The 70,532-nt window shown below is 48.8% G+C and overlaps 2 protein-coding genes across 5 annotated transcripts in view; one reads left to right on the plus strand and one right to left on the minus strand.

Annotated features, from left to right (window-relative positions):
* Nucleotides 1-4,520: 4,520 nt before the first annotated feature.
* Nucleotides 4,521-29,967, plus strand: LOC120393790 (class I histocompatibility antigen, F10 alpha chain-like). Of its 4 annotated transcripts, XR_005592122.1 has the most exons (8): nucleotides 4,521-4,711; nucleotides 8,681-8,944; nucleotides 21,396-21,671; nucleotides 23,351-23,626; nucleotides 25,253-25,354; nucleotides 29,172-29,290; nucleotides 29,454-29,526; nucleotides 29,917-29,967. XR_005592122.1 is itself a non-coding variant. In XM_039518281.1 (6 exons), the coding sequence occupies exons 1-6, from the start codon at nucleotides 4,615-4,617 to the stop codon at nucleotides 25,813-25,815; spliced, it is 1,056 nt and encodes a 351-aa protein (XP_039374215.1). In that variant the 5' UTR covers nucleotides 4,521-4,614; the 3' UTR covers nucleotides 25,816-26,070. The 4 variants fall into 4 exon arrangements, 2 of the variants coding, with proteins under 2 accessions (XP_039374215.1, XP_039374213.1); XM_039518281.1 differs by lacking the exons at nucleotides 29,172-29,290; nucleotides 29,454-29,526; nucleotides 29,917-29,967 and adding an exon at nucleotides 25,775-26,070; XR_005592123.1 differs by lacking the exons at nucleotides 29,172-29,290; nucleotides 29,454-29,526; nucleotides 29,917-29,967 and adding an exon at nucleotides 25,054-25,152 and having other exon boundaries at nucleotides 4,522-4,711; nucleotides 25,253-25,337.
* A 35,391-nt stretch (nucleotides 29,968-65,358) lies between these two features.
* The window catches only part of LOC120393794 (protein-glutamine gamma-glutamyltransferase E-like), a 19,185-nt gene continuing 14,011 nt past the window's right edge, over nucleotides 65,359-70,532 (minus strand). Inside the window, exons 9-13 of the mRNA XM_039518284.1 lie at nucleotides 70,250-70,495; nucleotides 68,871-69,176; nucleotides 67,684-67,841; nucleotides 67,275-67,408; nucleotides 65,359-65,704 (exon numbers count right to left, since the gene is read on the minus strand). Of these exons, the coding sequence (XP_039374218.1) occupies nucleotides 65,557-65,704; nucleotides 67,275-67,408; nucleotides 67,684-67,841; nucleotides 68,871-69,176; nucleotides 70,250-70,495 (992 nt within the window). The 3' untranslated portion in view covers nucleotides 65,359-65,556. The remainder of the gene's footprint in view (nucleotides 65,705-67,274; nucleotides 67,409-67,683; nucleotides 67,842-68,870; nucleotides 69,177-70,249; nucleotides 70,496-70,532) is intronic.

The raw sequence follows: 70,532 nt of genomic DNA on the forward strand, positions 1-70,532 counted from the left end.
GTTTATGCAAATTCGGAATAGTCCCGTAGTGTAGAGGTACCCTGAGCAAACATTTACCCTTCTACCTCCAACAATGCAGACTTGCATTTCAAAGGTCTATTCATTTACATATCTTCCTAACCAGTTTCTAAAGTTTGGCCATGGGTTAGATCAGTCTGTGAGTTAATTAACTCTTTCTGACCCTGTCACCTTTCAATGAGATATTATATTACACTCATAATGTCACAGGGGCAAAGAGGCGGCAGTGCTGGGCGAGGGCCTTAGGGGAGGGGGTGAAAAGCCGTGAGCGTCAGGAAGGTGGGGGGCCTTGGGGAAGGGGGAGAAAATGTGCAAGTGGTGGGCAGCGGGACATCAGGGTAGGGGGCAGAGGAGTGAGCAGGGGGGCTTTGGGGCAGAGGGTGGTTATTCTACACAAGCTCTGCCCACACCCTGAATTACCATGTTGGGTGCAGCTGTACAGAGCAGTGGAGCAGTTACAGGAGTTCAGCAGAGCTGTTGCTGTGTATGACAAGGGGAGCAGTCTTATGATCTTATGCTGTACCCTCAGCTGGCCAAAGATGCCTCTGCTATGATTTCTCCTTTTATACAGTATTGGTGTTTCTAATACCTAGTGTGGTGTTGTGACAAAGTGGGGATTTTCCTTTGTTATGTTGTATGGGAACCTATGTGAGTCTTACTGTTGAGCCTGTATGAGTCTTGTTGTTTTGCATGAATACTGTGTGTGCCTCAGTTTCCCTGTGTGCTGCCCCAATACCTAGGTGGTGGGAATAAGGGTGTGTGATTTTGGCTGAGACCCTCTGGGACAGGTGAGGGCTGACTGCACAAATGCTATGGCCAGAGTCCTTCGTAATCCTGGTCCTTTTTTCCCCCATTTCTACTTGTTTTAATTCCCTGTATCTGTAGTAGTTGTAACTATTGTTCGCTTTACCGCTGCAACAGCATTCTGGCCCTTGGAGAGGGAATCTGCCCAGATATCTCCTTCCCAAATTTCAGTGGGACCCCAAGACTCTACCCATTAAGGGATCTCAGTTATGCCATCCCCTGATGTCACTGCTGCAGTTTGCCTGGTTGCAAACCCCAGTTTTTGTCTTAAATGTTTAATAAATGATTTACAGCGGTTATGGTCAGTGGGGGCTCTCCCTTGCTTTAAAGTTAACTTTTTGACCATTTTATGTAAAACCTGATTTTTTTTCCATTTTTTTTTCTTTTTTGCATGTACAGTGGTTCTGGTTCCTAAACCAGATGGGGAAATCCGCTTTTGCATGGACTACCATAAGTTAAATGCTGTAACTTGCCCAGAGAGCTATCCAATGCCATGCACAGATGAACTACTGGAGAAAATGGGACGTCCCCAGTTCATCTCCACCTTAGATTTAACTAAGGGTTACTGGCAAGTGCCGCTAGATGACCCAGCCAAAGAAAGGTCAGCCTTCACCACACAGGTAGGGCTGTACAAATTTAATGTGCTCCCTTTCAGACTGCAAAATGCACCCGCTACCGTCCAGAGACTTGTAGATAACCTTCTGGCTGGATTTGGGGAACTTGCAGTCCCCTATATTGACAATGTGGCCATATTCTCAGATTATTGGCAGAGCACTTGGAACACCTCCAAGCTGTCTTCCAGTGCGTAAGTTAAGGCTAAAAAGTGTCAGATAGGTCTAAACAGGGTGACATACCTTGGACACCAGGTGAGTCAAGGAACGATCAACCCCCTAGAGGCTAAAGTAAATGCTATCCAAAATCAGCCTGTCCCTAAGTCAAAGAAGCAGGTCCAATCCTTTTTAGGCTTGTCCGGATATTCCTGGTGATTTGTACCACACTACAGTCAAATTGCCACCCCACTGACAGACCTAACCAGGAAGAAAAAGCCAAATGCAGTTCAGTGGACTGAGGAGTGTCAAAAAGCCTTTAAGCAGCTTAAGGCAGCCCTTATGTCTGACCCTGTACTCAGGGCCCCGGACTTCGACCAACCTTTTGTCATAAGCACAGATGCGTCTGAGCGTGGTGTAAGAGCAGTTTCAATGCAGGAAGGACCAGATCAACAATTCCATCCTGTTGTGTTTCTCAGCAAAAAACTTTCTAAGAGGGAAAGCCACTGGTGAGTCTCAAAAAAGGAATGCCATTGTGTAAGCTCTGGAGAAGCTACACCCATATATTTTTGGGACGGTGTTTCCACCTGCAGACTGACCATGCTGCACTGAAGTGGCTTCACACCATCAAAGAGACTAACAAGAAACTTCTTTGGTGGAGTTTAGCTCTTCAAGCCTTTGATTTTGAAATACAACACATTTCAGGAGCCTCTAACAAACTGGCTGATGCACTCTCTCAGGACATTTTCCCAGAATCAGCTGGTAAAAATTGTCCATGTATTCTAAGTCATTGTAGTCCCTGAAATGTGGAAAATATTGTTTAGTCCTTCAATGTAATTAGTAGTAAAATTAGAGGTGCATGTATCTTATTAACTTTGTTTTCTCAAACCTCCAGGAAGAAATCACAGCTGGTGTGAACCCGACTGGACCAGGCTGGCCAGCACTGTCTGTGATTTGGGGGGGCATGTGGTAAATGAGGGGGGGTTAGCACCCTCTTATGGACACCCAGCCAGTCAGTTAGCTATAAAAATCCTTCTCAGTAGCTGTTCTCTGCTTTCCTTACCTGTAAAGGGTTAAGAATTCTCACTGAAATGCTTAGGTAAGAGGAAGTGAGTTGGCAACTGGCCAAAAGAGACAATGGGAAGACTAGCAACTTTTAAAATTGAGAAAAAACGTCCCCTTTGTGTTGTTGTTGTTGTTCTCTTGGCTGGAGAGACACAGAGAGCAGCAGGGGATGCTGTAAAGCTTGGGCCAGGTATGAAAAATCATCAGCATCATACCTAGAAATCAGTCATTTGGAACCACAGATATGTAAGTAGAACTGGAAATGTTTAGTTTAGATGTGATTGGGTTTATCTCTTTATTTTGTGCTTGTGGATTTCTCTGTGCTACACCCAGGTGTTTTTGTAACCTTTAAGCTGGACCCCAAGAAAGTCATTCTTGGTGCTTAATCCTTGCAGTTGCTCTTTTAATATCTAGCAACAGCCTGATTTTCCAGATGTTTTCTTTTTTTTAATAAAATTTACCTTTTTTTAAGAACATGATTGGATTTCTGTGTTTTAAGAGGTCTGTGCACGTTTTTCAGTTAGCTGGTGGCAACAGCTGAGTGTGTGTGTGTGTGTGTGTGTGTGTGTGTGTGTGTGTGTGTGTGTAAAAAATAGAGCTTGGGGGTATCCCACAGGAAGGAATTCCCAAGTGCGCTTTCCTGGGCTCTCAAAGGGGTTCTGTACTTGGGTGCTGGCAGCATCCCCAAGGCCAGGGGGATCTGTAACCTTGGGAGTTTAATACAAGCCTGGAGTGGCCAGTATTAATTTTGAGTCCTTGTGGACCCCCACCTTCAGCATTTGAAGTGCCAGAGTGGGCAATCAGCCCTGACAGCATCCCAGATGGGGAATTTTCCCATTAGCCTGGCTCCTCAGACCAGGAGAGACCAGCCCATGGCAGTATCCAAACCCCAGTGATACTAATGCCCACAGTGACTGTACTGCAGCACGGGCAAACGTCACAGCCCCCAGAGCCTTGCTACCTCCTCTCCCCCCAGGAGGAGGAGACCAAACAAAAATAGTTCCCAGAAATGATGTAAACAGCAAAGTGACTGCAAAAACAAAGAAAATACAGGGTTAGGTCATTGTCTGCCTGTGCTTAGATCGGGGCTGGAGCCAGGACTCCTGGGTTCTATCCCTTGTTCTTGGAAAGAAGTGGGTATAGTGGGTTAGAGGAGAGGGCTGGGAACCAGGACTCCTGGATTCTATTCCTGTATTTGCTGCTTCCATGGCATTAATCACTTTCCTCTCTTTGTGCCTCTCTCCCCAGCCACAGACTGGGGGTAATGATGCTGTAGAAGTGCCGGGGATTATTGTGTTATCACCCTCCGCAAAGGGAAAGTGGGAGGAAGGGCTTAATTCATTAAATCCATAAAGTGCTTAAAGTTCCTAGCCTGACAGACAAGTTACTGACCTCCATGAAGGTCTCAGGCCTGGGTGCTGCAGGGGGTCAGACTAGATGAGCTGACTGTGCAGGGGCGCTGTTGGGACAACGTGTGTGTGTGCGGGGGGCAGGGGGTTGAGAGCCACTGACCCGAACTGTAACCCCTTCATCTAATGCCAACCGCCCCCAGCCAGGGGGTGTGTGGCACCCCGAGTTCCAGTCCCTAGGCAGGTAACCTCCAGCCTCAAAATACAGGGAACAAACAACTCTATAGAGGAGGGGCCAGAGCCGGGCGGAGCCAATCGCTGCTCTGCTCATTCAAGCCCCGAGGCCAATTTCTCAGCAGCGCCAAACGCTCATCCCGCCCCGCTCCCGCCCCCGCTCAGACTTTCGCTTTCCCTTCGCCAACCCGCCCGGCCGGTTCTGCCCAGCGACCGGTGACGCGGGCGGGTCCGTGCGTCGCTATTGGTGGGCTGTTCCCCTCTCAGCCAATCCCCGCAGCGCAGAGGTTCCACGGCCGGTAGCGGGGACTCGGGCGCCGGCAGCGCAGCGAGGTTCCCGGGGCCGGGCCGGGCCGGGACCGGCCGAGAGCGGGTCCATGGGCCGAGTCCTGCCGCGCTGCGGGGCGGCGCTGGGCCTGGCGCTGCGCCTGCTGCTGCTGCTGGGGGCTGTAGCCCTGCGGGGGGGCCACTCCCGTGAGTATCGGGGGGAGACCCCGGGCCGGGGGCAGGACGTGGGGAGCCGGGCCGGGGGCGGGGGAGCTGGGTGCGGGGCGGGGAGCTGGGTGCCGGGGGCAGCCGGGCCGGGGGAGCTGGGGCCGGGAGGGGGAGCTGGGTGTCGGGGAGGGGTAGCCGGGCCGGGGGTGCGGGAGGGGAGCTGGGTGTCGGGAGGGGGTAGCCGGGCCTGGGGGCGGGAGGGGGAGCTGGGTGTCGGGGGTGGCTGGGCCGGGAGGGGAGCTGGGTGTCGGGGGCGGCTGGGCCGGGGGTGCGGGAGGGGGAGCTGGGTGTCGGGGCGGCTGGGCCGGGGTGCGGGAGGGGGAGCTGGGTGTCGGGGCGGCTGGGCCGGGGTGCGGGAAGGGAGCTGGGTGTCAGGGGCAGCCGGGCCGGGGTGCGGGGAGGGGAGCTGGGTGTCGGGGGCGGCTGGGCCGGGGGTGCGGGAGGGGGAGCTGGGTGTCGGGGGCGGCTGGGCCGGGGGTGCAGGAGGGGGAGCTGGGTGTCGGGGCGGCTGGGCCGGGGGGGTGCGGGGAGGGGGGAACCGGGTGTCGGGGTCAGTTCTGGTCTCTGCGTTCAGAGGTGTCGGGATAACCACACCGCGCCCCCCCCCCCCCAGCACTGAGCGGTCCCTGACCGGGCCCAGTGACGTTGCTATAGTGATGGGGGGGTCCCGGCCCCCCTGTGCCAGATGCTGCTGGGACAATGTGTGTGGGAGGGGCTGAGAGCCGCTGACCCGAACTGTGAGCCCTTCATCTAATGCCAACCGCCCCCAGCCAGGGGTTTCGGCACCATTGGGGTCAGCACCCTTGGGTGCTGCACATGCTGACAAGCCCGTGACAGCCCTGTGAGGCGCTCAGGCTGCGGGGAAATCCCCCCTTCCAGGCGCTGCCCAGGCTGTTTCATTCCCAGCGTCTCAGGGCAGTGCGGGGCTTTCAGACCCAATTCCTGTGTGCAGAGCTCTGGCTGCTGGCTAGTGAGAGGGAGTAAATCACCCCCCAGATAGACCAGGGTTAAATGAAGGGAAAAGGCTTCTTGGATCTCTGACCTTTAATGGCGGTTTCACCCCAGTGCTTGGAACTCCTGATTGTGGCTTGTCCTTGGCTACAGAGGGCTTAATTGTGTCAGCACCAGTCTAGTTGCACTCACAGTCAGCAGTGGGTCACATCTGTAGTGGAAGCAGGTCATTAGAGGTGTCATCCTCGGGAGGAGATGTTAACCCCCCGCCATGTCTCTGCCAGTGTGTTGGCGGCCTTAGGCACCAGCAAAGCAAGCACCTGCTTGGAGCAGCCCATTTGCAGGGGTGGCAGCCAGCAGGGATCCAGCATGGGAGCTGAGAACCAACAGGGGCCCCTGGGAGCCGTAGTTCCTTGGTTAGCTCCCTGCCTATAGAGCCAGCCCTGGAGCAGGGAAAGAACTACATTTCCTAGCATTCCCTTGGCCACTACCAACTGGAAAGGAAGGAGGGGGACCTCATGCTGCAGCCTGCTGTGAATGGAGAGCTGCACTGCGAAGAGTAGGGTTGCCGTATTTTAACATTCAAAAAATAGGACACTCCATGGGGAGGGAGGGTAACCCCACTGTCATAGGTTTCTCCCCCACTTGGAGCTTTTGGGTTCACAAGATGGGGACCTGCATGGACTCCTCTAAACTAAAATCCTAGTTTAGATCTACTACGCTGCCACCAGCTAGGTTTTTAAGTGTCTAGCACTCTCCCTGTTCCCCTGAACTTTCCCTGGGGAACACAGATCCAACCACCTTGAATCTCAGCACAAAGGGAAGCAGCCCACTTCCCCCCTCCCTGTCTCCTAGCCACTCTGGAGAGATACACACCGATTCAACTCTGTGAATCAACCTCAGGAGGAACTCACTCTTCCCCCCTCCCCTTCCCTTGAATCTCCACACGAGAAGGAATTAACCAAGTCCAAAGAAAAGAAAAGAATTTATTAAAAGAACAAAAAGAAAGTACACTATCTCTGTCATACCAGGATGGAACAATACACGGAGTCTAAATTATAAACCTGGAGAGAACTCCCCCTCCCCCTTTTTTTCTCAGTAAAAGCAATGTACAGCAATAGAAATAAAGAGATTCCTTTAGCAAAACACACAATTGCCAATACAGAAATAAAAGTAAAAAAATACTAGTTCGCCTTTCTAATACTCACTAGACTGAATAGATGAAAAATACTGCAGAAACCTGGGAGGACTTGATTAAGATGTCTGGACTCCCTTAACTCCCAAGAGAGACTCTCTTGCAACAAAGAACCCAGAAAAAAAAACTTCCCTCCACAGAGATTTGAAATTATCTTGTCCCTGATTGGTCCTCTGGTCAGGTGGTCATCAGGTTACTGAGCTTGTTAACCCAGTACAGGTAAAAGAGACCTTAACCCTTAACTAACTGTTTATGACCCCCACCCTGCCACCATCCACTCCCTCCGACTCCCCCCCCACAGAAACCCCAACCCATCCAACCCCCCCTCCTCCCTGTCCCTGATCACCCTCGTCCCAGGACCCCTGCCCCTAACTGCCCCCTAGGACTCCACCCCCTATCTAAGTGCCACTGGTCCTTGTCCTCTGATTGCCCCATCCCAGGACCCCTGCCCCTATCTATGCCTCCCTTCTCCTTGTCCCCTCCTGAGACCCCTCCAACTTCCCCTGAGACCCCATCCCCTACCTGTCCCCTGACAAACCCCTGGGACTCCCATGCCTATCCAACCGCGGCCTGTCCCCTGAGTGCCCCCCCGAACCCCTGACCCATCTAATCCCCCCTTCTCCCTGCCCCTGACTGCGCCCCGAACCTCCGCTTCATCCATCCCCCCCTGCTCACTGTCCCTTGACTGCCCCCCTGAACTCCCTACCCCTTCTCTGACCCCAGCCCCTACTGTGCCACTCAGACCAGCGTGTCTTGCTCCATGCAGTGCCAGACATGCTGCTGCACACATGCTGCCGTGCTACCCCGTGGAGCCACAGCCCCACCCTAGCACCTGCCTTCCAGATTTGAACACCTCAGCATTCAGGAAAGCTCAGTTTGGGCAGCTGTTACTTCATTTCTCCCAAATCAAATATACTGATCCACTGTAACTTGCTGTAGAAAAAGTAGGATAAAATTGAGCAAGAAATCCTTCCTAGTGGTTATTAGGATTGGAATTGCTATTTTCAACAGCCATTGCCTTTTTTTGTTTGTTTAAGGAAGGCAGTGATATTGCATTGGCAAATTCCCCATAGGAAGAAAGAGTGGAGGCCAAGAGTATAACAGAGTTCAAAAAAGAACTAGATAAATTCGTGGAGGATAGGTCCATCTATGGCTATTAGCTAGGATGGGCAGGGATGGTGCCCCTGGCTTCTGTTTGCCTGAAGCTGGGAGTGGGCGACAGGGGATGATCATTTGATGATTCCCTGTTCTATTCATTCCCTCTGGGGCACCTGGCATTGGCCACTGTCGGAAGGCAGGATACTGGTCTGGCCGTTCTTATGTTCTTAATAAATTATGGTAAATTGTGTGCACAGCTGGGGCCCTGGCTCCCACCTGCAGCTTGGACATATTTCCCCTGCACCCCTCCCTTCAGCTCCTGCATCACCTACAGCCCCAGCCCTTCTCCTGCTCCACCCTCCCCCATAACATCCTCCTTCTGCTCCTCACCACCCCTCCAGCCCTGCCCTTCCCCCTGGGCCTCCTTTCCTTCTTCACATTCCCCTTTTGCCCCAATACACTCTCCCCGTCTGCTCCCCTACTCCTCACATGCTCCAGTCCCCTCCCCCCTGCATGCCCCCCCGCCATCTTCTTCTACCCCAATCTCTTTCTGCCTGGTCAGGCCGTTCTGTGGGCCATTCTGTAGGTCTCCCTCCCACAGGAGCGCTCCTGAGGGCCGGCGCCGCCTCTCGTGTATTGCCAGGGGCTCCCTGGCAGGGTTGGGGCTAGGTCTGACCTCCCTGCTCCAATCTCCCCACCCTCAGGCCTGCACTCCAGGCGCGCGTTCCACACGGTGGTGTCGGAGCCCGGCCCGGGGCTACCCTGGTACAGCTGTGTCAGCTACGTGGATGATCAAGTCATCTACGTCTACACCAGCGGGATGCAGAGGGTGGAGCCCCGCACAGTGTGGATGGCGCAGAATGAGGGCCCGGAGTTGTGGGACCTTCGGCTCTTTTGGTCATGGCGCTGGGAGGCCTGGTTCAACGCGAGTCTGAAGACCCTGGGTGAGCTCTACAACCAGAGCGAGGGTGAGTGTGGGACACGGCCTGACCTAGGGCCACGGGGCCACAGGGACGGAGCGGTGGATGGTGGTGTCAGTATGAGCCAGGGGAGGGGACTGAGTAGCCCGCAGGGGCATTTTCTCACAGGAGTCAGTGTGAACATGAGGGACAGAAGGACATGGGGGTGGGTGCAGCAGGATGGAGGGTCCATGCGAAAGACATTTTTGACACCCTCCAAAATGGGACTGTCATGCTGTTTCCTCCCCCAAACACCCCGGATTTCTGCTACTAATCCCACTTGCAGCTGCCTCTGCTGCCGTTCAGGGGAACCCCCGCCCCTTGTGTGTGGTCATTTCCAAGGCAGAGCAGCAGAGGTGCAAAGGCCAGAAGGTCCCACTGGACTCAGCTAGTCTGACCTCCTGGTCACTCAGGCCAGAGAATCGCAGCTGGAGATTCCTGCATGGAAGAGTTTGTTCCTCCTAGCGACAACAGTGATTCTATCAGACCCTATAGCTAGAGCAGGGCTCTGAGACATCTTATCTCAATTCCCAGACACAGAGTGACAGCCCCAAGTGTTCAGACATCATGAGTCAGGCCCCAAAAATCCTGAGTTTGGCTTAAATGTCATGAGTATTTTGGGGATAATATTGGAGCTTATTTTTATTTGCCCTCTGGTTTGAGCCTTTAGGGGACAATTTCTGGGTTTTTCCCTGCTCCTAGAAGGGCTAGAAGTTACTGCTGTAAGAAAAGAGAGCCGAGAATCTCCTCTAATCCCATGAGTCCAGGAACTGGGGATTTAATAAAAAACCCCGCTATCTTGAGACACACGATAAAGTCACAAGAGCGGGCAGTGCTGCATTCACCCCAGCCCTGGGGAGAAGCTGCTTCAGTGAGCCTCCTTCATTGTTCACTTTGTCTTATTTCCCAGGTGATCTTACCTAAGGTCAGATTCCTCTTCACTCCACAGAATGAGGGTCTGACATCGACTTGGGCTGGAGAGTTAGTGAGAGAATCAGCCCCTGCAACATGCAGAGACTCCCGGGCTTCCTTACTCCTGGCAGCACAAACCCCAGCATGTGTCCCCCAGTTGGAGCTCCTGGGGTCAGGCAGGTTCCCCTGCACACTGTCGATAGATGTGTAAAGAGCCGTTCTTCCTGCTCGGTCCCCAGTGTCTTGGGCTGTAGCCACCTGGCCAGGCTGCCGATTGTGCTGTCTCACTTAGCTCAGTGATGATCCATAAGCGTTCAGTGCCTGGCACTGGTGAACTGTCTCTGGCAGGTGAGGGTCTCTCTGATGTAATTGCTCTGCCTTCCTGACAGGGGACTGGCAAGTGAAAATCCCTGATTCCCTCTTGTCAGTGGTACTGGCCTCTCACATTGGTCCTCACCCAGGGGTATCCCCAACCCCTTCTTGTAACAGCCCCCCAATCCCTCCTGGCTCCCAGCACTGAGACAGCAGCAGTGAGAACTAATTCCCATCCTGCCCTGGACACCTGGGTTCCTGGCAGCCCTGCCCCAGGACTAAGTGACAGGGCAGAGCGATGCCAAGTGTCTGCCCCCCTAGCGCAACCCCTCTGTAGCTAGTTTAACCCTCTCCTGACTAGTCTCACCCATTGGTCCCCTGCTGCTGAGCCTGTCCAACCTGACCTGCTCACAGGGACCCTGGCCTCCCCAGTGCTGAGAGAGGGACTCCACTCACCTGCCCCTAAGCCTGCACTGGGGAGCTGCTGTTCTGTCCCCACTGCCCCCTCCCCAACCACTGTCCTGACTGCCCCCTCCTGCCCTCCTTCTCCCCAGGCCCCTCCCCCCCCCCACCCCCGTCCTGGGGCTGCCAACTCGCCGGAGACCGTCCTCAGTCCTGCATCTTGGCCACCAACATGCCAACATGTTCCCCTCTCTAGCTGTGTTTGCGTTCAACACGCACAGGGGGGAATTCGGGGTCTGGTCCTTCCGAGACCCCATTGGTGCCCCCACCCTGCTCATCCCTGTGGAGTGCAGTACGGAGGAGAAGAGGGGTGGGTGGGGAGGCCTGACCCACCCCACCCCACTCCTCTTGGGCGCCTGGCTTGGGTTCTCTGTATGTTCTGTGACCAGCCACCCTGCACATCTCAAGATTCTCAGTGGTTCTCTCGTTACTCCATCCCTTTTCCCCTCAGTTGTTTTCTCACTTTTTGACTTTAGTTGATTGGTGTAAATAGTTGTACTCTCATAGCAGAGTTCCTTCTGCTCCTGGAACTGGGCATGCCTCGGTCTCCGGGCTTCAAACCGGTGCCTCCTGCAGCAAGTCCATGCCTTTGAGTCACCTGCATTCCAGCTGTTCAGTGCACATATGAAAAAGGACAGGGAGGCCAGATTGAAGTCCCTCCTGATGGAAGCAGTGCTCAAACCTTCTTCGGAGCCGAGCCAGTCAAACTTGGCACCGTTTACCTCAGTGTTGGTACAAAGAGCTGCTGCAGAGAGAGTCCATACGGGTCTCTCGGCACCGTTCCCCATGCCTGGGGCCAAGAAAGAAACATAAGAAGCAGCTGTCTGAGAGGTTCCCCATTTCTGAGAATGGACAATCATGGGGAGTGCAGGGGAGTGCGACCTGTGTCTGGCCACTCCTCTGTTCCTGCTCCATAGGCAATACTGTCCACTCCACCCTGTTCACAGGCTCTGTTGAGTCCAGTACCCACATGCAGATTCAATGGCCTTTTTGGAACCCCTGGGGTTTTCTTCTGCTGCCTGCCCCCCCTTCTAGGCATTCCTGCTCAGTGGTGGCTGAGAGAAGGATTCCAGCTGATCCGGACTACGATACTGAGCCAGCTACCGATTCTCAGAACCTGGAGCTACAGGATCCGGTTGGTGCAGAAGGAGAGGAGGAAAGTCCAATGCTAGTTCAGGCTGCCTCCTCCTCCCTTCCCCAGGACACGTCAAGGCTCACCAGGAGTTATGGAAGAAGGTTACCTAAAACATAGGGCAGAGTGGGGGGGAGGAATAGCTCAGTGGTTTGAGCATTGGCCTACTAAACCCAGGGTTGTGAGTTCAGTCCTTGAGGGGGGCCACTTAGGGATCTGGGGCAAAATCAGTACTTGGTCCTTCTAGTGAAGGCAGGGGGCTGGACTCAATGACCTTTCAAGGTTCCTTCCAGTTCTAGGAGATAGGATATCTCCATTTTTTTTTTTTTGAATAGGGATAGCTCAGTGGTTTGAGCATTGGCCTCCTAAACCCAGGCTTGAGTTCAATCCTTGAGGCGGCCATTTAGGGATCTGGGGCAAAAATCTGTCTGGGGATTGGTCCTGCTTTGAGCAGGGGGTTGGACTAGATACCTCCTGAGGTCCCTTCCAACCCTGATATTCTATGATTCTATTCTAAGTGGAGGTAGTTAAAAAATCCTCCAACAGCCTGCTCAATATCTGGGCTGCAGTGGCCCCATCAAAGGTAGCTCTGCCTCTCAATGAGGCCATCATGGTTCCAGTTAAAACCCTGTGGCAGACCCCTTCCTCACTGCCCCACACATCATAGAAGGCAGATAGGAAATACTATGTCTCCACCAAAGGTTAGGAGAACTTATACTCCCATCCTCCTCCTGGATCCTTGGTGGCCTTGGCAGCCAATGAGAGGGAAAGGCCAGGGTTGTAAGGGACAATGCCCAAGGCGAAAGACTCAAAAAAGCAAGACCATTTTGGTAGGAAAATGTATTCTACCAATGGACTACAGCTCCAGCCAACAGGCACTGCTGGGCAGATATGACTTTCACTCCATGTTGAAATGTAAAGACTCGCTTCCCCCAAGAGTCCAGGCAGGAGATTGTTGCTGTGGTGGATGGGAATGCGGTGGCCAGGGCTTCCCCGCAAGCCACCCTTGACACAGCGGATGAGGTGGCCAGGTCTATAGTATCAGCATGGCCATGCAAAGGGGCTCCTGCCTTCAGTCCTCTGGCCTACAGAGAAGGGCCCAGCAGTCTCTTCAAGACCTTCTCTTTGAAGGGATTTCGCTCTTCTCAGAGTAGACGGATGCAAAATTCACAGCCTGAAGGACTCCAGAGCCACCCTCAAGTTCTTGAATCTACATTTCCCAGTGTCTTGGAGGAAAGATTTAAAGCCCCAACAGCCTGCCCATTTCCCAGGCCTGCTGCCTTGTCAGGACCTGTTCAAAAAGCAGAACAGAAGTTATAGGTGCAGAGAGCCACCCCCATCTGCCTCAGCCTCACTGCCTGCCCTCACGGATACTCAGGGGCTCCAAGCAGAGCTTTTGACAGGGCACCCGAGGGCATTACACCAGTTCCCATACCGGATCTTGTCCCCCATTGTTTTTGTACCATCTCTCCTGCTTCATCTCAGCAGGTCCCTTATCATCACAGACCATTAGGTGCTGAGTTTAGTGGAGGAGGGTTATACACTTCAGTTTGTTTCCATGCCTCCCTCTTACCCTCCATCTTCAGAGACCCTTCTTGTGAGCAACTTTTAGCCCAGGAGGTGCAAGCCCTTCTTCGGGTAGGAGCCATGGAGGAAGTGCCTTGGAACTTAAGAGGGAAAGGGTTTCACTCCTGTTGTTTCCTAATCCCAAAGGCCAAAGGGCATCTCCAACCCATTCTAGATCTGCAGCGCCTCAACTGTTATCTCAAAAGGTTGAAGTTCTGCATGGTCTCCCTGGCCTCCATCATTCCTTCCCTGGATGCAGGAGACTGGTATGCTGCCCTCGATTTGAAAAATGCCTATTTCCACATCTCTGTTTTCCAAAACCACAGAAAGTTTCTCAGGATTGTCGTGAACCAGGCTCATTACCAGTTTACCATCCTCCGGTTTGGCCTGTCAGCAGCCAAATGAGTCTTTATGAAATGCATGGTAGCCGTGGCAGCCTTCCTGAGAAGGTGAGGGGTGCAGGTGTATCCGTATCTTAGTGACTGGCGGGTCAAGGGCCAGTCCAAGTCCCAGATAAAAGCCAGTATCCACCTCGTCCAAGCAACCTTTGGTACTGGGCCTGCTGATAAACGACCAGAAGTCAACACTCCTCCTGGTTTAGAGGATAGTTTATCAGAGCGGTGCTCGATTCTACCCAGGCCAGGACTTTGCTCCCAGAAGCCCACTTCCAGTCAGTGTCATCACAGGTCAAGGCCCCCTCAGGCTGTTAGGTCACATGGCCTTCAGGCTTGGCTGGCCTTTGTGTACCGGCCAAACAGCCATCATTTCAACTCAGTGCTCACAGTGCCTGCCCATCTCAGGCACATCAGCACACAAGGTCAGTGGTCCCAGCAGGAACTGTTGCGACGAATAAACATCGGAGAGTTCAGGGCGGTCTGCCTAGCATGTCAGGTGTTCTTATCCCACATCACAATTGTGGAAGAAACAAACTCCACTCTCGTGTTGGAAGCAACAAAATCAGAGACAGCTTTATTCAGGACATACAATTGCAAGGGAAGAACACAGCTGACAGAGAGCATCTCTGCCTCAGTTTCTTCAAAGTACAAGCAATATCACACAAGCATTTATACATGTTAATGGCATGCATTAATTAAAAACATCTGCAGTTTGTTTGTTATGTCCTGCCCATTTCTGTAGTTTCTCACCTCTGTTCTCAAAACATCGCTATCTCAAGGCTGGATCATGCTGACTCTACTCTGCTGTCTTCCCACCCACTTCTGACGTGAGCCCTGCTTCTACAGGTCCCGCGATATTAGGCTAAGAGTTAGCATGACAGTTTCTCTGTTTCTTACAACTGAGAGGCCTATATTTAAATCCTTTAACCCTGTTTCCACATTCTGCCCTTTTGTGCTTGTGTTTAGCACAACCAGCATTCATAAACCTCCAATTGCATCATGCCTTGTATTTCTGTTTCTAGATCAAAAGGATCAGGACTAGCTGGATATAACAATAATGCATAGTTAGTGTGAATATGAAAGGCATTTTTGTTAGTACATCCCTTACAACAACAATAACATAATCCTACACTAAACAAAGCAGTAATGTCCCCATTGTACTAATATGCTGGGGTTGTTTCACTTCCTTAGTTACATAGCACATCATTAGTACACAAAATAGACACTCTATAGGCCTTATGAAAAGCATTGATATATATTCTGAAGCACATGGATTTGACCCTGTAAGTCACAAATTTTCTGAACCTCTGGTAGGAGTAAGCACAAATTCTGAAATCAGTCATATATTAAAGTGATCTAATTAAAAGAAATCTGATACCTAAGATCTAATTGTAGGGCTTTGTCTGCTAGCCAATAAATAATGTGATTTCCTGCAGCCGTGGTGAGATTAAAATGTAAGTCTAGCAAAGAGGTGGCCTTAATATATATGCAGCTATCATTAGCTTGGAACAGTAACTATTTTGTCAGGGTAGTTCCTTGTCCCATACCTTCCTGACAAACGTAGTTAAACATTGTGCCAACTTCCCCTTGCTTCAGTTTCCTTACACATTGAAGCTGCAGGCATTCCAAGGGCCAAATGTCCACTGATTCCCTATTCCAATCCAAATATCAGGTGTTATTTCAGGAGCACTAACAACAAATCGGCTAGGCATACCAGGTGGTCTAATCTCCCAGATGTCATGGTGAATAATCCAGTCCAACATGCATCCTCCCTATGTACCTGGCAGGATTCGGGGTGCGGAAACCCCCACCCCTCCAACTGGCCCATATGCTTGGAAGGAGCACTGTGAGTACTTGCACATCCATCCTGAAAATTTCCAAGTATGTCTCCATGGCCACAAATCAGATGGTACTCTTGAAGCACTGTAAGGGCAGTAGGCCACACCTGATGCTCGAGATGCTCTGAATGGCCATCAGCTGGTCATTCAGGAAACACTAAATCTCTGAACATGCTAGATCCCACTGCAATTCCTTTCCTGCCTCAGTGATATTTAATACCATCTCTGTCAACAACTCCTGGGTCATTGAACTAAGGGCAGAAATAACATGTAATTCACCAACTCCAGCTTGCACCTGGGTCAGCTGTGCTCCAGTAATAAGACCAGTGGCCTTTTCTAGTTGCCCTTATTTCTCATCATGTTGTTGGCCCTTAAGAATATTCCAAATTGCTGCTGCACTATTTGCACCATCCCATAAGAGTCCAGCTAAGCCTCTTTTCTTCCTAGAGGAGACTTGTGCCCTTTGCTATGCTAGCCAAATAGTAGCTCCCTTGGAGCAGTTTGGATACATGAAGTGATTTGAAAACTGGATAGGGCAGGGTGAATTTCACAGTCCCTAATGTGGCATTAATTATTGTTATTCAATATCTAGTAGATCTCTCTCGGGGATAGCATTATACCACATCTATTGTTTAAATAGTCTCAGGTACTTTCGAGAGGCATTAACATTAATAGCCTAGGAAGGGTATATTGTAATATGGTACAGGTTAAATTATTAGTTACTGGGATCATTTCAGTACAGGTAAAATTTCCAGTAGTACAACATATTCTCTGAGTATGAGTCTGATTATTTACTAATTGGGTAACCAAACAATAAGGACTCCTTCCCCCTGATATACTACAGATCAACTATATCAACCCCATTATAAAATCTTAATTTCAAATTGTTGAAGCTCATTTGTAGCGATGTCATATACTTTTATCTCCTCTGAACAGTCTTTTTCCACTCAATTGTTCACTTATATGGGATATCCTGAACCTTAAAAATATTTTTTTCAAACAATATTTAAATAAATCACTAAAGTGTGAAGGCCTTGGCCATTGGGTTTTATCAGCTATATGGCATTGTCTGTATTTGGATGTGTTCCGGGGTAATAGTGTAATGAAGGAGATGGCGGGGGCAGTGGCAAAAAGGTGCCTTTGGTATTTGTCATTTAAAAGCCAATTAGGGAGGGCAATACATGCTGAAGGTACTTATCCAAAAACACAAGGCACAGCCTGTAGAATAACCCCCAAAATCCAATCAATACCACATTCCCAAGCATGGGTCCCACAAGTTTCTTCCTGCCAGTGTATAGTTTTTTGTTTCTTCACCGGGGTCAGTTTTTAATGCCTTTTGTAGTCAGGAATTCCTGAACTTTGGCAATTTCAGTGGCGCGAGTATTCCTTCTATCCTGAAGCAATCGTGGTTCAGCATCATACAGGGGAGAGGTTACCAGCACATCACCCTGTAGTGCTTTGGTTTCTGTAGCAAATACTGAATGCAGGTTAGCTCTGTCAGTGGACAAGGGAGAGGTTACCAGCACATCACCTTGTCCTTTTCTCTGGCTGTTCAGAAGGAGGGAAAGAAATACCAGAAGGAGAGACAGGCTGATCAATAGTAGGAGTGGAATTATCTCGAGGTAGAGGGGTCTTTTTGCAGAGAGAAGCATGGGTCCAGGCATTCAGTCCTTGGCACTTCACAGCGGTGTTGGTAGTCAGCAGGACTTGGTAAGGGCCTTTCCAGCGTGGAGCCAAAGCAGTCTCTCATTGGTGGACCTTTACATTGATCCAATCTCCTGGTTCCAAGGAGTAGCAGGGCTGCTAGGGTCTTTGGGTAGCGCTTCTTTTACCTGTGAGAAACGAAACCTAACACATTTCATTAATGCCTGGCAGTGTTTTGCAGATTTTACAGTTGCTTGGGCACATTCACCCCAATAGAGATTTCAAAAGGTCTCTTACCTCTGAGTTGGTGCCTGAGGTTTGAAGAGGGACGGTCCGTAATAGCGGTCACTGCCTCAGCCGGGCATAGCCAGCCAAGTCACACGGCACCAAATATTGTGGAAGAAATGAACTCCACTCTCAGGTTGGAAGCAAGAAAATCAGAGACAGCTTTATTCAGGACATGCAATTGCAAGGGAAGAACACAGCTGAAAAAGAGCATCTCTGCCTCAGTTTCTTCAAAGTACAAGCAATATCACACAAGCATTTATACATGTTAATGGCATGCATTAATTAAAAACATCTGCAGTTTGTTTGTTATGTCCTGCCCATTCCTGTAGTTTCTCACTTCTGTTCTCAAAACATCGCTATCTCAAGGCTGGATCACGCTGACTCTACTCTGCTGTCTTCCCACCCACTTCTGACGTGAGCCCTGCTTCTACAGGTCCCGCGATATTAGGCTAAGAGTTAGCATGACAGTTGCTCTGTTTCTTACAACTGAGAGGCCTATATTTAAATCCTTTAACCCTGTTTCCACACAAGCAAGGTGGTGCGAGTTCTTACAGACAACATGGCAGCCATATTTTATATCAACAGGCAGAGTGTGGCCCACTCTTCTGTCCCCCTGTGTCAGGAGGCCATTTGCTTGTGGGAGTTCTGGATAAAGCACTCGATCCACCTCAAAGCTTCTCACCTTTCAGGAGCCCGGAACGAGCTGGCAGATCAACTCTTCTCTCTGTGAATGGTCCATATGCCCCGACATAGCAAGGACCATTTTACAGTGGTAGCATGGTCCCCTCGTAGACCTGTTCACAACCAGACAGAACAGGAAGTGTCAGCAGTTCTGCTGTCTGCATGACTGCAACCCAGGCTTGCTCCCAGATGCCTTCAGACTCCCTTGGAGAAAGCACCTGTTCTGTGCCTTTCTCTCCCCCCCCCCATTCTTTAGTGCACAAGGTCTTGCTGAAGGTCAAGGGCGAAGGTTATTCTCATAGCCTCAGCCTGGCCACGTCAGCACTAGTTTGGCTTATTTCTAGACTTGTCAGTAGCAACTCCAATGCCGCTTCCTCCCCTTCCAGACCTGATCTCATAAGATCATGGCCAAATGCTCCATCTGCCTGACAGCTCCACGGTTAAACCTGCACAACTGGCCTGTTCAGAGCAGGTCTGCTAGGTCTTGCTAGGCAGTAGGAAACCATCTACCAGAGCTACTTACCTGGCCAAGTGGAAGCGTTTCTCCTTTTGGTCTCCCCAGCAGGGCCTCTCACCAGGGTGTCAGAACCTCCCTGTGAGTGGGGGGGCCACCGGTGTTGAAACTGTGACTCCGCCTCTTCCCTGATGCGCCCCCCCCGCTCCACCTCTTCTCCTGAGGCTCCGCCCCCTCCCCTCCCTGCTCTCACCTGCTGCTAAAGTGGCAGGGCCATGGCCCCTTGGTCCCCCTGTTCCGGCACCCCTGCCTCTCACCGACTGAGTCATCTCTCAGATGAAGCAGATACTCCAGAACAGTCTGGAAACAGCCAAGTCTAGTGATTTCTTCAGTTCAGGCACAAACAGCCGCGATCTCCGCATTCTACCCCCTGCTGGGTGGTCGATTCAGTTTTTTCACGTTAAATGTCCATTCACATCCTCAAGGGCTTTGAAAGGCTATACCTGCAAATCTGGGAACCCACCCCCCTGGGGACTTAAACCTGGTCCTGTCAGAGCTCACAGGGCCTCCCTTTGAGCCACTGGCATTGTGCCCTCTGTTGTACCTTTCCTGGAAGGTCGCCTTTCTGGTAGCAATTACCTCAGTCAGGAGGGTCTCGGAGATTAGAGCTCTTATGTCAAAACCTTTGTATACAGTGTTCTTTAATCACAAGGTACGTCTCCCCCACCCCGTGTTCCTCCCAAAGGTAGTCTCGCAGTTCATCGTAATCAGGCTATTTTCCTGGCCATTTTCTTCCCAAAGCTGCACAAGAATAGGGAGGAATGACATCTCTATACTCTGGATGTTAGGCAGGACCTCCTAGTGTTTTATATAGAAAGGACTATATAGAAAGTTGATCCATAAATCCACGCAGCTCTGTGTGGCAGTAGCTGATAGGATGAAAGGCTCAGAGAATTTCATCCTGGATCACATTGTGCATTCAGATGTGCTACGAGCAGGCAGGTGTCCCATCACCTGCCTTCCTGACAGCTCATTCTGTGAGAGCACAAGCTTCCACAGTAGTGTTCATGGCCCAGGCCTGATGCAGGACGTTTGCAGAGCAGTGACTGGGCTGTCAGTACATACTTTTTCTTCCAATGACGCCATCACCCAGCAAGTTAGAGATGACACTGGGTTTGGTTGAGCAGTGTTGTAATCCATGTGTCCATGAACTCCAAGCCCACCTCTTACGGTACTGCTTGGGAATCACCGAACATGGAATGGATGTGTGCAAGTATTTGAAGAAGAAAAAATGGTCACTAACCTTTCTGTAATTGTTGTTCTTTGAGACATGTTGCATATGTCCATTCCACGAGCCACCCTCCTACTCCTCTGTTGGAGTTGCTGGCAAGAAGGAGCTGATAAAGTGCTTGGTCAACTGGTCCCCTTGCACCGCGAAATGAGAGCGCTGCACTAGAGGGCACTAGAGCCGGCCTGAGGAGTATCACTGAGGGTGGGGGAGCGGTGAAAATATTTGGGACCCTGTTTGGGTTATTTTTGTGTCCCCACATTCTGCCCTGTTTGCCAAGGGCGGGAGGGATAGCTCAGTGGTTTGAGCATTGGCCTGCTAAACCCAGGGTTGAGAGTTCAATCCTTGAGGGGGCCACTTAGGGATCTGGGGCAAAAATTGGTCCTGCTAGTGAAGGCAGGGGGCTGGACTTGATGACCTTTCAAGGTCCCTCCCAGTTCTAGGAGATGGGATATCTCCAATTATTATTTTTTATTATTATTATAAGCTAGGGGTCTGATCCCTTCCCCAAACGTTTCAGTCTTCCTCGTGATCCCCATAATGTTCTCTGTTCACCACATCCTCCCTCCCTCTTCCCTAAATTCTCCTTCCATCCCCACATCCCCCGCCCCCCCCAGTCTGCCTCCCTGCCTCCTGTCAGCCCAGGGGTGGCTGCATTAACTGAGCCTGCTCTTGTATGAGATGGGGGCCATTGCTGTGAAGATTAGCCTGGCTGTATGAAAATGGTGGCCAGCTAAACTAAGGGCCATCAATGGCCTGATCCTTACAGGGAATCACCTTGAGACAGTGGCCATGTGAAAAAGAGGCCAAGCATCCAAAGTTGGTTCTTTGCTGTTCCTAGATTGTGTTGGGGGCATAGGGAAGATGGGGGCAGGGAAACAGAGTGACCCTGGGGATTCTGTGAGGTCATTAAACCAGAGCAGAGGTTAGTGAGGGGGACAGACCTCCTGTACCCCCTCCCTACAGGGGCATGGGGGTACTGTGAATGAAGGAGGTGGGGGACCAAGTGACCCTGAGGACCCTGAAAAATTAATAGAACCAGAGCATGAGAGGGGGGTGCAGACCCCCTGCACTCCCTCTTTTCTCCAGAATGACCCTGACTACCAGAACTGGGGGGATCCTCCGAGAGCAAAAGAGAGCTGCAGGGGATAGACCCCTGCAATATCCGGAGTTTTCCCTTTGGGGTTGTGCAACCCTGCACCCCCTGCAGGGAGCATACAAGAACAAGCAGCAGTGAGGTACTCCTAGAAGGTTGTGAGCTCTCTGCAGTGGTGGGTCTTTAGTGTACAAGAGGGCACCCTCTGCGGGTTTGGGTTCCCCCCTGAAAGGAGCTTGGAGGGTGTAGGACCCAACAACATAAGTGGGAACCCCATTTCTCAGGGGAGGAAGGGCCCAGTAGCAAGGAGAATTACCACTGGGCTACCTGCAGTGGGGTCTTGGTGGGATTTTCAGAGGGGCTGCTGCTGCTGACCCTCAGCTGTGTTTCAGGGTTTCACATTATCCAGATGATATACGGCTGTGATCTCCGGGAAGACAACATCATTCAGGTGTTTTACCAGGATTCATATGATGGACGAGACTTTCTTACTTTGGATAAGGAGACCATGACTTGGGTAGCAGCAGATATTGGGGCTCAGATCACCAAGAGGAGATGGGATGCTGAAGTAGATGACAACCAGGGATGGAAACACTACCTGGAAGACCACTGTAGAGAACGTCTTAGCCAGGAAATAGAGTTCGGGAAGGAGACTCTACAGAGGAAAGGTAAGGCAGGGGGACAAACTCCACCCAGGTGGTCACTACTGGTTACATCTCCATTCCCCAGCCCCAGTTCCAAAATGGAGCAGGGGAGTAGGGGGCCGTTCAGTGAACTTTGCACCAGGGATGGGTGGGGAAACAACCTCTGTCCCCACCAGCTCTGCTGAAAAAAAAAAAGATAAGAAATTGAAAATGTTAAAAGCAGCTCACTGTAGAGGAGCTGTATCTCCAGAGCCACTTGACCAAATGAGCCCAAATTCACATCACAAATACTACCACTTTCCCTGGTGTAATGCAGGCAATCAGCCTGTGCGTGTGTATGTTAGAGCACTTTGCTTAATTATGGAAGTGCCACCATTTCTGTGGACAACAGCTTCATTCACCATTGAATTCTTCCTCATTCACTGTCTGTACCATCATATTTATTATTACCCCAGCCCGTGTGTTCCACCAATGACAGTAGCTTTGTCCTTGTTGCCTCTTTGTCCAAACTTCTTGCACAGTCATCCATGTGCTTCCTTCCATGCCATCCCCTATATGTGGAATTGCCCTCCCCATACTAACCTGGAAGAAGGTTCCCCTTGTCCTTAAAGTTTTCCCCCTCAAGACCTACCTTTGCTGCAACACCTGCTTACTTATTCCTTGATTCTTTTATCAATAAGACATCAGATAATCAAATTCAGACAAATTTATTACCAAAGCTTTTTAGTCAATCAGCACAAACATAGAAGGGAAGAGGTTAAATGCTTTAACACTCTATCTCAGGAGGACAGTTGCAGCATAGTCTGCTTCAAAATGTTAACTCACTATTACCCATGTATGTACCTTGTCTGTTATCATGGACACAAATACCCCAAATTAGTTAGCATCATTACACACTCTAATCTTTCCATTCCCAAACAGTTTGCTCTTGCTGTTCAAGGTTGCTTGTAATATGAACCCAGTTTTTTGCAACAATTATACTAGTTGCTTATTTCTCTCACAAACCTCAGCAGAACATTATCTTATCCTTTGCCATCTTTACAGATGTCAAGAAGAAAAAGCCATACACAGCAGTGTAATGTGTATTTCAGTGCCAAGGGCTGAGAAACTGATTTTTCAACATGTGTAAATCCTTTTGAAATCTATAATATTGGGGTAAATAGTTTTGGTAACAACCTACAATAAATTAGCCAATTAATAGTAGCTAGTTTGAGGGGCAGTTTACAACCATGTGTCATTTTTTTGTTTAATAGTCCTTTCCATCTCTAATTGGTCAGTTTATCTAGTTCATTTTTTGAGCCCTGACGAGGGCAAGATTCTTCGCTCTTTCATATCCAGGGACTGAGAGGAAATGGGCACAAACCTAGCACGTGGTTAGGGACTAACATCTGTGACACCTGTATCTGGAGCTTAGTGAAGCCTTTTAAGGTACTTGTGTCATTGTGGCTGGGAGCAGAGGCTTCTGGTTTCCACCTCATAGAATCTGGTCAGAGACCTAGATTCAGGATTCACCATTGCTGATGCTGTGAATTCGGCACAGAACTTTTCTAACGGTGGTTCTCTCTCATCAGAGGGAGTCCGTCTCATGGACTCTCATCTTCTCCCACTGCCAGGGTCTCAGAATTTCATGCTGCAAAGTTCCAGCAAAGGCTGCCTGGATTAGAGCTTGAAAACAACTAACTTTAGTTCCTTCTTTTTCCCAGTGCGCCCAACAGCTAGAGTGAGTGACAGGTCATCTCATGACGGCCTCACCACCCTCTCCTGTAAGGTCAGTGGGTTCTACCCCCGGGACATCACCGTGACCTGGCTGAGAAATGGGGAGAGCAGACAGCAAGAGACCTACTCTGAAGGCATCCTACCCAGTGGGGACGGGACCTACCAGACCTGGGTGGCAATGGAGATTGATCCCAAGATCAAAGCCCATTATTCATGTCACGTGGAGCATGAAAGCCTGTTAGAGCCACTCTCCATTTCCTGGGGTAAGGAGTTTGTGTGTTTGTCTGTTTTCCTAGTGGGAGAGGGGGAATCCATTAAATTCAACCCCTGAAAAATTCTCATTCGGATTTATAGGCTGAAGCTGGAATTTCCTCAGGGTCTGTGAGGCCCTGTCCCCTTTGGCCCTGTCCCTCTGCAGTCAAGTTCTAGTGCTAGAGTTGGGACCCACAGTGCCTGGGGCTCATGTCTTGCTCTCCAGTTTGCTGCCTCTGGGGCTGTTGGATACATCTCAGCAATACAGTGTCTCTGAAGGGAGACGATTAACAATGAGACATTGAGGCTGGAAGACAGTGGTCTGAGCTCCTGCATAGCCCAGGGTGGGGAATCACACAAGGGATCAACCTGGTAGCCTGTGGGCAAACTAGAACTGATCCTTCAGAAAGAGATGCCTGTTCCAGATGTAAAGTCTCCAAGGGATGGAGAATTTACCACATCCCAGGGGAAGCTCAAATCTGCCCCTTATTTCCCATCAGAATTTGTCTTGCTTCAGCTTCCAGCCTGTTATCAACTTCAGCAGGTTCTCAGAAACACAGCTATGGGGGCCCTTCATTCTTGCCCATGTGGCCAGAGGTAGAGGTTTAATTTTGGGAGCAGCTTGTTTCTGTGCACAGTGATGCTGGAAGAGAGGGTATGGCCTTAGAATTGAGCGAGGAGGCAGTTTAAAGTCCTGCATCGGAGGGAGAGTCTCCTATGCCCCTAGCACAAGGAAGTCAAGGAAGAATTTATTACACATGGAGCTGCCTTGCAGCCATCTTTTTGCTTGGTTAATTGGGATGTGGAAAAATGTAGCATTTGGAAATGCAAACAATTTCTAAAATCTAGTCAAAAGATGATTTCACATCATAATCCTGCTACCACATTCCCTGCCAATTTTTGTGTCATAAACCACATTTCCTTATTATTTTATAAATATTTTTCTTTTTGCTGTATTATGTGCCTCTTTCAGACAACAGGAGAAGCTGATTAGTGAAACTGAATGTGTATAGAGAACTCGGGGCTTAACAGATTTATATAAATCAAGAACAGTATTAAAATATCTCTATTCTCTCCTGCTCAATTCCTGCCCTCTCTAAAAATACGCATTGTGTCTGTAACTCCATTCATGGCAGGGAAATCCAGAGCTTTGAGGTCAGTTTCCAGTTTGTCACCAGAATCACATAATGGGACTGTGTTCCATTAGTTGTGAAAGCGTGGTCAAGATGGGGCTGGGGGCTGGGAGCAAGGACTCCTGGGTTCAATTCTTGGCTCTTGCACTGACTCTGTGTGTGACCTTCAGCAAGTCTTTTCCCCTTCCAATTTAGGGATGATATGGACATCTATCCTCCCCCACACAGAGGTTTATGAGGATTGATTAATGTTCTAAAAGTCTTCTATTTTAAGTGCTACATATTTTTTATGTATTGACTGGTAGAAGCTGTGTCCAGGACTTTCTATGGTGGGATGTAGTGCATGGTGGTTGCGTTGAGCTACCTGGAAGGGGTGGAGGATTGTGGAACTCAACCCTAACCTGGTGAGCTGACTGACTGATCCCTGCAGTGGGATGAAAGGGGGTTTTCAGTGTGTTGTGGGGAGATTTTTCCCCATTGATCATTCTCTCCATTCCATTTCAGAACCAAATAACAGTCTGATTCCCGTTGTGGCTGGAGTTATCACTGCAGTTGTCCTGGTTGGTGTTATAATCGGAGTAGTTGTCTGGAAAAAGAGAGACCCAGGTAAAGAGCCTGGGATGGGGGGATTCCCTGGACTTACTGGGCCCTGCACACTGGCCTAAGGACAACAGCAGTACAGGAGCCAGTGTCAGTGTGGTGTAACTGCCCCACTGCGAGACTGAGCTAATGACACCTAATGGGAGCTGCTGGAGGGCCAGACCCAGAAACTGGGTGTGGGTTACGGTTTATATGGGGTTAGGTTTTCCGAAGAGCTCAGCACCCAGTGAACTGAGGTCTTTTGAAACTCTGTCTCATTGTGTTTTTCTCTCCTGTCGATCATGAGCACTTCGGACCTTGAGTCCATTACTGATTACTAGGGGTCCATGCTGGACCAGGAACCATATTTCTGAGCTGCGGACACAGATTGGAGTTGGTTACTACCTTGGGAACTTCATTCACTGAAATTTGCCTTTTTTTCTGCAGGGAGGAAGGGAGATGGCTACACTGTAGCTCAGAGTAAATGACAAGAGACTCATTCCCTCTTATCAAGTGGCCATCGCTGAACAGCCATCAGTATTTGCTTGTGGATTTTAGCCTGGAGCCACTGGCAGGAGATCCTCGCTCCCACTCATAGGCCTTGTCTACACTGAGAATTTTAAGGAAATCTCCAACTATTGTTCTAGTACAGGGGTCAGCAACTTTTCAGAAGTGCTGTGCCAAGTCTTCATTTATTCACTCTAATTTAAGGTTTTGCGTGCCAGTCATACATTTTAACATTTTTAGAAGGTCTCTTTCTCTAAGTTTAACAATAGTTTAGTTATATATTATAAAGTAAATAAAGTTTTTAAAATGTTTAAGAAGCATCATTTAAAATTATATTAAAAGGCAGGTTTCAGAGTAGCAGCCATGTTAGTCTAGATCCGCAAAAAGAACAGGAGTACTTGTGGCACCTTAAAGACTAACAAATTTATTTTAGCATGAGCTTTCGTGAGCTACAGCTCACTTCTTCGGATGCATTTGTTAGTCTTTAAGGTGCCACAAGTACTCCTGTTCTTTTTATTAAAAGGCAGAGTCCCCCAGACCAGTGGCCAGGACCCGGGCAGTGTGAGTGCCACTGAAAATCAGCTCACGTGCTGCCTTCGTCACGTGTGCCATAGGTTGCCTACTGCTTCTCTAGTACCATAGACTCATAGAATCGTAGGACTGGAAGGGACCTTGACAGGTCATCTAGTCTAGTCCCCTGCACTCAGGGCAGGACTAAGTTTAATCTCTCGACCATCCCTGACAGGTGTTTGTCTAAGCTGCTCTTAAAAACTTCCAGTGATGGAGATTCCGCAACCTCCCTAGGCAATTTGTTCCAGTACTTAACCACCCTGACAGAAGTTTTTCCTAATGTCCAACCTAAACCTCCCTTGCTGCAATTTAAGCCCATTGCTTCTTGTCCTATCCTCAGAGGTTGATGAAAACAATTTTTCTTCCTGCTCCTTGTAACAACTTTTTATGCACTTGAAAACTGTTATCATGTCCTCTCTCAGTCTTCTCTTCTTCATACTAAACAAACCCAATTCTTTCAATCTTCCCTCATAGCTCATGTTTTGTACACCGTTAACCATTTTTGTTGCTCTTCTCTGGAGTTTCTCCAATTTGTCCACTATCCTTCCTGAAATGTGGTCCCCAGAACTGGACACAATACTCCAGCTAAGGCCTTATCAGCACACAGTAGAGTGAAAGAATTACTTCTCGTGTCTTGCTTTCAACACTCCTGCTGATATGTCCCAGAAGGATGTTTGCTTTTTTTACAACAGTGTTACACTGTTGACTCGTATTTAGCTTGTGGTGCACTATGACCCCTAGATCCCTTTCCACATTACTCCTTCCTAGGCAGTCATTTCCCATTTTGTATGGGTATGTCTACACTACAAAATTAGGTCGAATTTATAGAAGTTGATTTTTTTAGAAATTGATTGTATACAGTCGATTGTGTGTGTCCCCACTTAAGACCATTAATACCATTAAGTCGGCGGAGTGTGTCCAGAGTACCGAGGCTAACGTTGACATTTGGAGCGTTGCATTGTGGGTAGCTATCCCACAGTTCCCGCAGTCTCTGCCACTCATTGGAATTCTGGGTTGAGCTCCCAATGCCTGATGGGGCAAAAACATTGTCGCATAATCAATAATGAGCAAGTGGGGTGATCCGGGCTGCAGCTTAACCATCCAGCTGGGCTGGCCAGGGGCAGACATCAGGCCTGCCAGGGAAAGGTGGGTGTGGCAGTGACTTCACAAAGGCCTTTGGCAGGAACTCAGCCTATTGGGCAAAGATGATGAGGCGTCTGTGACCTCACAGAGCTCCCTTGCCAACAGCCGGGCAGGACAGGGATGCGGGGCAGGGGGAACCTCGGAGAGCCCTGTAGCCTTGCTGCAGCAAGCCTCCAACTCGCGGTCTCTCGCTGAGCACCAAAAGACAGTTGCTGTAGAAGAGATTCTGTGCGTGTGTTTTTCATTTTGATGTGGATTTGTTTCAAAGATATTGTCATCTGTGTAGAAGGTAAGAAAAAATATAGGCTCTAAGTACAAGATAGGGGACTCTATCCTAGCAGATTCAAAGGCATCACCACCCTCCTAGTGAAAAAGTTTTTGCTAATATCAAAGCCTTCCACACTGCAACTTGAGATCATTGCTCCTTGTTCTGTCATCTACCAGCTCTAAGATTTCATGACAATCAATCTTTCATTAGGACAATAATTCAAAAATACAAATACAAAAAACTTTGAGTGAAATCAATCCGTCCTGATCTTTTGTGTCTGGGAGTGTGGGCCTCGGGGACCAGATTGAGACCCTCATGGGCTAGTAACAACCAGGAAGCCAGTAAACTAATTCCAGTTCTCTTAGGATCCAAGCCTCCCTAATCCAAGGAACAGCTGAGGGCTGCGGGAGACAGAGGGGTGCTGACACTGTCTAACTCATGACTGAAAATACAGAGAGGTGTTATTGGCTTTGGTTGAGGGACAAGTAACAAATCTGTTGGGATTCTTACCCCAAACAACAATCGCCCATTGTCCTTTAGAGCACGGGGTCCCTAACAGGCCTGACTTGCTCAAATCTCTCTCCTGCTAGGACTGAGAGAATTTCCTCCATCCCCCATGATACCGAGGGCAAGAGAAAAGAAGTGACCTCTCTTTGGTCACACAGCAAGGTCATGCCAGAGCTAGAAAGAGAAGCAGAAGAAACAAGTTGTATCAAAATGTTTTGCATTTCAAACAAACTGATTACTTAAACAAAGGCAATTTGATGTGTGGTTAGTGAACTGAAATGATACAACCGTGGGGTCAGGCCGGGAACGGGACAGGGACAGGGACTGGGACCGACACCGGTGCCGCAGGGCCGGAGCTGCAACCGCAGGGCCGGAGCCGCAAGCGCGGGGCCGGGCCTGGGCTGGCACTGGTGCCACGGCGCCGGAGCCGCAACCGTGGGACTGGCGCCGGATCCACAACCGCGGGACCAGCGCCGTCGCCACAACCGCGGGCCCAGCACCAGCATCGCGACCGCAGGACTTGGCCGGCACCAGCGCCAGAGCCACAGCCGCAACCGCGGACCCGGGCCGCGAATGACGCCGGTGCCGCGGAGCCACAACTGTGGCCACGGTCTGGCACAGGCGTGGTGGAGCCGGAGCCGTCTGGCCAGGCCGGGACCAGCACCGGCGCCGCGGGGGCTGGGCCAGAGGCACGGGGCCAGGGCCGGGACCAGCACTAGCGTTGCAGGGGGCCAAGCTGGAGCCGTGGGGCCAAAGCTGGGGACTCTCAGCTGGGGCCGGGACAGAATGGGGCTATATCTTCAATGTAGGATCAGGATTTTTGTTGGAATTGTTTTGTTTTTTAAAAAGTGCTAAGCAGATGCTACACTGTAAGAAGAGGCAACAGAATCAAAAACTGAAAGACTGTTTCTAAAACCAATGAAGAGCTGCAGAGAGTGGAGACCCGGCAAAGCAAACACATGAATCCTGTGAGTAAATAACCTGAAAGCAAATGGGGAAGAAAATCTCATCTGGGTAATTGTGGCTCTTGGGACAAAAATTAGGTTCCTGGTACGTAGCCTGGCTGAGATCATCCCTTTTCCCTGGGATTCAAATGTCATTCTCTGTGTGGTGTCCTTATTTTATTCCTAGGAAAAGGATCCCCAAAGGAGGTGTAAGGATCCGGGACTCCAGTGTCTGCCAGAAGCTTCAGCCACCTTCACAGGTAGAAGTCACTGGCTTTCCTACAATGCCACTAGTGCTCTTCCTGCTCTCCAGGTCTGCTCCCTCTAGCAGGACAGAGACACCCCTTAACTCCCCCGAGTCCTGATTTCCTGCCATTCAAAGGGCTGAGGGTTTGCATTGCCCCCACCCCAACCATCAGAGACTTTTCCTATGGGAATCTCCCCACAGCAGGGGAGACATCTGTTCTTCCATTAGAACCAGTCTGCTGAGTAAATCCACCCACACTGACCTCATCTCAGCTGCTTTGTTTATCCGAGATTAGTGGTATCTTTGGAAAACCCTTAGCGTGTCGGGGTGTGAGGTGGAGCAGGGGATGCAGGAGCACCAGCAGATTCCCCTGAAAAATAACACCCTGTCTTTCTCTGGTCAGGTTAGAGCTCACCGTCCATTGCGGAGGTGAAGGCCGGATGAGAGCTGCTGGATTGACCTTGATGTGCCATGTCCTTGTGTGGATGAAGGACCTCCATCTCAGGGATGGCCAGCAGCAGATGTAACACGTGTGTCCAGGAATGGGCTAAATAACCTACATTGAGAGGTAAGTAAAATCGTGGCCACATGTAGACATCACAGGAATTGGTGGGGATTGACCCAGGGTCCTTCAGCACAAGCCCCTCTCACTCACTGTCAGCAAATCCAGCTCCACTCACTAGAGCACACCCCATTGCAGAGCCCCAGATCCCAGGAGCCCTGATTCTCAGACCCAGGCCTCACATCACAAGGCCAAACCTCCTCCCATTCTGGGCGCTGTAGAAGAGACCATTGGCAAAAAACCCCTCTACATTCCCCCTGTCAGAGACTGCGGCCATGGGTGACAAGTGAATGAGCTGAGATCTCCCCTGTGGGAATCCGAGGGGCTGCACATTTGGGGTTTCACAGGGACGGTGTCTGGCAGCCATTGACAGAGTGTTCCTGGGAGGAGATTTTCCGTCTCTAACCAAGGGTTTCTGTTCCCCCAGATCTCAGCCACTCAGCAGAATGCGGGAGAGCCGAGTGCTGATGGGCTAGAGGGGTCCCAGGAGTCGCTGTGCAGCAGGGGCAGGGTCTGCAGTCACCATGGGCCAAACCCTGCGCTCCAGACAACCCAGGCTGTTTCCCTGGATTGCAAAGGGGACTTTAGCTTGGGGAATCGGTTGCTGGTGCCTATGCCCACAGCTGGGATGTTTTCATGAGGCTACTCAATGGTCCAAGAGAGAGAGGAGGAGCCTCTTATGTACCTCCCGAGCACCCGCTGGTGCCTGGACTGATTGACACCAGCTTATCAGGGAGCTTCCTATTTCCCGCTGCTTCCCTGAACCCGCTTGAGGAGAACAGACAGTCAACTGAAGTAGTAGGAGCCGGTTAGGCCCTTAAGAGGCTGAGATATTCCCTCACTCAGGCCCTGCTACCAGCCTGCTTATTTGTCCCCTTCAAGTGAGTGTTGAGAGCCACTGTAGCTGGCACAGAACAGCTCTCATGAGTGAAAGAAGAAAACACCCCTCTGGGGCAGCATTCAGAAAAAGAAAGAAAGCAAAGGAAGCTTTTCTATCTAAGCAGGAAGGAGCTCTCCTGAGATACAGAGACACACATGTTCACGCTGAGCCTTCCGGCCCCAGTGAGGATGTGAGTGGTGAGGAGATGCCTGATCTTCCAGTTAGTCAGAGTGCAGGTGACCTGGCAGCTACTGCAGCATCCATATCGCCATCTCAAATGGATGTAACCATGCACATTCCTGCAGAAAAGTGTAGCTCAGAGAAGAGTGTGGTGGAGGCACAAGAAACAGCTGCTGCTGAGTTCAGTTCCTTAAATCTAGATGATCCAGGACTGTGGACCCACTTGAGCAATAGCCTGAAGGACTTTCTTGTACCTCATGGGCCACAGCAAGTGAAAAACTTCACGTTCCCCAAAGACAATGAAAATAGAAGTTTCCATCCAACACATTCCTGGTGTGAAATCCCCAATGGTGACAAAGTGGAGAGGCCATGGCTTAGGTACTCAAAACCCCAGAATGCTGCATACTGGTTTTGTTGCAAACTCCTCCAGTCTAATGTTCCAGCCACATTGTGTTCTACAGGAACAAAGGACTGGAAAAATCTGGCTAGAAATGTGGCATGCCATGAGAGGGCAGCAAATCACCAGAGAGCATTCCATAGGTGGAAAGAACTTGAGAGGAGCCTAAGATTAAAGGCCACCATAGATGAGCAGCATGAAGAGAAGAGTGCATCAGAGTTCTGAAAAGGCTCTTTGCCATTGTGAGAGGGCTTGCTACCCAAAACCTAGCACTGCGTGGCACTTCAGATCAGCTGCATGTGCCAAACAATGGAAACTTCTGCATAGAACATCCTCACCGCACAAGTTCCCCAATCCACAACCCTTTCTTTAATCATAATCATAATTCATAATAAACAAATGACTATTTATCAAAAGAAAGAAAGAACGTCCTAGTTCTTACATCTCCTGCTTTCTTTGTATGTGTCAGTCTTCCTTAGATCAGAGGGGCTTTGTATCAGGGCGTGTCCTTACTTTCTCTGTCTTGTAAAGCGCACACTATTGACACTGACCGGATAAATAATGGAGACATTACCAAAAAAAACCCCAACCCTTTGTCATAAAGACTGTTCTCCTCAGTAAAGCAAGCTATAAACATTAGGAAATGCACAGAGGACTAAAAGGCTGCAAAGTGAAGCACTCTCAAGCTAGGAAATATCGGAATGAGCATTGCCTGTGCAACGTTAACTCTGCAAGAAATGAGGCAGGGACCCTACAGGCAACAGACTCCTTCAATACACAGCCCCAGAGCAGAAAACCCTGTGCACTGAATGAGGAAGGGGTCCCATGGGAAGAAAATACTATGGGATCATGTCATAAAAGTCTGCATCATCCTGCAAATGCACAAGAGGACTGAATTGAGGGTGCCAGGGCAACACTTCTTTGGACATTTGCTAACCTGAGAATGCTTCACTTTGTAACCTTTCCATCCTGTTTAGAAACCTTGACTTTGTATTTCCTAATGATTTTATTGATGAAAGCAAATGTAAGTAAGGTTAAATGAAGGGTTTTTGTTTGTTAATTCCGTTTGGGTTTTTTGTAATAGAAAGAACATCTTTTATCGCTGTGCTGTGTAACGGGGTGACCCCCCCCCCCCCCCGCTCCCGCCCGGAAGCGGTTGGATAAGCCCTGCAGAGGGCTGGGGCTGGGCAAGGTAAAACCCTGGCTGATTGGAGGAAGTGGCTGCAGCTGGGGCCAGAAACAGTATCCAAGAAAAAGAGCTGGAATTTTTCATCGTGTTTTAACCTAGGCCTAACTGAGGAAAGTAGCAAACACCTGCCCTTTGCGAAGGAACACAGCACCGTACCGCAGCTCAAACCACACTGAGCACAGCAGGGGCCCCTCATTCTTCTTTTCTGCAGACTAAACAATCCCAGTTCCCTCAGCCTCTCCTCATAAGTCATTTGCTCCAGCCCCCTAATCATTTTTGTGGCCCTCCGGTAGACTCTTTCCAATTTTTTCACATCCCTCGATCTGCTGGCAATGCCCCTGCTTATACAGCCCAAAATGCTATTAGCCTTGGCAACAAGGTTCACATTGTTGACTCATATCCAGCTTCTTGTCCACTGTAACCCCTAGGTGCTTTTCTGCAGAACTGCTGTCTAGCCATTCGGTCCCTAGTCTGTATCAATGCATGGCATTATTCTGTCCTAAGTGCAGGACTCTGCACTTGTCCTTGTTGAAGCTCATCAGATTTCTTTTGGCCCAATCCTCCAATTTGTCTAGGTCACTCTGTATCCTACCCCTACCCTCCAGTGTATATACCACTCCTCCTAGTTTAGTGTCATCTTCAAACTTGCTGAGGGTGCAATCCACGCCATCCCCCAGATCATTAATGAAGATATTGAACAAAACCGGCCCCCGGACCGACCCCTGGGGCACTCCACTTGATACCGGCTGCCAACTAGACATGGAGCCATTGATCACCACGTGTTGAGCCCGACAATCTAGCCAGCTTTCTAGCCACCTTATAGTCCATTCATCCAGCCCATACTTCTTTAACTTGCTGGCAAGAATACTGTGGGAGACTGTATCAAAAGCTTTGCTAAAGTCAAGGAATAACATGTCCACTGCTTTCCCCTCATCCACAGATCTTGTCCTCCACCTGGTTCTCATAGTCACATGCTTCCACGGGCCACTTTCCTAACCCAGCTGCCTCCCCTCAGAGTTCTCCAGTCCGGCTTGTATCTGCGAGTCTTCACTTTTCCCTTCAGCCTCCTCTCTCCTTCCCCCCAGCCATCTGCTCAAATCCCCTTCAAACCTCAACCAGAGTTTACACCTGCATCTCCAAACCTTGGATCTTCCATCAGCCTTATCAGGTGGCACTTCATACAAATGAAGCTCTTTTCAGGTACCTGTTCCAGGATAAGGTACATTCCACAGCTTCCACATCCAATCAGCTTCATTGTCGCTTCCCTTCCTGGGGTCTCTACCACTGCTGCCCCTGTAGCTGTCACAGCCTCCCACCTAAATACCTGTCAAGGAGAAAAAGGGAAAACACACACAGAAAACAAAACCAGACCACCACATACTCCCTTCCCCACACTCCCCTGACAAACTCCCACTCAAACTCCCCTGTGCCCACCTATGTTTGTGACTCCTGGACTCCTGTCCTGCTGGCTGACTCCTCGTCTGCCTTTATAGGCCCCATAATCAGGGCTCTGCTGTGATCAAAGGCTTGGCTATTCTCAGAGCACACTGCCCACTACCAGTCCCTGCAAACTAACACACACACACACACACACACACAGACACACACACCACTCTCCTGGTGTTGGGAGGGGAACAGGAGAAAGGATGCGATGATCCGACCTTTTGGTTAACCAATCTGGCCCTGGTCCCAGTTCGATGGGATAAAGGGGGTTCCGCTCTCCTTGTGAGCGATCGTTTGATGCAGGGGATCTTCTGCTCGTGTTATTCCTTGTGGAAAAATACAAATTGCAAAACTTTTTAGTCATCCCTGCCAGGGCCCCGTCGAAACTGTTCGAATTGGGCCCCGCACTTCCTAAGGCCGGCCCTGCCTGTACCATCACTCCCTGCAGCTCCACTGGTTCTGTATCTGGCCGTGGCAAGCAGTACAGCTCACTGGATATGTACCCCACGATTCGTAGCACCACCACTCGCTGCGTTGCTCAGTGCTTGGTAGTGTTGCCGGCTCAAAGAGCCCGAGGCGGAACAACAGCAGGGTTCGTTGCCCGGTGTGCGTCGCACTAATTATCACACCAGGGTGGAGAAGCAAAACCAGGTTTATTTGGGCCCCAAATAAGGTGTCAGGGAGAAAAGCATTCTCAAATCCTGCACACCCGCGCGCAGGCGGGGTCCCAGCATTTATACCCCCCTTGTTTGTGTAAGCCTTTTGTTCGGTTTTCCCCCTCACCCCTCCCTTCCCAGCAACAGCTACATTAGGCATTACATTTCAGCGTGTTAGAAAAGTTCTCATCCACAGGCTTATCTTTTGGCCTTCACAGAACAAACGCATACAGATTTTCCTCCCCCCTCTCCCCCTCCTCCCCGCCGCTTCTGCTGTTCCAAACTCCTACATTTGCAAGCGGAGATTGCTGACAGCTACACATTTTGCTTGCAGTCTGTTAGCATCTTAGGCTGGTTAAAGTTCACAGCATGTAAGAACTTTGGTTCACTTCAGGCCCAAAGTCACAACTTTGGTTTACTCAGGCCTAGTGGCACCAACAGTAGCAGACATTGTTCTGCTGCTTCAAACCCTACAGGTGGCTGAAGTGGGCGAAACTGCAAACGGGACACTGAGCAGACTCCTTAGTGGGCCATCAAGCAGGCTAGGAACTGACACCAACTTGTCTGGGGTGTTCCCTGGAAGCATAACACAAGTTTCAAATACAGACAGTATAATGCCAATATTCATAACATCAACGACAAAAATGAGACTCATAAACAGATAGCATAATTCTAATCAGCCAATCATAACCTCTCCATAGACCCCTTACACGACGACCTTTATGCAATATTGGCTGCAAATCTAGAATAGTGGTCGCAACGGTGATCTATACAGTTACAGTTTATGTCAATAACAGCACAGGAGGTAACACGGCATCAGTGAGCCTGATATTGGAATACAGCCTCCAGTTTTGGTGTCCTTGTTTGAAAAAGATGTTGTGAAATTGGAGCTGGGGCAGCAAAGAGCCACCAAATGTTCTGAGGGCTGGAGAAAAATGCCTTCTAGTGAGCTATTGAAAGACCTCAACCTGTTTAACTTATCAAAAGAAGATTGAAAGATAACTTCATTGAAGTGTTGAAGTGTCTTAATGGAGAGAACATATTGGGTATTAAAGGGCTCTTTAATGTAGCAGAGAATTATTATTATTATGCTTCACCACTGCAGAACTCCAGTTTTAGGCTGTGCAAGAAGCCAGAGCAGGCATGAGGGTTTCACCCATAGTTTTAAATGAGCTCCCGTTGCTTAACTTTGCTCTTCATTCATATCTCCTCAGTTAATATACAGTGAACCAGTGTGAACATAATCTTACTGATTTCAACGAGAATGCTGGTTCTTGAACGTAATCAGAGTTTATTCCTAGTTTGTGGTTTTAATTGACTTCTTATAAATAGCCTAGCTCCTGGCTTAGTTATGGAAAAGTAGGTAGACAGGTAGACACTAGACAGACGGATTATTTTTCTATGGGGCTAGATAGACAGAGACATGGTTATGTCCGGGGTTAGATAGACAGAAGCACATCATTAGACAGATACAGGAGAAAGGAAGGATGGTCCAGTGGTTATCGCACTCGACTAAGACTTGAGGGGTCTAAGTTTAAGTTCTGCCTTCACTGCAGACTTCCTTTGCGACCTTGAGCAAATCACTTAGGGCCAGATTTTTTAAAGGGATTTCAGTTCCTAATTCTCATTGAAATCAATTCAGGCCTCAGATCAGGAGCAGGGGCTGTCTTACAGTCCTCTGCACAGAATAGCACCTTGACAACGGCTTCACTGTTGTGATGCACTTTTAACCTGTTTCTATGCACATTCCGAGGTGCGTCCCTGCTGCGGGGCCTGTGTACATTGCAGGTAACAGCGTGACCCCTCCCTACCACCTCAGATGGCCCCTCCTATCAGTTTTGCAATTTGTACTTTTCCACAAGGAATAACACCAGCAGAAGATCCCCTGCATCAAACGATCGCTCACAAGGAGAGCGGAACCCCCTTTATCCCATCGAATTGGGACCAGGGCCAGATTGGTTAACCAAAAGGTCGGATCATCGCATGAATGGGAAAGTGCCAGGCTGCATCGCCATCTAGTGACCATAGGAGAGATTGCCCACTTCTGGACCTGTGTGCGCTGGTTGTTGGGTTCATATGGAGAACCGGAGAATTCTGGAATGTGTTTGCCCCAAAAGAAGCTATCGTGTCATACAGGAGGCCTGTGATATGCAGGGGGTCAGATTAGATGCTCTAATGATCTCTTCTGGCCATCAAGTTGACTAATTTCTGAAAAACTGAGTGGCGCATTGGGAGCAGCGTCTGACGTTTTACTGTCTAGCCGGCTTGCTGCCTAGAACGAACGCTCCTTGAGTGGGGTGATCCACAGGGAGTAGCTCAAACCTCCAAAGTGCCTGGCCAGGGGCAGGACATTAGCCCAGCAAGGGAGGGGTGTGGCAGTGACATCACAAAGGCCTTTTGCAGGACCTCAGGCTATTGGTCAAAGGTGGTGGGGAGGTGGTGACCTCACAGAGAGATGCTGACATCAGCCAGGCAGGACAGGGGCGAGGGGCCAGGGAAAGCTCAGAGACTCCCGTGGCTTTGCGACAGGCATTTAGGTGGGAGGCTGTGACAGCTACAGAGGCAGCAGTGGTAGAGATCCCAGGAAGGGAAGTGACAATGAAGCTGATTGGATGTGGAAGCTGTGGAATGTACCCTATCCTGGAAGAGGTACCTGAAAAGAGCTTCATTTGTATGAAGTGCCACCTGATAAGGCTGATGGAAGATCCAAGGTTTGGAGATGCAGGTGGAAACTCTGGTTGAGGTTTGAAGGGGATTTGAGCAGATGGCTGGGGGGAAGGAGAGAGGAGGCTGAAGGGAAAAGTGAAGACTCGCAGATACAAGCCGGACTGGAGAACTCTGAGGGGAGGCAGCTGGGTTAGGAAAGTGGCCCGTGGAAGCATGTGACTATGAGAACCGGGTGGAGGACAAGATCTGTGGATGAGGGGAAAGCAGTGGACATGTTATTCCTTGACTTTAGCAAAGCTTTTGATACAGTCTCCCACAGTATTCTTGCCAGCAAGTTAAAGAAGTATGGGCTGGATGAATGGACTATAAGGTGGCTAGAAAGCTGGCTAGATTGTCGGGCTCAACACGTGGTGATCAATGGCTCCATGTCTAGTTGGCAGCCGGTATCAAGCGGAGTGCCCCAGGGGTCGGTCCTGGGGCCGGTTTTGTTCAATATCTTCATTAATGATCTGGAGGATGGCGTGGATTGCACCCTCAGCAAGTTTGAAGATGACACTAAACTAGGAGGAGCATTTTGGGCTGTATAAGCAGGGGCATTGCCAGCAGATCGAGGGATGTGAAAAAATTGGAAAGAGTCCACCGGAGGGCCACAAAAATGATTAGGGGGCTGGAGCAAATGACTTATGAGGAGAGGCTGAGGGAACTGGGATTGTTTAGTCTGCAGAAGAGAAGAATGAGGGGGGATTTGATAGCTGCTTTCAACTACCTGAAAGGGGGTTCTAAAGAGGATGGATCTAGACTGTTCTCAGTGGTAGCAGATGACAGAACAAGGAGCAATGGTCTCAAGTTGCAGTGGGGGAGGTTTAGGTTGGATATTAGGAAAAACTATTTCACTAGGAGGATGGTGAAGCACTGGAATGGGTTACCTAGGGAGGTGGTGGAATCTCCATCCTTAGAGGTTTTTAAGGCCCAGCTTGACAAAGCCCTGGCTGGGATGATTTAGTTGGGGAATGGTCGTACCTGAGCAAGGGGTTGGACTAGATACCTCCTGAGGACTCTTCCAACCCTAATCTTCTATGATTCTAAGTAGAAATTACCACATCCAATGTAGAAGTCAAACTCAAGCAGCTTAATGGGACTAAATCAGGGGACCCAGACAATCTTCATCCAAGAATATTAAAGGAACTTGCATATGAAATTGCAAGCCCAATAGCACAGAAAGGAAGGATGGTCCAGAGGTTATCGCACTCGACTAAGACTTGAGGGGTCTGAGTTTAAATTCTGCCTTTGCGACCTTGAGCAAATCACTTAGGGCCAGATTTTTTAAGGGGCTGTCTTACAGTCCTCCGCACAGAATAGCATCTTGACAATGGCTTCACTGTTGTGATGCACTTTTAACCTGTTTCTATGCACATTCCGAGGTGCGTCCCTGCTGCAGGGCCTGTGTACATTGCAGGTAACAGCGTGACCCCTCCCTACCACCTCAGAAGGCCCCTCCCATCAGTTTTGCAATTTGTACTTTTCCACAAGGAATAACACCAGCAGAAGATCCCCTGCATCAAACGATCGCTCACAAGGAGAGCGGAACCCCCTTTATCCCATCGAATTGGGACCAGGGCCAGATTGGTTAACCAAAAGGTCGGATCATCGCATGAATGGGAAAGTGCCAGGCGGCATCGCCATCTAGTGACCATAGGAGAGATTGCCCACTTCTGGACCTGTGTGCGCTGGTTGTTGGGTTCATATGGAGAACCGGAGAATTCTGGAATGTGTTTTCCCCAAAAGAAACTATTGTGTCATACAGGAGGCCTGTGATATACAGGCGTCAGATTAGATGCTGTAATGATCTCTTCTGGCCATCAAGTTGACTAATTTCTGAAAAACTGAGTGGCGCATTGGGAGCAGCGTCTGATGTTTTACTGTCTAGCCGGCTTGCTTCCTAGAAGGAACGCTCCTTGAGCGGGGTGATCCACAGGGAGTAGCTCAAACCTCCAAAGTGCCTGGCCAGGGGCAGGACATTAGCTCAGCAAGGGAGGGGTGTGGCAGTGACATCACAAAGGCCTTTTGCAGGACCTCAGACTATTGGCCAAAGGTGGTGGGGAGGTGGTGACCTCACAGAGAGATGCTGACATCAGCCAGGCAGGACAGGGGTGAGGGGCCAGGGAAAGCTCAGAGACTCCCATGGCTTTGCGACAGGCATTTAGGTGGGAGGCTGTGACAGCTACAGGGGCAGCAGTGGTAGAGACCCCAGGAAGGGAAGCGACAATGAAGCTGATTGGATGTGGAAGCTGTGGAATGTACCTTATCCTGGAACAGGTACCTGAAAAGAGCTTCATTTGTATGAAGTGCCACCTGATAAGGCTGATGGAAGATCCAAGGTTCGGAGATGCAGGTGGAAACTCTGGTTGAGGTTTGAAGGGGATTTGAGCAGATGGCTGGGGGGAAGGAGAGAGGAGGCTGAAGGGAAAAGTGAAGACTCGCAGATACAAGCCGGACTGGAGAACTCTGAGGGGAGGCTGCTGGGTGAGGAAAGTGGCCCGTGGAAGCATGTGACTATGAGAACCAGGTGGAGGACAAGATCTGTGGATGAGGGGAAAGCAGTGGACATATTATTCCTTGACTTTCGCAAAGCTTTTGATACAGTCTCCCACAGTATTCTTGCCAGCAAGTTAAAGAAGTATGGGCTGGATGAATGGACTATAAGGTGGCTAGAAAGCTGGCTAGATTGTTGGGCTCAACACGTGGTGATCAATGGCTCCATGTCTAGTTGGCAGCTGGTATCAAGTGGAGTGCCCCAGGGGTCGGTCCTGGGGCCGGTTTTGTTCAATATCTTCATTAACGATCTGGGGGATGGTGTGGACTGCACCCTCTGCAAGTTTGAAGATGACACTAAACTAGGAGGAGTGGTATATACACTGGAGGGTAGGGGTAGGATACAGAGTGACCTAGACAAATTGGAGGATTGGGCCAAAAGAAATCTGATGAGCTTCAACAAGGACAAGTGCAGAGTCCTGCACTTAGGACAGAATAATGCCATGCATTGATACAGACTAGGGACCGAATGGCTAAACAGCAGTTCTGCAGAAAAGCACCTAGGGGTTACAGTGGACAAGAAGCTGGTTATGAGTCAACAGTGTGAACCTTGTTGCCAAGGCTAATGGCGTTTTGGGCTGTATAATTAGGGGCATTGCCAGCAGATCGAGGGACGTGAAAAAATTGGAAAGAGTCCAGCGGAGGGCAACAAAAATGATTAGGGGGCTGGAGCACATGACTTATGAGGAGAGGCTGAGGGAACTGGGATTGTTTAGTCTGCAGAAGAGAAGAATGAGGGGCCCCTGCTGTGCTCAGTGTGGTTTGAGCTGCGGTACGGTGCTGTGTTCCTTCGCAAAGGGCAGGTGTTTGCTACTTTCCTCAGTTAGGCCTAGGTTAAAACACGATGAAAAATTCCAGCTCTTTTTCTTGGATACTGTTTCTGGCCCCAGCTGCAGACACTTCCTCCAATCAGCCAGGGTTTTACCTTGCCCAGCCCCAGCCCTCTGCAGGGCTTATCCAACCGCTTCCGGGCGGGAGCGGGGGGGGGGTCACCCCGTTACACAGCACAGCGATAAAAGATGTTCTTTCTATTACAAAAAAACCAAACGGAATTAACAAACAAAAACCCTTCATTTAACCTTACTTACATTTGCTTTCATCAATAAAATCATTAGGAAATACAAAGTCAAGGTTTCTAAACAGGATGGAAAGGTTACAAAGTGAAGCATTCTCAGGTTAGCAAATGTCCAAAGAAGTGTTGCCCTGGCACCCTCAATTCAGTCCTCTTGTGCATTTGCAGGATGATGCAGACTTTTATGACATGATCCCATAGTATTTTCTTCCCACGGGCCCCCTTCCTCATTCAGTGCACAGGGTTTTCTGCTCTGGGGCTGTGTATTGAAGGAGTCTGTTGCCTGTAGGGTCCCTGCCTCATTTCTTGCAGAGTTAACGTTGCACAGGCAATGCTCATTCCGATATTTCCTAGCTTGAGAGTGCTTCACTTTGCAGCCTTTTAGTCCTCTGTGCATTTCCTAATGTTTATAGCTTGCTTTACTGAGGAGAACAGTCTTTATGACAAAGGGTTGGGGTTTTTTTTGGTAATGTCTCCATTATTTATCCGGTCAGTGTCAATAGTGTGCGCTTTACAAGACAGAGAAAGTAAGGACACGCCCTGATACAAAGCCCCTCTGATCTAAGGAAGACTGACACATACAAAGAAAGCAGGAGATGTAAGAACTAGGACGTTCTTTCTTTCTTTTGATAAATAGTCATTTGTTTATTATGAATTATGATTATGATTAAAGAAAGGGTTGTGGATTGGGGAACTTGTGCGGTGAGGATGTTCTATGCAGAAGTTTCCATTGTTTGGCACATACAGTTGATCTGAAGTGCCACGCAGTGCTAGGTTTTGGGTAGCAAGCCCTCTCACAATGGCAAAGATCCTTTACAGAACTCTGATGCAATCTTCTCTTCATGCTGATCATCTATGGTGGCCTTTAATCTTAGGCTCCTCTCAAGTTCTTTCCACCTATGGAATGCTCTCTGGTGATTTGCTGCCCTCTCATGGCATGCCACATTTCTAGCCAGATTTTTCCAGTCCTTTGTTCCTGTAGAACACAATGTGGCTGGAACATTAGACTGGAGGAGTTTGCAACAAAACCAGTATGCAGCATTCTGGGGTTTTGAGTACCTAAGCCGTGGCCTCCCCACTTTGTCACCATTGGGGATTTCACACCAGGAATGTGTTGGATGGAAACTTCTATTTTCATTGTCTTTGGGGAACCTGAAGTTTTTCACTTGCTGAGGCCCATGCAGTACAAGGAAGTCCTTCAGGCTATTGCTCAAGTGGGTCCACAGTCCTGGATCATCTAGATTTAAGGAACTAAACTCAGCAGCGGCTGTTTCTTGTGCCTCCACCACACTCTTCTCTGAGCTACACTTTTCTTCAGGAATGTGCATGTTTACATCCATTTGAGATGGAGATATGGATGCTGCAGTAGCTGTCAGGTCACCTGCACTCTGACTAACTGGAAGATCAGGCATCTCCTCACCATTCACATCCTCATTGGGGCCGGAAGGCTCAGCGTGAACATGTGTGTCTCTGTATCTCAGGAGAGCTCCTTCCTGCTTAGATAGAAAAGCTTCCTTTGCTTTCTTTCTTTTTCTGAATGCTGCCCCAGGGGGGCGTTTTCTTCTTTCACTCATGACTGCTGTTCTGTGCCAGCTACAGTGGCTCTCAACACTCACTTGAAGGGGACAAATAAGCAGGTTGGTAGCAGGGCCTGAGTGAGGGAAGATCTCAGCCTCTTAAGGGCCTAACCGGCTCCTACTACTTCAGTTGTTCTCCTCAAGCGGGTTCAGGGAAGCAGCAGGAAATAGGAAGCTCCCTGATAAGCTGGTGTCAATCAGTCCAGGCACCAGCGCCTGCTCGGGAGGTACAGAAGAGGCTCCTCCTCTCTCTCTTGGACCATTGAGTAGCCTCATGAAAACATCCCAGCTGTGGGCATAGGCACCAGCAACCGATTCCCCAAGCTAAAGTCCCCTTTGCAATCCAGGGAAACAGCCTGGGTTGTCTGGAGCGCAGGGTTTGGCCCATGGTGACTGCAGACCCTGCCCCTGCTGCACAGCGACTCCTGGGACCCCTCTAGCCCATCAGCACTCGGCTCTCCCGCATTCTGCTGAGCGGCTGAGATCTGGGGGAACAGAAACCCTTGGTTAGAGACGGAAAATCTCCTCCCAGGAACACTCTGTCAATGGCTGCCAGACGCCGTCCCTGTGAAACCCCAAATGTGCAGCCCCTCGGATTCCCACAGGGGAGATCTCAGCTCATTCACTTGTCACCCGTGGCCGCAGTCTCTGACAGGGGGAATGTAGAGGGGGGGGTTTGCCAATGGTCCCTTCTACAGCGCCCAGATGTGAGGCCTGGATCTGAGAATCAGGGCTCCTGGGATCTGGGGCTCTGCAATGGGGTGTCCTCTAGTGAGTGGAGCTGGATTTGTTGACAGTGAGTGAGAGGGGCTTGTGCTGAAGGACCCTGGGTCAATCCCCACCAATTCCTGTGATGTCTACATGTGGCCACGATTTTACTTACCTCTCAATGTAGGTTATTTAGCCCATTCCTGGACACACGTGTTACATCTGCTGCTGGCCATCCCTGAGATGGAGGTCCTTCATCCACACAAGGACATGGCACATCAAGGTCAATCCAGCAGCTCTCATCCGGTCTTCACCTCCGCAATGGACGGCGAGCTCTAACCTGACCAGAGAAAGACAGGGTGTTATTCTTCAGGGGAATCTGCTGGTGCTCCTGCATCCCCTGCTCCACCTCACACCCCGACACGCTAAGGGTTTTCCAAAGATACCACTAATCTCGGATAAACAAAGCAGCTGAGATGAGGTCAGTGTGGGTGGATTTACTCAGCAGACTGGTTCTAATGGAAGAACAGATGTCTCCCCTGCTCTGGGGAGATTCCCATAGGAAAAGTCTCTGATGGTTGGGGTAGGGGCAATGCAAACCCTCAGCCCTTTGAATGGCAGGAAATCAGGACTCGGGGGAGTTAAGGGGTGTCTCTATCCTGCTGGAGGGAGCAGACCTGGAGAGCAGGAAGAGCACTAGTGGCATTGTAGGAAAGCCAGTGACTTCTATCTGTGAAGGTGGCTGAAGCTTCTGGCAGACATTAGAGTCCCGGATCCTTACACCTCCTTTGGGGATTCTTTTCCTGGGAATAAAATAAGGACACCACACAGAGAACGACATTTGAATCCCAGGGAAAATGGATGATCTCAGCCAGGCTACGTACCAGGAACCCAATTTTTGTCCCAAGAGCCACAATTACCCAGATGAGATTTTCTTCCCCATTTGCTTTCAGGTTATTTACTCACAGGATTCATTTGTTTGCTTTGCCGGGTCTCCACTCTCTGCAGCTCTTCATTGGTTTTAGTAACAATCTTTCAGTTTTTGATTCTGTTGCCTCTTCTTACAGTGTAGCATCTGCTTAGCACTTTTTAAAAAAAAATCAATTCAAACCAAAATCCTGATCCTACATTGAAGATCTAGCCCCGTCCTGTCCTGGCCCCAGCTGAGGGTCCCCAGCTTTGGCCCCATGGCTCCAGCCTGGCCCCCGCAATGCTAGTGCAGGTCCCGGCCTGGCCCCACGGCTCCGGCTCCACCACGCCTGTGCCGGCCTGGGGCCACAGTTGTGGCTCCGCGGCACTGGCGCCATTCCCGGCCCGGGTCTGCGGTTGCGGTTGCGGCTGCGGATCTGGGGCCGGTGCCGGCCAAGTCTTGCAGTCGCGACGCTGGCGCCGGGCCCGCGGTTGTGGCGACGGCGCTGGTCCCGCGGTTGTGGATCCGGCGCCAGTCCCACGGTTGCAGCACCGGCGCCGCGGCACCAGTGCCAGTCCAGGCCCAGCCCCGCGCTTGCGGCTCCGGCCCTGCGGTTGCAGCTCCGGCCCTGCGGCACCGGTGTCGGTGCCGGTCTTTGCTATATGTACAGTATATCCTTTGAAGGACCTGGCCAGTTTCTTTATCACTAAAAAAGATTCCACTTTTTTTTTAAAAATTTTAAAGTTATTGTACTAATGTGGGTTAAAGCGAGAATCATTGAGGTTTAATGTTCATTTGCTTTGAGCTTGGATCAAAATGTTTAAAAGAATGTGAAACTTTATTTTTGCAATTACTGAGTGTAGTTTTTATGCTTGAGATATATTTTCACAATGTTATATATATAAAAAATGCTAAGCAGATGCTACACTGTAAGAAGAGGCAACAGAATCAAAAACTGAAAGATTGTTACTAAAACCAATGAAGAGCTGCAGAGAGTGGAGACCCGGCAAAGCAAACAAATGAATCCCTGTTCCTGTCCCGTTCCCGGCCCTGGCCCCAGCCCCACGGTTGTATCATTTCAGTTCACTAACCACACATCAAATTGCCTTTGTTTAAGTAATCAGTTTGTTTGAAATGCAAAACATTTTGATACAACTTGTTTCTTATGCTTCTCTTTCTAGCTCTGGCATGTCCTTGCTGTGTGACCAAATAGAGGTCACTTCTTTTCTCTTGCCCTCGGTATCATGGGGGATGGAGGAAATTCTCTCAGTCCTAGCAGGAGAGAGATTTGAGCAAGTCAGGCCTGTTAGGGACCCCGTGCTCTAAAGGACAATGGGCGATTGTTGTTTGGGGTAAGAATCCCAACAGATTTGTTACTTGTCCCCCAACCAAAGCCAATAACACCTCTCTGTATTTTCAGTCATGAGTTAGACAGTCTCAGCCCCCCTCTGTCTCCCGCAGCCTCAGGTGTTCCTTGGATTAGGGAGGCTTGGATGCTAAGAGAACTGGAATTAGTTTACTGGCTTCCTGGGTGTTACTAGCCCATGAGGGTCTCAATCTGGTCCCCGAGGCCCACACTCCCAGACACGAAAGATCAGGACGGATTGATTTCACTCAAAGTTTTTTGTATTTGTATTTTTGAATTATTGTCCTAATGAAAGATTGATTGTCATGAAATCTTAGAGCTGGTAGATGACAGAACAAGGAGCAATGATCTCAAGTTGCAGTGTGGAAGGCTTTGATATTAGCAAAAACTTTTTCACTAGGAGGGTGGGTGATGCCTTTGAATCTGCTAGGATAGAGTCCCCAATATTGTACTTAGAGCCTATATTTTTTCTTACCTTCTACACAGATGACAATATCTTTGAAACAAATCCACATCAAAATGAAAAACACACGCACAGAATCTCCTCTACAGCAACTGTCTCTTGGTGCTCAGCGAGAGACCGCGAGATGGAGGCTTGCTGCAGCAAGGCTACAGGGCTCTCCGAGGTTCCCCCTGCCCCGCATCCCTGTCCTGCCCGGCTGTTGGCAAGGGAGCTCTGTGAGGTCACAGACGCCTCATCATCTTTGCCCAGTAGGCTGAGTTCCTGCCAAAGGCCTTTGTGAAGTCACTGCCACACCCAAATTTCCCTGGCAGGCCTGATGTCTGCCCCTGGCCAGCCCAGCTGGATGGTTAAGCTGCAGCCCGGATCACCCCACTTGCTCATTATTGATTATGGGGAGCAAGCAGGCCACCCAGTAAAACAGCAGAGTCTGTTCCACACCCCACACTGAGCTTTTCATAGATGTTAGGAAACAATTCCATCTCCTAATCTGGCCTCTATTTTACAGGTTAGGAAATTTCACACACTTTGCACCATATGAAGCCCAATTGCTTGTAAGTCACTAAAAGGCACCTTCCAGAATGACAGGCAGCTGTGATGTGAGGACACCAGGAAACAGAGACTCCACCTCCCCCCTGGGTAATTTGTTCCAGTGGCTAGTTTCCCTCACTGTCAAAAATGTGTGCCTACGTCTCATTTGAATTTCTCTGGCTTCAGCTGGCAGCTCTTGGTTCTTGTTGTGCCTTTTTTGGCTAGATCGAATTAGCCCTGCCCTGTGAAATCCGATCTCCCCGTCCTGCTGGACCCCCCAGCCAGGAGAACCCAGTAGTGGCCTCCTAGCTGTTTCTCTGCCCGGCTGGGGACAGGACTTCCTCTCCGTGGGGATATCAGACGCACCTGCAGAGGCAATGCAGAAGTGAGTGTGTTGCATCAGCCCGGTGTTGGGCTCAGGGCTTTGGCCTTGGCAGCTTCTGCTCCAGTCACGTCTCTGGGTGCCCGGACTCAGAGCTTCTGGCCCCCTGTGGCTGCAGCCAGTGCTGGGGCACTGGGCTCAGCACTTTCATGCCCTTCCCAACTCCTGACGGCACTCTGGGTGCCTGGGCTCAGGGCTTCTGCCTGGCATCTGAAGTGAGAGCTCTGGGCTTCCCTTGCAGTTCCTTCTGGGGCTCAGGGGTCCATTTCTCTGGAGGCCCCGAAAATGGTTGGAGCCAAGGTGTTCCCAAGTAATAGGTAGGAGCTGAGGTGCTCCCAACATCAGGGACCCACCTGCACATCTGGGAACCTCCTCTAGCTTAAGAAAGGTTGCTGGCTGCTGCCCTTGGAGCCCAGGTCTGAAGGCAGCACACAAGTGAGGGTGGCAATGCTGTGACCCCCCCACGCACAACAACCTCTGAACTCCCCCATTCTCCCAGTTTGGTCGGGACCCCCACAGTTACAATAACAGGTGCAAACATCTGAAATGGTGACGTTGGTTAATTTCAAGGCCAGAGGGTTTGTAAATTAGTCAAAGTGAGCTCTGAATTTGGTAGGGGCCTGGCTATTATGGAGGCCCGAGCAGGTTTGCACTCCCAGTTCTCCTGAAAGACCATGGAGAATTCCTGCTGCCTGAGAAACTTCCCAGAAGAAACTACCAGGACTGGGGGAGAAATGAAGGAAACCAACCAAAGCCTGAGCTACGATGGAGAGCATTGATCCAAGCGGTGTTTGAACCCCTCCACCCCCGCCTGCCTGCCTGCGGTGAAACGGACAGAGGGGCACTGAATTCTAGTTTTGAACTTGATAAAGAGTGTGGGCTTCAGCACAAGCCCTACAGCCCATACTCTGAACTCTTGGATAAACAGCAAAGCTGGCTTTTCCCAAACCTTTCCCCCCAGTGCTCTGCATCCACTTGGGATTGTGCCCAGCAGAGGCTGGTGGAGGGGAGGGGAAGGGAGAGGAGGCCATGAAAATGTTGTGGCATCTGCACTACCCCACAGACACACACACACACAGCAATGCAGGGCATAATATCCAGGACAGTAAATTATTTGGCCATAACCTACAAAATCCTACAAAAAGTGTCGAAAGGACAATTTTTCTAGGAAACAATGGGAGGGAGGTGTTAGAGAGTTGCAGTAACCACCTGGACTTCCAGTCTCTGGCCAGGCACATCCCCCTCGCCAGAGTTTTCACTGCTATCATCTCCAAACTGGTCCTCCTGATCTGATGTGAGGTCACATCCTGGCATTTAGGGACATTGGCAGGATCTTCCCTGTTCCCAGCTGCAGCATCACCTTCGTTCTCCTGCCTGATACGGATCCCGCCAGGGCTCAGCTAAATGGCATGTGGCATGACAGGCTCTTTGCTGAGGGCCCTTGACAGCACCCAATCGAGATCTGAATCGGACAGGCACCTGCAGGTGCATTTCCTGACTTTTTACTGGACTCCTGGACCCCCTCATGCTTCTGCTGCAAATGTTCCTTCTCGCTCAGTGCTGAGCAGCAGAATGCTCATTGCCCTTTGGCTGTGCGACATCCAGACGTCTAGTCCTGCTCCCAATAAACCACACCTCCAATTACCCCTTACACAATCTGTTTGAGTTCAAGAACAAGAGATCTGTCTTGCAACAAGTTTTAACATTATGGGGCAAAGACTAAGGTGAGTGGTCTCTTTTTCTTTCAGTTCTAATACCTGAGGAAAGCTTCAAAATCCATTCCGTCTACCAAGAGAAAAGTTGCTTTGCTGCCCTCAAAGTGCTGATGCATTTGACCCCAAAATGTTGTCTTCATTTTTTCTCACAAAATAACTTGCAGTAAAATGGGACCAACTGCCTAAACTATCCTGAACGCTGCATGTCAGAGTTTGGGAATATCAGGATAGATCATCACCTGGCGTCAGTTGTCACAGATCCATCAGCATCAGCAGAGCTACGGTGATTTATACCAACCGAGTGCCTGGTCCATTGTGCTGTACTGAGTTAAAAGGTGTCATATGCTGTGCAAATCAAGATGAAAATAGTCGGTTTAAAATTACCCCTTAGTTTCACCGAATCTTGTTTAATGGAGGGTCTTTTTCTTTTTTTTCTATAAATGTGTTTCATTTATTTGAATATCAAACATTTTCATTTAAAATGTCCCAGAGTAAGTTTTGTGCTGGTGAAATATTCCCAGTCGATGGCCCTGGAGAGAGAAGAGTGTTAATAAAGACAGCACAGTATGGAATGGGCTTCCTCAGTGCACCATTCTCTGCCCCCATGGAAGGTCTCATGGGTTCGGGGTGGATACACACCGATAAGGGAATGAAATCTCTCTTGCATAGTTGAGTTTTCTTCTTAGTTTGAGGCGGGAGAAGGAACAAGATCATCTGCACTCACCTAGCTTCCAAGGGAACCATCTTTCTTGATGCTGTTTGACCTGCAAGTCATTGTGGCCCTTTAGGTGGAGATCAGTGGGTGTTCTCTAGGAAGCTGCTTTATGACTCTGCTAATGAGCTATCTTCTGAGAAGGACAGGCTGGTCCTCCCACTCTCTCCATTCACTCATGGTAAATTAGAGAGATTTGTAGCCGTAGGTTGTACAGGATGAGAAGATACTGCATATGAGCACGGCAGAGAGAGGGAGATGTTTTACTTAGTATTCATTAGGGTCCTTTCTTTTGGAGAGGGAAGCTTTTGCAAACTCACTTGCTGCCTCTGCTTCCCCACTGCAGAACTCCAGTTTTAGGCTGTGCAAGAAGCCAGAGCAGGCATGAGGGTTTCACCCATAGTTTTAATTCAGCTCCTGCTGCTTAACTTTGCTCTTCATTCATATCTCCTCAGTTAATATACAGTGAACCAGTGTGAACATAATCTTACTGATTTCAACGAGAAGTCACTTAGGGCCAGATTTTTTAAAGGGATTTCAGTTCCTAATTCCCACTGAAATCAATGGGATTTATGTGGACTAAATACCTTTAAAAAACCTGGGTTTAGTCTCCCTTTGCCTCAGTTTGTCACTTGTAATATGGAGGTAAGAGAAGGAGTGTTGTAAGCAAGAGACAAGAAGTGATTCGTCTGCCCTACTCCGCGCTGATTAGGCCTCAGCTGGAGTCTAGTGTACAGTTCTGGGCACCACTTTTCAGGAAAGATGTGGACCAATTGCATAGAGTCCAGATAAGAGCGACAAAAACGCGAGTGCCATGTCTCCATGTGGCTCCCAGAAGCAACAGCACATCCCCAATCCAGCTTCTATGCATAGGGAAAGCCAGGAGGCTCCACACGCTCTCCTTGCCCCAAGCACCGCCCCTGCAGCTCCCATTGGCTGGGAACCACAGCCAATGGGAGCTTCAGGGGCAGTGCCTGCAGATGGGGCAGTTTGCCCACCCCTGTGCTAAGGGCACACAGTGTTCGCAGTTACATGGTCCATGATGCTAACCACCATCACTCCCTTGTTAAATCTTCAAACAAGCCCCTTCGTGCTTTCTGCCATTCTGCCCCCCACACTCGGGAGGAGCTCCCTGTAAACATCAGCAAAACAACCTCCTCATCCCAGGGACTGTTTGACTCTTTCATTATTCCCTGTCCAGCAGGCTTGCCATCTCCTTATGAACTTGCTGCCGCAATGGACCAGTTCTGTGGGATGCTTTGCTGGGTGCAGGTTGTGGTCCCACACTGTTCATCTTAGGCAACTTTTCTGAGTCAGGCCTGGCGTGCTTGATAATACCTGCCAGTGACTTTGCAGCACAGCCATGACCACTGTCTTTTCAGTTAGGGTGACCTCGTCACACACCTCAATGCTCTCGAGTGGGATATCCCTATGGCATTCAGGCCTCAGATCAGGAACAGGGGCTCTCTTACAGTCCTCTGCACAGAATAGCATCTTGACAACGGCTTCACTGTTGTGATGCACTTTTAAGCTGTTTCTATGCACAGTCCGAGGTGCGTCCCTGCTGCGGGGCCTGTGTACATTGCAGGTAACAGCGTGACCCCTCCCTACCACCTCAGAAGGCCCCTCCCATCAGTTTTGCAATTTGTACTTTTCCACAAGGAATAACACCAGCAGCAGATCCTCTGCATCAAACGATCGCTCACAAGGAGAGCGGAACCCCCTTTATCCCATCGAATTGGGACCAGGGCCAGATTGGTTAACCAAAAGGTCGGATCATCCCATGAATGGGAAAGTGCCAGGCTGCATCGCCATCTAGTGACCATAGGAGAGATTGCCCACTTCTGGACCTGTGTGCGCTCTGGTTGTTGGGTTCATATGGAGAACCGGAGAATTCTGGAATGTGTTTGCCCCAAAAGAAGCTATTGTGTCATACAGGAGGCCTGTGATATGCAGGCCTCCTGTATGACACAATGCTCTAATGATCTCTTCTGGCCATCAAGTTGACTAATTTCTGAAAAACTGAGTGGCGCATTGGGAGCAGCGTCTGATGTTTTCCTGTCTAGCCGGCTTGCTTCCTAGAATGAACACTCCTTGAGTGGGGTGATCCACAGGAAGTAGCTCAAACCTCCAAAGTGCCTGGAAGGGGCAGGACATTAGCCCAGCAAAGGAGGGGTGTGGCAGTGACATCACAAAGGCCTTTTTACAGTCCTCTGCACAGAATAGCATCTTGACAACGGCTTCACTGTCCTGCTGGCTGACTCCTCGTCTGCCTTTATAGGCCCCATAATCAGGGCTCTGCTGTGATCAAAGGCTCGGCTATTCTCAGAGCACACTGCCCACTACCAGTCCCTGCAAACTAACACACACACACACACACACCACTCTCCTGGTGTTGGGAGGGGAACAGGAGAAAGGACAAATGAAGCAAGAGACGACGAGAAAGGAGGGAGGGAGGGATGGACAGAGGAAAAGGTGAAACAAAAAGGACAAACCCTAATGTCCCCAGTGATTCTAAGGGACAAAATCTCAGGTGCGGAATAAAATTCTGCCTCCTTAAGCTCGTGTTTTCCTTGCCTAGAATTCAACTGTCACCAGATGGATCAGACTGAACAGGTTTCAAACCTCGAGGAGGCTCTTACCTTCTAAACAGGGACATCTGTTTTCTAGTAAAATCACTAAAAGGAAGGAGAAAACTCGAAAGAGTTTCCTCCTGGCGCTCCCGTACGTGAACCCGAATACTCTCTTAGTCCTCAAAGCAACACCTCGAGAAGGAGACTTGCTGAAGCAAAGCCACAGGGTCTCTGAGGTTTCCCTGGCCCCTCGCCCCTGTCCTGCCTGGCTGATGTCAGCATCTCTCTGTGAGGTCACCACCTCCCCACCACCTTTGACCAATAGTCTGAGGTCCTGCAAAAGGCCTTTGTGATGTCACTGCCACACCCCTCCCTTGCTGTGCTAATGTCCTGCCCCTGGCCAGGCCCTTTGGAGGTTTGAGCTACTCCCTGTGGATCACCCCACTCAAGGAGCGTTCGTTCTAGGCAGCAAGCCGGCTAGACAGGAAAACATCAGACGCTGCTCCCAATGCGCCACTCAGTTTTTCAGAAATTAGTCAACTTGATGGCCAGAAGAGATCATTAGAGCATCTAATCTGACCCCCTGCATATCACAGGCCTCCTGTATGACACGATAGCTTCTTTTGGGGGAAACACATTCCAGTATTATCCGGTTCTCCATATGAACCCAACAACCAGCGCACACAGGTCCAGAAGTGGACAATCTCTCCTATGGTCACTAGATGGCGATGCAGCCTGGCACTTTCCCATTCATGCGATGATCCGACCTTTTGGTTAACCAATCTGGCCCTGGTCCCAATTCGATGGGATAAAGGGGGTTCCGCTCTCCTTGTGAGCGATCGTTTGATGCAGGGGATCTTCTGCTGGTGTTATTCCTTGTGGAAAAGTACAAATTGCAAAACTGATGGGAGGGGCCTTCTGAGGTGGTAGGGAGGGGTCACGCTGTTACCTGCAATGTACACAGGCCCCGCAGCAGGGACGCACCTCGGAATGTGCATAGAAACAGGTTAAAGTGCATCACAACAGTGAAGCCGTTGTCAAGATGCTATTCTGTGCGGAGGACTGTAAGAGAGCCCCTGTTCCTGATCTGAGGCCTGAATTGATTTCAATGGGAATTAGGAACTGAAATCCCTTTAAAAAATCTGGCCCTAAGTGATTTGCTCAAAGTCGCAAAGGAAGTCTGCAGTGAAGGCAGAACTTAAACTCAGACCCCTCAAGTCTTAGGCGAGTGCGATAACCTCTGGACCATCCTTCCTTTCTGTGCTATTGGGCTTGCAGTTTCATATGCAAGTTCCTTTAATATTCTTGGATGAAGATTATCTGGGCCCCCTGATTTAGTCCCATTAAGCTGCTTGAGTTTGACTTCTACATTGTATGTGGTCATTTCTATTTAGAATCATAGAAGATTAGGGTTGGAAGAGTCCTCAGGAGGTACCTAGTCCAACCCCCTGCTCAGACCAACCCCAACTAAATCATGCCAGCCAGTGAGGGATGGACGGAGGAAAAGGTGAAACAAAAAGGACAAACCCTAATGTCCCCAGTGATTCTAAGGGACAAAATCTCAGGTACACAGATGACAATATCTTTGAAACAAATCCACATCGAAATGAAAAACACACGCACAGAATCTCCTCTACAGCAACTGTCTCTTGGTGCTCAGCGAGAGACCGTGAGATGGAGGCTGGCTGCAGCAAGGCTACAGGGCTCTCCGAGGTTCCCCCTGCCCCACATCCCTGTCCTGCCCCGCTGTTGGCAAGGGAGCTCTGTGAGGTCACAGACGCCTCATCATCTTTGCCCAGTAGGCTGAGTTCCTGCCAAAGGCCTTTGTGAAGTCACTGCCACACCCACCTTTCCCTGGCAGGACTGATGTCTGCCCCTGGCCAGCCCAGCTGGATGTTTAAGCTGCAGCCCGGATCACCCCACTTGCTCATTATTGATTCTGGGGAGCAAGCAGGCCATCCAGTAAAACAGCAGAGTCTGTTCCACACCCCACACTGAGCTTTTCATAGAGGTTAGGAAACAATTCCATCTCCTAATCTGGCCTCTATTTCACAGGTTAGGAAATTTCACACACTTTGCACCATATGAAGCCCAATTGCTTGTAAGTCACTAAAAGGCATCTTCCAGAATGACAGGCAGCTGTGATGTGCGGACACCAGGAAACAGAGACTCCACCTCTCCCCTGGGTAATTTGTTCCAGTGGCTAGTTTCCCTCACTGTCAAAAATGTGTACCTACGTCTCATTTGAATTTCTCTGGCTTCAGCTGGCAGCTCTTGGTTCTTGTTGTGCCTTTTTTGGCTAGATCGAATTAGCCCTGCCCCATGAAATCCGATCTCCCCGTCCTGCTGGACCCCCCAGCCAGGAGAACCCAGTAGGGGCCTCCTAGCTGTTTCTCTGCCCGGCTGGGGACAGGACTTCCTCTCCGTGGGGATATCAGACGCACCTGCAGAGGCAATGCAGAAGTGAGTGTGCTGCATCAGCCCGGTGTTGGGCTCAGGGCTTTGGCCTTGGCGGCTTCTGCTCCAGTCACATCTCTGGGTGCCCGGACTCAGAGCTTCTGGCCCCCTGTGGCTGCAGCCATTGCTGGGGCACTGGGCTCAGGACTTTCATGCCCCTCCCAACTCCTGCCGGCACTCTGGGTGCCTGGGCTCGGGGCTTCTGCCTGGCATCTGAAGTGAGAGCTCTGGGCTTCCCTTGCAGTTCCTTCTGGGGCTCAGGGGTCCATTTCTCTGGATGCTCCGACAATGGTAGGAGCCGAGGTGTTCCCAAGTAATAGGTAGGAGCTGAGGTGCTCCCAACATCAGGGACCCACCTGCACATCTGGGAACCTCCTCTAGCTTCAGAACGGTTGCTGGCTGCTGCCCTTGGAGCCCGGGTCTGAAGGCAGCACACAAGTGAGGGTGACAATGCTGTGACCCCCCCACGCACAACAACCTCTGAACTCCCCCATTCTCCCAGTTTGGTCGGGACCCCCACAGTTACAATAACAGGTGCAAACATCTGAAATGGTGACGTTGGTTAATTTCAAGGCCAGAGGGTTTGTAAATTAGTCAAAGTGAGCCCTGAATTTGGTAGGGACCTGGCTATTATGGAGGCCCGAGCAGGTTTGCACTCCCAGTTCTCCTGAAAGACCATGGAGAATTCCTGCTGCCTGAGAAACTTCCCAGAAGAAACTACCAGGACTGGGGGAGAAATGAAGGAAACCAACCAAAGCCTGAGCTAGGATGGAGAGCATTGATCCAAGCGGTGTTTGAACCCCTCCACCCCTTCTTCTCAAGGGCATAAGATCTATTGTGGTCGGTGCTTCTGCTATTATTTTGCACTGCTTTAACCTCTTCCATCCAAAGTTCTGAAAACAATTCAGAATAATTAATTAGTCCTCACAATGGTCTAGTGAGGTTAGGAAGCATTATAATATTTACAGAATAGGGAAACTGAGGCATGGGGAGACTAAATGACTTTCCCAGGGTTACATGGTGAATCTATGGCAGAGCTGGGAATAGAGCAGAGGCCTTCTGACTTCCAGCATAAAATAATCTATCCTTGATAAGTTTGGAAGTTGGTATTAATGCCTTTTGCATTTACTGTTCTTTCTGGTTGCCATTGTGTCTTTCTTCTCCTCCGTAACTGAGTCACGTGAACTCATCCTGAAGGGTCCTGGTTGTGTCTTCTTTCAAATTCTGTCTCGTTTGACTTTGATTTTTTTCCCCACAGTGATTTCATCTATTGTTCAAGTTCCTCCACCCTCTCTTTCATGAAGATACCCAGGTTGCACCTCTGTTTAGTGTAGCCTTGTTACTCATCATTACAAAGAGGAAAGTCATGTGATTTCCACTGCAGATGCCACTCAATCCTTTCAGTATCCCAAATTGAGTTTTTAATTAAAAAACTAATCTCTTAATTTGTTGGCAGTGGTAAGTGTCCAGCTCTTTGGCTTCTCAAACTCCCTTGGAACTTCCATTACAGCTCATAAAGGACATGATTCTCCTCTCACTTATGTAAGTGCAACTTAATTGATTTCTGGGTTACACTGGTGTAAGGTGAGTCAGAGCCTTGACAGCTGCCTCTGATTCACCCACTCATTACTGCTCATGGCTATGGCTACACAGCGATAAAAAAACCCCCACAGATGGCCTAGGTCAGCTAAGTTGGGCTCATGCTCTGCAGCTGAAAAATCATGGTATAGACATTTGGGCTCGGGCTGGAGCCCAAGCTCTGGGACCTTGCAAGGGCGGAGGGTCTTGGGCTTGGGCTGGAACCCAAGCTCTAAATGTCTACACAGCAATTTTTTGGTCCTGGAGCCCAAACCGTGTGAGCCCAAGTCAGCTGATGCGGGCCAGCCATGGATTTTTTATCCCTGTGTAGACAGACCTTAACTCTGCTGTTCACCTAGTCTACACAGAAGGAGTCCTAGAAATGTACAGTCAGCCCAGTGCTGCAACAAGGGCGAGGTGAGTGAGGCACTTGCCTAAGGCGCACAAAGTCGAGGGGCGCAGAAAGTGGTGGAGAAAAAAAAAAGCCGCTGGCACAGAGATATTTATCACCCAGATTATCTCCCCCACCTGCCACCCCTCCTGCACCTCCCCCAAGTGTCTCCCCCGGCCCCTTCCTGGACCCGGAGCAGAGCAGCTCCATGTTGCCTTCCTGCAGCAACTGTCCTAGTGCCCCCCAGCTCACTGCCAGGGCAGACTGACTCTGAGCCTGCCCTTCCCTCTCAGACACTTTCATTTTCCAATGGGACCTTCCAGCAGCACCGGGCTCCCCCCGCCCACAGTCACTGCTCCTGCCCCATTCTGGGCAAGGAGGCAGCCCCATCCCCCACCCCCAATGAGGCTATAGTCAGGGGCAACAGCAGGGGCAGAAGCGCATGCAGCACCCCCTGGCACCACCACAGGGGAGGTGAGGGAGATTCCTGGACCTGAGAGGGGCCCTAGGAGCACATGCAGTGACAGTGGTGGGGGTGAGTGTGCTGCTGGGGGGGGGCAGGAAGGGGGGCTCCTCCCCCAGAGCTCGCTGCTGCTGGCAGGGAAAGGGCTGGGGGGAGTCCTCCTCTCGGTCCCCTGTCCCGGAGCAGCCCACCTGCACCCCACACTCATCCCCAGCCCTGCCCCACCCCAGAGCCCACACCCCCAGTCAGAGCTTTCACCCCCCACCACATCCTCAACCCTCTGCCCGAGCCCTGAGCCCCTCCAGCACCCCAAACACCTCATCCCCAGTCCCAGCCAGAGCCCTCACCCCCCACACCCCAACCCTCTGCCCCAGCCCTGAGCCCCTCCCACACCCCAAACCTCCCATTCCCAGCCACAGAGCCCTCACCCCTACTCTCGCCCTGCGCCCCTCCCACACTCCAAACCCCTCATCTGCAGCCACACCCCACAGCCCTCACCCCTGCACCCCATCCCTCTGCACCCCTCCCATTCCCAAACTCCCTCCCAGAGCCTGCACCCTGCACCCTAATCCCCTGCCCCAACCTAGGGCCTGCACCCCAGACCTCCTCCCTCCCTCACCCAAACTCCCTCCCAGAACCTTGGGTGGGTGGGTGGAGTTTGGGTGGAGGCGGGTTCTGGACACCACCAAAATTTCTACAAACCTGCCACCCCTGATCCTGCCCTGCAAACCTGAACTCCCAGCATTCTCAGGACACAGGCTGATCCCTAGTGGACACTGCTGATTTCCAGCACCTCCCTCCTCTCTTAACCTGTGAGTCCCTCTCTGGACTGGAACTGGACTGGAACCAAAGACCATCTTGGAAGCAGCATTACCAGCCCAAGCAGTCAAAAATCATGAGTTGACCCCCCAAAATCACAGGCTCTACCACCGCCCCTTCATTCATTCTTCAGCAGCAATTGGGCGGCAGGTCCTTCCCTCTGAGAGCGACTGAGGGACCCGCTGCTGAATTGCTGCCGAAGAGCCGGCCCTGGGGAAGAGAGCAATTTTATATTCTTGCCTCGGGCACAAAAATACCTAGTTACGGTTCTGCCAGCCACTTCTTTTCTTAAATCACCAGACTCGATAGAGTATCAGAAGCTGTTCTGGCTTTTACATTTGTTTCCACACACTACTTCGTTAGCTAACAGTTAAGGTTACTAATTCAAAGAACATCTGCCATTGTACATGCTATTTAGAAACAAATATTAAAGACATGGAAATCAAGAGCTAAGATTAATTATGCCATTTTTTTTACCTCAAGCTTAACACACCCTTCATTAAAAACACACCTCAGATTTGAATTTTCTGTCTGAAGAACACCTGAACAAGCTTAACGCCACTCTCTTTTCTTCCCTCCCTAGTTTCTTTTGTACCCAGCTGACAGACGTCTCCCAAAAAGGGATTTAAGTAGTCTAATTTCTGCCTCAGAGCTCTGTACTGCTCTGGAAGTTGATGGGTTTCCATATTTAATACGTTGCTGATAACCTTTCAATATTGGTGTTCCTAGCACTGATCCAGTCTGTAATGATGAAGATTCCAAAATCATTCTCACCTGTAAAATGTGCTGTGATTTATAGTGACCCCTTACATGGTTCCTAAAGAGCTCTGTCAATGTTCTGAGAGCGATCAGATAGGCTGAAAAATCATGACATGTCAGAAAACAATTAAAATGTCATTTTTGAATAAATAGCATAGCTACATCTTCAGCTGGACACCTGCCAAATTCTCGGAAAAATATTATTTTCATGCCCTAGTTCAGGCATCCCAATTTGCCCATCAGTCACCCCAGTCTAAATTTAGGATAAAAACAGGACTTAGAATGAGTTTAAATTCCACTGTGGTGTGGTGACTAATATCTCTTCTATTTCTTTTCCACCCATATGCAGAATCCAAGCGCCAGTCTAAATTCTATGCATGCGAGCAGGAAGAGTGGGAGAATTGGGGGCAGAAAGGGAAGCCGTGGAGGAGGAACAGCAAGGGGAAGGGGAGCTCCCTTGCCTCCCAAACTAAGGGAACGACCATAGGAGGAAGGCGAACCCTGCTCCCCACCTGAGAGGAGCAGCAGGAAGACAGGGAGCTTCAGATCCCTTTCCCCTAAGGTTGGGGGAGGAAGAGCAGCAGCAGCTGTGGAGGAAGGTGGGGAGTGGAGGACAAGGGGAGTCTTACAGCCCCCCTCTCCTCCAGAGGGAGGCAGAAGCAGATGTCTTTTGATGAAAACCTGTGGCAACTGAGCCCATTCTGCCACCTTCTCTGAGTGTGTTGCCATTTTAGGCTGAGAGTCACCCTACCAGGTTAAAGATGCACATGCTTGATCATCTTCTCAGTTATTTCCCACACTGCTGTCAGGGACCAGGATGTGGGTGGCAGGGGCTACATTTCAGATTTGGGATGTGGGTGGAAACTTAACTGTGATTTCAGGGGCTACTTAGGCACCTGAAAACTCTAAGGGTTTTTTTTTTCTTTTTTTTTTTTGTAGATAACTTAGAATGGGGGTCGGCAACCTTTCAGAAGTGGTGTGCTGAGTCTACATTTATTCACTCTAATTTAAGGTTTTGCGTGCCAGTAATACATTTTAAATTTTTTAGACGGTCTCTTTCTATAAGTCTATAATATAAAACTAAACTATTGTTGTATGTAAAGTAAATAAGGTTTTTAAAATGTTTAAGAAGCTTCATTTAAAATTAAATTAAAATGCAGAGCCCCCCCGGACTGGTGGCCAGAACCTGGGCAGTGTGAGTGCCACTGAAAATCAGCTCGCGTGCCGCCTTTGGCACGTGTGCCATAGGTTGCCTACCCCTGTTCTAGGTACTTTTGAAAATCCTACTAGGTGCTTTAAATATCTTTGAAAATCTGACCCTTAGTCTCTCTATGCCTCAGTGCCCCATCTGTACAAAATACTGACTCTCTGCCCCAGGGGCACCTCTTCTCTGCAGAACTCACATTCCACACTAAGGCTTTGTCTACTCTACACACCTTTTAGGACACAGCTGTGCTACTACAGCCATGCCGCTAAAAGGCACACAATGTAGCTGTTGTTTGTTGACAGGATAGAGCTCTCCTGCTGACACAAAACTCTTTCCCCCCCCATGAGTGGCAGCAGCTCACACTGGTGCTTTTTGTTGGTAAAACTTTTGTTGTTTGGTTTGGGGAGCTGTTTTTTTTTAAAACACCCCTGAATGACAAAAGTTTTGCCAACAAAATTCCAGAGTAGACAAAGGCTAGTGCTGTGCTGTATTTAAGAGCTCTGCCTGGGAGCACACCTCCTGTATGAAACTTGGGCAGGGGAGGCACCCCCCAAATGACCCCCCTGAGGTCTGGCCTTAGGGTAAGAGCCAGGAACAGGGAGTCAGAGCCAGATTCAGGAACCAGGCAAGGGAGCAGGCCTGGAGCAGAATGGAGTGGGACAAGAATGTGGTAGGAGCAGCTCTGAAGCGAGGCAGGCACAGGCACAATCACTGTTTCAGGTGTGAGAATTGCTGCTGAGTTTAAATGCAGACCTGTTGGTTCCTTGTAGCCGATTGTCTAGGCTGGCCAATCAGGCGATTCTGCTGCAGCCCAACTGGGTACATTGACTGGCCTGAGGGATGAGCCCCAGGCTCAGCTGAGGGAACTCAAGCCCATAGTTCTTGACAGCATCTGTGCATTAGTGTATTGGCATGTAGATACCAAGCTGGGGTAGTAGACAGTTGTGAGACTGAGGAGGGGCAGGATTTTTTCAGCCAAGGGAAGTTGCACTGAGTTTTGGAGTGGAAACTAGAAGGCAGAAAGATAAAATTATTGCAGCTGGATGTGGGGATTGGTGGGTGGGAACATGGGAACTGTGTGGTGGAGGGAGAGGAATTTCATATAAAAACAAGCAAACCCAACCTGTGGTGTCTCATTCCCTTGATCATTCTGAGTATGGCTATATTACCATACTGTACAAGCCCATCTGAAATCCTGGTGTAACCCCTTTGGGGTTTAGAGAGCATGGCCCCTTTAAATCTTTTTCCTAAGTGGGGAGGGGGAGTAGTGAGAGAAAGGAGGGAAACTCCAGCGTGTGGTTTTAGAGCTCCAGAGAGAGGAGGATCGTAGCCTACAGGCCCTTACAAAGTGAAGCAGCAGAGAACCTGCCTGAAGCCTGGGAAGGACAGGGCCGATCAGGGACACCCCAGGATAGGAGCCAGGAAGAGTACTGTGCCAAGGAGGATTCATCCAAGAAGGACAGGCCACGCCTGTGGGAGGTCCACCGAAGCCGCGGGACCAGCGGACCCTCCGCAGGCAAGCTGCCGAAGGCACCCTGCCTGCCGCCCTAGTGGTGACCCGCAGAGCACCCCCCGTGGCTTGCCGCCCCAGGCTCGCGCTTGGAGCGCTGGTGCCTGGAGCTGCCCCTGGTACTGGGGCTTGTGACTATGCGTTGGGAATAAGGAGGGAGGCTGCTAGCTAGTTAAGTGAGGAGGTAGTTGCTCTGTGGGGCTTTGCAGAGAGCGGCAGAAGAGGGCACCGGAGGGGTTTGTTGGGGAAAGTTTCCTGGTGCCAAAGATGACTAGGAGCCCCCAAGACTCACCACTGGACTGGAACTTGGCTCAGGACTCCTGAACTCTGTGTGTAGACGCGTTGCTTGGTGCCTGCCCTTTCAGACTATGCTACCACCGGGCCTGTGGGGCCTTGTGTTGAATGCAACCCTGGTTTACTGCTCCCCCTATATTTCCCCTTGTTGTTTTTCTCCTCCCAGCCCTCTGTAAATAAATATCTCCCTTTCTTATATCCATTGGGGCCGGTTTTGTTCAATATCTTCATTAATGATCTGGAGGATGGCGTGGACTGCACTCTCAGCAAGTTTGTAGATGACACTAAACTGGGAGGACTGGTAGATACGCTGGAGGGTAGGGATAGGATACAGAGGGACCTAGACAAATTAGAGGATTGGGCCAAAAGAAACCTGATGAAGTTCAACAAGGACAAGTGAAGAGTCCTGCACTTAGGATGGAAGAATCCCATTCACTGCTGCAGACTAGGGACCAAATGGCTAGGCAGCAGTTCTGCAGAAAAGGTATTAGGGATTACAGTGGATGAGAAGCTGGATATGAGTGGATAGTGTGCCCTTGTTGCCAAGAAGGCTAATGGCATTTTGGGCTGTATAAGTAGGGGCACTGCCAGCAGATCGAGGGATGTGATCATTCCTCTATTCGACATTGGTGAGGCCTCATAGACTCATAGACTTCATCTGGAGTACTGTGTCCAGCTTTGGGCCCACACTACAAGAAGGATGTGGAAAATTGGAAAGAGTCCAGCGGAGGACAACAAAAATGATTAGGGGGCTGGAGCACATGACTTATGAAGAGAGGCTGAGGGAACTGGGATTGTTTAGTCCGCAGAAGAGAAGAATGAGGGGGGATTTGATAGCAACCTTCAACTACCTGAAAGGGGGTTCCAAAGAGGATGGATCTAGACTATTCTCAGTGGTACCAGATGACAGAACAAGGAGTAATGGTCTCAAGTTGTAGTGGGGGAGGTTTAGGTTGGATATTAGGAAAAACTTTTTCACTAGGAGGGTGGTGAAGCACTGGAATGGGTTACCTAGGGAGGTGGTGGAATCTCCTTCCTTAGAGGTTTTTAAGGTCAGGCTTGACAAAGCCCTGGCTGGGATGATTTAGTTGGGAATTGGTCCTGCTTTGAGCAGGGGGTTGGACTAGAAGACCTTCTGAGGTCCCTAATATTCTACAATTCTATGATTGTACTTTTCCTGTGGGGGTGTGTGTTCACTCTGGGGGGCTTGGAACAGGTGCCCCTGGGGTGAAAGGGATTTTTCCTGCTGAATTCCTGTGCATGCTTTCTCTTCGCCAGAGCTGCCTGCAGAGCAGACTCCATCTCAGCTACGAGGGTGCTAAAGTTACACTGGTTATAAATGATCTGGAGAAAGGGGTAAACAGTGAGGTGGCAAAGTTTGCAGATGATACTAAACTACTCAAGATAGTTAAGACCAAAGCAGATTGTGAAGAACTTCAAAAAGATCTCACAAAACTAAGTGATTGGGCAACAAAATGGCAAATGAAATTTAATGTGGATAAATGTAAAGTAATGCACATTGGAAAAAATAACCCCAACTATACATACAACATGATGGGGGCTAATTTAGCTACAACGAGTCAGGAAAAAGATCTTGGAGTTATCATGGATAGTTCTCTGAAGATGTCCACACAGTGTGCAGAGGCGGTCAAAAAAGCAAACAGGATGTTAGGAATCATTAAAAAGGGGATAGAGAATAAGACTGAGAATATATTATTGCCCTTATATAAATCCATGGTATGCCCACATCTCGAATACTGTGTACAGATGTGGTCTCCTCACCTCAAAAAAGATATTCTAGCACTAGAAAAGGTTCAGAAAAGAGCAACTAAAATGATTAGGGGTTTAGAGAGGTCCCATATGAGGAAAGATTAAAGAGGCTAGGACTCTTCAGTTTGGAAAAGAGAAGACTAAAGGGGGACGTAATAGAGGTATATAAAATCATGAGTGATATTGAGAAAGTGGATAAGGAAAAGTTATTTACTTATTCCCATAATACAAGAACTAGGGGTCACCAAATGAAATTAATAGGCAGCAGGTTTAAAACAAATAAAAGGAAGTTCTTCTTCACGCAGCGCACAGTCAACTTGTGGAACTCCTTACCTGAGGAGGTTGTGAAGGCTAGGACTATAACAATGTTTAAAAGGGGACTGGATAAATTAATGGTGGCTAAGTCCATAAATGGCTATTAGCCAGGATGGGTAAGAATGGTGTCCCTAGCCTCTGTTCGTCAGAGGATGGAGATGGATGGCAGGAGAGAGATCACTTGATCATTGCCTGTTAGGTTCACTCCCTCAGGGGCACCTGGCATTGGCCACTGTCGGTAGACAGATACTGGGCTGGATGGACCTTTGGTCTGACCCGGTACGGCCTTTCTTATGTTCTTATGTTCTTATGCACTCGTGTTGATAGCCTATACTGGGGTCTATGTCATTGCATCTTCAGTGCTACTTTTAACTATGCTAGGTAGATGAAAGCTAGTGCAGGTATGTCTACTCAAGCTACAATCATACTGGTATTTGCATTGTAGATATACTGTCTGCCTAGAGGTCATAGCCCTCTCTGCCACACTTCATCTGTCTTTATCTTTTTAAATTGTTCACTCTTTAGCATAAGGACTGTGACCTCCTCTGTTTGGAAAGCACCTGGTACAGCGTAGGTCTCACCAACTATCTCAACAGTGAAAAAGTTTTGGGGGAAGGAACAATAATGCTAGAGAAGAAGCTGAGGATCTAAAATGGGCTAAACCCAGCGTTGTGAGTTCAAACCTTGAGGGGGCCATTTAGGGATCGGGGCAAAATCAGTACTTGGTCCTGCTAGTGAAGGTAGGAGACTGGATTTGATGACCTTTAAGGTCCCTTCCAGTTCTATGAGATAGGAATATCTCCATATGTTAATAACATAGGACAGCAGCTCTTCAATAGTGAATATCTTTTAGAAAAAACTTACAGAATTTAATAGAAAATTATATGCCTGTGATAGAATTCTGTAGGCTGGTTTAAAAGCCATAAAAATAATCTTATTATTCTATATCTTTTTTGAGTAATTTCTATAGAACCCTATTGGTTTCCATCCTTATTAAATTCTATAGAACCTTTTCATAAGAGTGGCTTAAATTGTTGCAATATCCTGTCTTTTCTGCACAGGATAAGTCATGTTCAATGTTAAAATAATATACAGTTTAGTGTTGCTCACTCTAGAAGGGTCTGGATCTCATAGTAGATTATAGTAGTACCTGGGGCCACAGGGAATAGTGTCCAAATTAAAAAAGGCATAAGAAAACCAGACACAATTAGGAGAGAAGTGCAGATAGTATATTTAAAATTTGGAAATTTACATCAGTACATATGCATATTGAAATTGCATATTGAAATGTATAACTAGGGCCCTACCAATTTCATAGTCATAGGATTTAAAAAATCTTAATTTTCATGATTTAGGATATTTAAATCTCAAATTTCACGGTATTGTAACTGTAGGGGTCCTGACCCAACTCTGAAGGCAGCAGCACAGAAGTAAGGGTGGCATAGTATGGTATTGCAACCCTTACTTTTGCACTGCTGCTGGTGGAGCACTGCCTTCAGAGCTGGGCACCTTGCCAACAGCCACTGCTCACCAGCCACCTAGCTCTGAAGGCAGCATGGAAGTAAAGGTGGCAATACTGCAACCCCCCCTCCCACAGAAATCTTGTGACTACCCCACAACCCTCTTTTGAGTTGGGACCCCAGTTTGAGAAATGTTGGTCTCCCTGTGAAATTTGTATAGTATGGGGTAAAAATATACAAAGACCAGATTTCATGGTCCATGACATGTTTTTCACAGCCATGAATTTGATAAAACTATGTAACAGGATAATTCCTGTCAGACAGGGTGTGGATTTTGTTTCTATAGCAGAAATAGACTGATTTACTAATTGTTCACAGAAGACAGGAGCTTTCTTGCACTATTTCACTCAAAGTTATACAGACAGACTGACAACTGCACATCTTATAATCAGTTGGCCACATTTATGGTCTCAAAGGCTTTGACATCTGGAAACTTGTCACAGGAGAAATTAACGAGCAGTTGCTTGGTTCCACTCTTGGTGGGAATGATTTCAACCGGTACTTTGGAACTCTGCCTGGGCTGTAGTGAGGGCATTCTAAAAAACAGAAAAAAAGGAGAAATATCAATTGAAAACATCCTTGTATTTTATATTTGAGTTTCCCTGCCAGCCAGCCCCCCTATGCATTGCTGTCAGTAGGGAGGAGGAACTATACAATGGGGTTCCAAAAGGGCCTAAAGGAGTTAAATCTCCAACGCTGACTTGGGTACCTAGCTCCCTTTGGCCACTTTGGAGATCCCTACTTTGAGTATGCGATTGATGATTCAGAGTTTTGTTGGCATTTTCACTTACGTTTAAGGATATGCAGGTGTTAGACTAAAGGGCATAGACAAATGGAATTTTTGGCAGGCATTTGTTTGTGTGTGCAGTTCTGTGAAGGCCAGATGGAGGTCTGGCTGCAAATTTACCCTTCCTGGTTCTAATTTAAAATTCCAGCATTACAAAACATTAATGATCCAAACATACAAGAAAAATGAATTGGATAGCATCTATTGCATTCCAACTCTTTATAGCTGTCCCATTCCTCATCTATCAGTAGCAAATACACTAGTGCCCCCTAATAAATAAGGGTTTCAATTTATTGATCTAACCCCTACTGTATTTCTACATTTTCCAAAACAATGACATTTATTGAATTTCAAAACCAAGGTTGAAAAATCATACATGCCAATGGTTACTATATAGGAGAAATAGTCTCTTGTTTTAAAAAAGTATTTATCACAATATTAACCACTCCTTCCATTCTGTCCCTCCATAATTAATATATTTTTATCTCTAAATACACAAATTTTATAGCTTTCAAACTCTTAGCATGTCTGGCTTTCTAAACATTATGATTTAGGTCTGGATTATTAAAACCCAGCCTCTTTGTATCAGTAGTTTTCTCATATACTAGTTGCAGGAAGAATTTTCCACCAGCAGTAGTTCTAGTAGGAGAGAGATGGGGTACATTTTCAGAAGGATGGCCTTCTTTTGAGGGTGCAATTTCTGTCTGAAAAATTTGAACTTATTGAAATGTTCACATTTTGAAATGCAGGCACAAATCTGCATACTTGCACCTCTACCTACCTGATATGGGTGAAAATCAGAGAGAGAGAGAGACAAGTACTCAGATTTGCACATACACAGTTCATTTTAAAAAGTTTTTAAAAGGACCCAAGGTTAACAGGTACAGCTTTTTTTGTGTAGAAACCATCACTTTGTATCATGCCTTGTATAGTAGGGTGTGACCTGGCTGGCACTGCCATAATATTCAAGTTTAATAGATTGCACCTGCAGACTGGCTGCCAGGGCCTCAGCCCCACTTATATAATTTAGACTTTTACCCAATGTGTGAGTGCAGTCAGGTAAATGGGTGAATAAATAGCACCAACTTGTGGCCACAGTTATTGGTACCTACAAACTGCAGTGCCAAAAGAAAGGTCAGGTTGAGGCCTCATTAAAAATCAGATCTTTTTTTATCTTGAGTCTCATTTCCACGTACAGACCTCTGTGGTCACAGCCAGAGGAAAAAGGTGTCATGCCAACATTTGCTTCAAAACACACAACAGGACTTAGGGTTGGGTGGTATCTTTTATGTCAAGAAGTTGATGCTCCTTGTACTTACTCTATCTTGAGCTTTCCTTTCAGCAGGTCACTGCCTTCTGCCTGCAGCACGCAGTCTTTCACCTCTTGGTCGAGAGGATTGGTAAATATCACTTCCACATTCACCGGTTCATTCACTTTTGCATCACTGAGCACCTGTACAGACCAAACACTTGCATGATCACATTCTGAAGCAGAAAATGATGTTATGATTCATGAAATGTTGGGCACTCTTAAGACACCCCACCATGGCAGGATGAGAACAGAGCATCTCTCTCAAGGGTAAAGACAGTAGATGTAGGAAGCAAAAGATCCAGTCTAAACCTCCTTTCACCTTCCCCTTTCCCCAGTGCTAAAGCTGGGCTCAGATTAACTGTGTGAGGCAGCTGAAGCGCTCTCCCTCTCCAGGTTGCAAAGGGACAGATCTTTACCTGCATGACAAGGTCAGGGTTATCCAGAGTGATGTTTCTTTCCACCACCACATCAATCCCACTTTCAATTTGACACAAAGCTGTTACTTGAATCATGTTGTCGCTTGTTAAATTCTGCTGGTACTCAGCATACGTTATCTTAATGGGAAACTGTTTCTCTGAAAGGAAAAAATAACATAAATAGGATGAGATGCACTTGCAAAAGTCTAGCAAATATCATTCACCTAAAATGAATATTTTCCTATCACCCAGAATCTGGTGCTAGACAGGACATGAGCTTTCCCTGCTTTTCTCTCACTTCTTGCTGCATTGCCTGTCAGGGACTGGACTGGGGTTGGTTACTCTTCAATTCCTTCTGCCTCATTCTGTGCCCCTTTTTTCCTCCCCATTGTTCTTTCTAGAAGGTGATGAGGCAGATAACCTGCCACTTTGCATTTCATTAACTAGTGCCAGTGTCTATTTAATTGTCATGGGAAAGGCCTCTCAGGCTCTATCCAGGACTAATTCCCTAAGATACACATCACTTGGACCTGCTTGTGTGTGAGTATACTTGCATTTTCTCAAGCTTTCTTCTATCTGCTCTTTATCCAAAGTTATTTTACAGCATTTTCCTTCTGTACTAATAATTCAGGCTTCTTTTTGTTCAAGATATAGTATAAACAGGACATTTCAGCCACTTTTGAATCATCAATAATTTCATTCCCCCCTCCCCCGCCCGCATGAACCAGTTTTCTTCCTTTTACTGTGCTGCTTCTTCCCATTATAAAAATCCATGTAACTTTTCAGAAGCCTTTGGCTGCCATTAACTCGTCTTGCTTTTTTGTTGTCCTTATCTTTTCCATGCTAGCTTCTGTTAACTGAGTATTCTGGTTTACTTGCCACTACCTCTTCATTTCTGGTATGTTTTCCCCGCACCCTTATATCTGAGCAGTGTTTGGGAATCATATGGGAAATGTTTTATTTCTTAGATTTTTCTCTTTTAGAGGAACTTTAACCTGCTTTGGATTAATGATGGTGTCTCTTAAGAATCCCCAGCCTCCTTCCAGGCTGGAATTTAAGACCCTCTCCCATTGCACCTTTCTTAGTAGATTTCTTCATTCCCTCAGTTTTGCCGCCTTTACATCTAATTCTCTCATACTGTTATGACAAAATTGTTTCTTTGGTTACACAATTATATGAAAAATTACCTTCTTCAGAAGCAAGAGTAGATGAAAGGGAGTCTTTCCAGACCTCATGAATTGGCTTCCCAGTGTACACAATGGTCCAAGCAGTCATATTTGCCTTTACAGTCTTAGCATCAGAGGTCACATTTCTGAGAACCAAGATTAGGCTGACATCTTTGCCGATCTCTAAGGAGCCATCCACCTTGAACTTCCCTGAAATTTCAGGCTTTTGATCAATTTCTGGTCGCTTCTCTGATGTGGCACTGAAACCATGTACTCGGCGCAGCTTTGTACGAGCCTTTTCATACACTTCTCTTTCCTTCTGAGAGCCTATGAGAGAGAGAGAGAGCGAGAGAGCGAGAGAGCGCGCGCACCATGAAAATAATAAAAAAACCAGTAAAATATGTCCATTTTCAAATGTTGGATGCAGGGTAGTTGTAGCGGCGTTGGTCCTAGGATATTTAGAGAGACAACCATCTTGTCTCTCCACTTTTAACTGACAAGCTTACCCAGCAGGATGTAGGGCCCTGCCAGATCTGCCTCCAGGGGAGACAGAGCAACTGTTTACTGCTGCCACTATCAACCTGTTGGATGAGTGACAGGCATGCATTCATTTCAGATTTCAGAGTTGCTGTCCTTAAACTTGAGAGCATTAAACCTGTTAATTCCAGAGAGGAACTAAAGCTTAGTTCCCAAACCTTCCCTCATCCAACTTTTCCTAGGGCTGTACAAGTGGTAAATATAAATTTCAACTTGCTTCACTTTATTCTGTAACACAAAGCAGCCCTCTAAACTGATGGGATTGACAGGCCTGCAGCTTACATGAACAGGCCCTACTCTAATATGACAGTTTGAATGATCAGCCCTTCCCCCATTTAGACATTTTTAATAGCACTCTTTGTGTCTTACTCTTGTTTGCACCTGCAAACTTAGCTAAAGATGTTTGTGTTCTGTATTTTGTACTGGCAAAACTGAAGGTGCACATTTAGAGGCCGGTTGAGGTCCTTTTGAAAGGGTTGCCCTTCTTGTGGAGTTTGCTATCTGGTTATCTTAGTTTATAGGTACTGTATAGAAACCTAATAACTGTGTTGTTCAATAGCAAATGCAATTTGAGCAGCCTGTGTTATCATGGACAGGATGGGACAGGACATGTTTTGCACAATATAATTAAGAGCAACATTACCTAGGTCTCATGAGTCAAAACTGACATATCAGAAATAGTATGGCACATTACTATTCCTTCTGTCTTCCTCCTTTTCTTAGCACTGTAGGAGCCAAAAGTGTAACTTTTGCCCTAGCTGTTGTAGTGCTTGCTAAGGTACTGGCTCCTATTACAATGTTTCTACCATTTTAAGAATTAAACTTTTGTGGTACTATCAAGAAACAGAGGATTTTCTCTTTACCTTCTCCATATTTGTAATTATTAGTGACATCTACACGGGCATAACTGCCTACTGCCTTGGTGCTGGTGAACTGGCCAATTGACTTGGTCTCAGAAGAGATTGGCTTTGCCTCTCTAGTCCTAATGTTGTAAGTCCAGGTGATACGGTCTGCATTCACCTCAGCAAATACGAATGGAGAGTCATAGTCCAGGTCTACATCACCCTCTTTGATGGCTATAAGTGAAGCAGGACCACACTGAAATATTCCTAGAGTATCAAGGAAAAGAAAATCAGTTAGGGCTAG

The sequence above is a fragment of the Mauremys reevesii genome, unplaced genomic scaffold, assembly GCF_016161935.1.
Source record: "Mauremys reevesii isolate NIE-2019 unplaced genomic scaffold, ASM1616193v1 Contig30, whole genome shotgun sequence".
NCBI lineage: Eukaryota > Metazoa > Chordata > Testudines > Geoemydidae > Mauremys > Mauremys reevesii.

Excerpts from the sequence above, each read along its gene's own strand:
- LOC120393790 (XM_039518279.1), top strand. The coding sequence starts at position 4,615 with ATGGGCCGAGTCCTGCCGCGCTGCGGGGCGGCGCTGGGCCTGGCGCTG. Across the intron at positions 4,712-8,680 it reads CCTGCGGGGGGGCCACTCCC|GCCTGCACTCCAGGCGCGCG; the intron begins GTGAGTATCGGG and ends CCCCACCCTCAG. Across the intron at positions 21,672-23,350 it reads GGAGACTCTACAGAGGAAAG|TGCGCCCAACAGCTAGAGTG; the intron begins GTAAGGCAGGGG and ends TCTTTTTCCCAG.